Source organism: Stegastes partitus, unplaced genomic scaffold, assembly GCF_000690725.1.
Source record: "Stegastes partitus isolate 25-593 unplaced genomic scaffold, Stegastes_partitus-1.0.2 Scaffold64, whole genome shotgun sequence".
Lineage (NCBI taxonomy): Eukaryota > Metazoa > Chordata > Actinopteri > Pomacentridae > Stegastes > Stegastes partitus.
The window spans coordinates 159,089-227,803 of NW_007577795.1; the positions used below are offsets into that span (position 1 = coordinate 159,089).

Sequence of the window (68,715 nt, forward strand, 5' to 3'; positions counted from 1 at the left end):
TTTCATGTATTTTATACCACATGGTTGGTATATGAAGTCTTAATCTACAAAGTAACTACTGACTGTCAAAGAAATACTTGATAACAAATGAAGTATACAGTTGTCTATATAGTTAGTACCTGGGATTAGTTCTGTACTTTCTACTGCTAAAATTATCACAGAGCATTTATTTAGTCCTGAACTCATTTACATATTTGACACAACGCCAATGAAACACTTGGCTGAAAATAATAAAATAAAGTCTTCATTTTACATCCTTCAGAGCAAATGATCCAAACATTTATTTGGCCCGATTTGCCCTGAAGAGCTTTTAATTCTCAGCCATGCAGACTAAAGATTACCAAATGTGGAGGAAAGGAAAAAATGAATACAGATGTCTCAGTTTTACTGCCTGTTTACATCTTGTGAACTCCTGCCCAAAGAAAAGAGTCTGCTTTTATGTGTCTAATTAGATGGTGTGACAATATAGCCTTGTAGCGCTCGTTCGGCTCTTAAGCACCAGCTCCGTCCTATAAAGCTGATTTGAAGTCGGACCAAGTTAATATCTGCGATCCGGCGTGACAATAACTCAGCAACTGAAACCGCAGCTCAGACAGGAAAGAGGTTTTGAGAGTTTGACCTTTTGACCTCCTCGCTACTGAATCCCAGCTCTGCGGAGGAAATGAACCCTCTGAACCACTATATCATCATCAATCCACTACAAAGCAAAACTAAGAGCTTGTTCGTGTTGAGCAAGAGGCAGCAAATTAGGCAAAGAGCTGGATGCTCTGAATTAGTCTCGGTCTGGACTCTGTTAAAATGAAAACAATCAGCGAATGTCGCTCGGTCAGTTCAAGAACAGGGGATTTAGCTAAACTGTTTGTGCATTCTTCAAAAACAAATCATCTCTCCAAGCATCCAGCTGTTGTTTGTGGAGGACTGATCCAGCTCAAAGCCCTTGTAAAACTTTCTACCTTTCTGTTTGTCTGTAGAGTAAACTAAAAGATATATTGTGTTAGTTAGTGTGCTTTAGAAGAGCTGGAAGGTGGATTTTGGTAAATTTGGACACAGCCAGGCTGCTTTTCCAATCTTTATGCTAAGCTAGGCTAACTGGCTGCTGCTTCTTATCTATCCCATAGGCATCTTGGGTTATTTGGAGCCAGAAGTGACCATACTTGGAAGAGAGGGTGGAGCCAGAGAGGAGCAAGGGGTGGAGCTGATGCTAAAAAAAAGTTAGCAAGTCCAGCTAAACGCTATAGGTAAATGTTAAAATATTCTAAGTAGCTGATTGCATATATGTACACATTTAGCAAATATTATATATAAAAGCAGTAACTGTACACTACTATAGCTTGAATTACTGCATGGAAGTTGAATATGTGGTGAAATCACAGAAAAAAGCATTAATTTACACACTGACTGTTTAAGAAGCAGACCACAACTGTAAATAATGTCTACATGGAAAATCAGTGTTTTTACAAATAGTAAAAATATTTGTTTATAATGCGTGCCTGTAAAAATACACAATTTTACTGTATTTAAATCAACTATGCAATTTTTTTTTACCAGTTTTACCGGAATTCCACCAGATTTTTATTGGAGATTAAATTATTCTCAGACTATTTTGATAATAAATTAATAGTTTAATCGAGTAATTCTTTAAAGAAGTAAAAAGTTAAATTTCCTTAGTTCTGGTCTTAAATGTCATTCTTTTCTGGATTCTTGCCTCCGGACAGTAAGCTGGATATCGTTGTGTTGTGGACAAAACAAGACATTTGTCATCTAAGGCTCTGGGAAACACAGATCGAATTGTTTTTAACCATTTTCTGACATTTTAAAGACCAAACAACTGATCAATCTGTAAAACTTTAAAGCTCACGACACAACATGTCTTCTTTCTTTAATTCAACAAAAACACATGTGGTTTCACAGTCAATTATATATATTTCTTCTTATTATATATACAATCTGTGGGAGGCATGCACTGACATCCTGCTAGAACTTACTTCAGACACAGAGCTGCTGCAGAAAGTCAAAGCTTAAATATCTTCACAGCTTAATTCTCTATCAGTACGTCTTAAACCCGACTAATATGTAACAGTTTTGACATTTACATGTAATAAGCCTTCGTGTCAGCGGTCTGCTTCGGCTGAACTGGCTACCCGACGAGCATTTCATCCCAAGATGCCGCAGCTGAAAATGGAGCGGCTCCCAAACGCCAACATCAAATCAGCGTCAGTCCTCCAGACTCGCAGCTTTTCATCCAGACCTCATCATGGAATCAAACACAGCCTTTTCCAACCGCACTAACAAGCTGGAGCTAACACCCTCAGGCCTAACCCGATGTCTTTAAGACGACTGGAGCAGCCAGAGGTGGCCTCAGCCATGTTTCCAAGCACCAAGCAACCCCAAAAGCCTTATCCTATTAAACCACATACACTGTCTCGTGTGTTGCGCCACGAGCAGACATGCAAAACCGAAAACTGGGGCGATTTTCCGTTTGAGAGCGAGAGATTATTGTAAAAGAAGTGGTGGGGAAGGATGACGGTCAGGAGGGAGAGGGAGAGATGTGGCGGTTTCGGGGCCCATCTGTTTCTTGCTAAGTCAATGAAGGGAGGAAGAAAAGCTGAGCAGATACACTAAGCATTAGTGGTTAACCAACTACTAATGAGGGAAAAGAAAAACATTGAAGTCAGATGAAACCGTTTAGCATGCAGGGGTGTACAATGTCCTTACTGGGTTTCAGGGAAAGATGGCCAACACTCACGTAAGCCTCATGTGTAATAACCAAAAGGATAAGAGGAGGCTGGTTCTGTTTCTAATCTATCTGTGCCAGTGTTTTCGAACCCATCCTCGGTCTGTTTTAACGCATGTATCCCATACATGTACTTCCACACCTTTGATTCAGCACAAGTCCAGGGCTCTTGGCTCTCCTGTACTCTTGGCATGTAAAGCCTGATCCTTTTGCCAGCGTTTGGGGCTTGCGGGTTTTCATTCCTCTGATCGCCTCTCTTCTCCCTCATCCAGCCCTCGCCGCCACCACCTTCCCCCTCAAAGCTCTGGAATAAATCCTGGGAAATGAGAGGGCCTCCTGCCCCCTCGCTGCTACTCATTCCCAGGTGTGCAAATCCAGGGTCAGCCCAGGATCAGACAGCTACACTGCCAAAGTGTTAGGAAGAAGAATAATAAATGACGGCGGATAACGAGAACAGGGGGGGACGTGAGGAGAGGAGCGAGAGGAAGGTGAGAAAGTAGGAGGAAGAAAAAGAAACACCATGAAATAAAAGAAAGAAGATGGAGAGCAGGCGGACAGACAAGAGCGCCGGTTTTGGGAATGTGAGCCATGCTGAAACCATTCGGCTCAAATCAGCACCATGTGTCCTCCAGAGCCTTATTATCCCATAAATGAACTTTATTGAGGCAACAAAGTGCTTTGGAGCTCTGCAAAAACATTAAAGGGGCCTCGCCTGTCTCGGCCCGGAGCCAAGAGGAGTCCAGTTCCTCAAGGGACTAATGAAAAAAGCGGGGCCCCTGGCCTCGTGTTCGCTGCCCTCGGTGCAGCCTCACAAGCTGGTCGGCCGGTACTGCCTGAGTAATGGCCTATTAGTGACAGAGAAATAGTTAGCAATTACACCAGGGAGACAAATATGGCACAGACCTTTTGACTGGCCTGACCTGTGGAATTACCCAGGAAGGAAGGATGAGAGACGAAAGGTAAAACAGCAGGAAGGAAGGAAGGAAGGAAGGAAGGAAGGAAGGAAGGAAGGAAGGAAGGAAGGAAGGAGGAAACATAAGGACAGAAAAGCTGGACGTCCAGGTACAGAGAGCAAGTACCCCCAGGGCAGCAACAGATTTGGGGTGGAATTCGTACCACCGAAGTAGAACATCAGTTGGTAAAACTGTATTTGTACAAGATTTTGTTGACAAAGTCATTTCCACACTTTCACTCAAACGCTGATTGGATGCAGTTCACAGTTCAGTGTCCTGCCAAGTTATGCTTCCTTACTGCCAATTGGTCGACTCCATTGACTGCATATAAAGATGTATAAATTCTCTGCGGCATCAACCATAGACTTCCTCCAAACTACTGGCTAATGCAAAAATGAGCAAACAAATGGAGCTAAGTGAAGCTCAAGCGGGTCAAGCTAGCGTCTTTAAAGTTGTCATGAACTATCTCCTGTATCCTCGCCCACCATCAGTCATGCACAACTTTAAGCCTTAACACAATTCACACAGGTGAGTTCTGGAAAAATTCTCTCTACTTACACCTATCATTAGCCAGTAACTTAGCTATAAAGAACAAAACTATTCTTTGCATCTGGCTGTAAATATGTTAATTTCTGATATAAAGTTGATCATTTTAACATTGTGGTATACATGGACTGACTTGTTTTAGGAGTCGGCCTCAAGTGGCCATTTGGGGAACTGCATTTTTTTTCACTTTTTTTCCCACTAGAGATCAAAATACTTTTTTCTACACTAAACATGTTGATTTTCACTGTAAAGTTGGACATAACATACCTTACTTTATTATCTATTTTTACTTTAAATAGGTCAATTACTTACAAAGTAAACATCACCATGCTGTATTCAAAGTCTTGAAACTAGTGATTAAAAGCATAAAGTCATGAGGAAACTGTTTACTGGGGTAACAGATAAAGGAAGAATTAGGGCAGTTTCCCTAAAAATTACATACAATCCAACTTCTTTATGCAGGCAGAGGAGTCGCCCCCTGCTGGCTGTTAGAAAGAATGCAGGTTTTAGGCACTTTAACCTTGGCTTCACTTTTGCTCTGTGACGTCGCCTGTCTGTAACTCAAAGCAGTAACATTCAATTATGTGCAACTTTAAGCCCTAATACAATTTAAACGGTTGAGCTATAGAAAATTAATCTTCCTTGCAGTTGTCATGACGCCAATTGGTCTGTAAACTAGATGTACAGACCAAAGCTGCTTTTTTATACTAGGCTGAAAACACGTTTATTGCTGCTGTAAAGTTGCACATTTTATCACAGAGGTCTTTGGGAATCGACTCTCTTCTGGAGTCAGCCTCAAGTGGACATTCAAGGAAGTGCAGTTTTTCACACATTGGCTTTACTGTTCAACCCGGGAGGTTTCTGCTCCTGCAGTCACGGCTGCCCCATATGTACTCTTGTGGACCTGTATTACTAAAGAGCCCTGATATCGTTTTACTTTATATAGTGCTCACATTGTGATTTTTTCCTAAATAAAGTTGTATAAATTACCAGAAACCATCTGATAAACAGGGAGTCTGTGGCAGCTTGCAGTCTTTCTGTAATATATAATGAACCTGCCATCTGCAGTGTGCAGTAGACACTGTGTTTAAAAGGGAACTCCACTGATTTTACACATCAAAGTCTGTTTGTAGGTCTTGGGGAGCACTACTGTACAATATATGAGGCTCCAGAGGAAACTCCACAAAGTCTGATAAACTGCCTCAAGTGATGAAGACTACAAGTTGGAAAATGAAAAATTGAACTCTGAAGCCTGCTCCTCATCTCTGCTTGAGGCTCGCAGCCAGAGGCTACATTAGCCTCTGCTGAAATCTGAGGTGCATTGTGGGTACACTTTGCAGGTTTTGACAAGGAGAACAAAATGTTCTGCTGCATTAATTCTAATACTTTGTGTTCGAGCGTCCATCCTGAGAGAATTACAGGAGAGCAATGCGAAGCAAGTGGAGTTCTCCCTTAATGAGAAGCATCAACAGCTCATTTAATCTGTAAGAGAGGAAGGGTGGAAGTAACTGCACAGGTGATAAAAGTATTTAATACGTGGGAGAGTCACAACAAAAAGTTATCGCAGCTCTTGTCAGATGTAAAGAGAGGCCTCTGAGTTTTCTGTATGGCTGACAAAGCGCAGCAGCTCCTCTGGGGAACAAGTGTCGGGAGGAGAAAGGAGCAGCCGCCGAGGTTGAAGACTGCTGTGTGAGATAACAAACGTTCGTGACAGCTCAGAGGACTGCAAGCAGAGACGTGGGCGTGTATTTGATGTGTATATAACCACCCGCCTGGCTCCTCAGCCAGCTCACCACTCATGAGGCATGCAGTGGACGGCCGGGGCTTATTCCAACATAAATAATGTCTCTGATCCTTTCTTGGGATGACGAATTTTATAAAGATGGGATTCTTTGCGGTGAGGAAAGGGGTTACAATGGTTAACCGAGCGGCCACAAGTGGATGTATGGGACTGATTAGGACCCTGGAAATGAGATTAAAGAGAGATCTACCAACAGATTGAATTGTATTTGCCATAATTGCTGAGAACAGCTTATTCAGTGCAGACCGCAAAAAAGAGAATCATAAAACCAAGGAAGGCGGAGGAGTGGAGCGGAGGCAAGGCTGCCACTTGAAACCAGCAAGCTTTTCTCAAAGAAATCAAACCCAGGACAAATCTTGTATCAATTAGAGGGTGTGTGTGCGCTGCATGTTTGTGTGAACAGTGGATGGAATAGCAGATAGATTAGCTCTCACTCATAAACTCTGATTCTGCTTAAAGGTGGTATTAATTTTTTATTTATTTTTTTTCCTTTTTGCAGTATGAGTAATCTTGATTATTTTCAAAAGCAAAGGCCAATTCAGCCACATTATACTTTTTAAATGAAAAATTCCCCTGCACTCAGAGGCTGTGCACGCCATGAATTTATCCGAAATGAGATAACTGATACAGCCCTGACCTCTGTTCTCAGCATCCCGCTGAAAAGAGCTTTAATGAAAAATAAATCTTGTGAAGAGAAAAAGAGCAACAGACAAATCAATAGAGGCACAGGCTTAAAGATAAAAGTGAGCGCTGTGTGCCAAAGAGCTACTCGCTCTCATTCCTGGGTTGATTGTGCTTAAAGTGAAACCACATGAACTGAGCTGCTCCCACAAGGGGAGTAAGAGCGTGTGGAGCTAAAAGCACACATATACTTCGTCACTTAAAGCGCCTAAAAAAATGTGGTGTTTTTCTGTTACATGAAATATTCATGACTCAATGAGCGACTGTCAGCTTTAAAGTTCAGCAACAAGCTGCTTCATCAGATTGTGTGGGCGTTGTTTGATCACGTTTGAGTGACGTGACCCCACAACCGTGCAGTTTAAATATGCTGATTGGTGCGCAGACATTTGTGAACAATTTTGTAACAAAGCCCCATTCATGATCAGCAATTGAAACTCAGTAACCAAAAACACAAATACACAAATCTGTGATGTAAAATAACCACAACTGTTCTGACTTCTGTGTTTATGCAGAACTTAAGCAGCAACATCTGGGGCTGAACAAGTGCCAAGAACTGCAGTTCCTCAAATGTCCACTTGATAGTGGCTCCACAAGTGAGTCAGTCCCCATAGAAACCCATGTTAGAAGATCCACCGCCATAGCAGAAATAAACATGTGTACAGCCGAGTACAAATACAACAGTTTTGGTCTCTTGAGCTAATTTCCTTGTTCATGACAATTGTACAGAGGTGCTTTTTAATTAATTAATTAATTAATTAATATATATATACTTTTTTTTTTTTTTTTTTACATAGCTCACCTGTTCACTCGATATTCAGACTTGAAGTTATGAATAATTAAGGGAAGTGCCATTTTGGGTCACTGGTAGGTGCCGTTAACACGACAGTCCTTGACCCAGAAACCATCAACTGTATATAAAAGATGGATGTAGCAGCCAGACCTGACACAGGAAGCCAACACCAAAGAGCCCTAAAACTTAATAAGAAAAGAACCCTACTTCTCACTTGATTTGTTACCTCAGTGAACAATGTCCCAATGGATTTCTGGTCTCAATCACCAGTTTAATGACTTTTTGAATACAGCTTGGTGTTTATTTTGTAAATGGTGGGGCCATTTAGTGTAAACCAGACAACAAAGTAGGGTATTTTATTTTATTTTTTTAGAGTGTAACTATTTTTCGATTGATGTCGCCATGCATACTGTCCTCGAGTCATCAGTCAGGTCCATCGCTTGCTTGTTAGTTCTTGTTTCAAAATACCAAGATGGCGACGGCCAAATGCCAGACTTGATGCTTTAAAGCAGTAGTCCACAAAGCAATGGGTGGCGTCACAAAGGCTCTGTCTGTCTTTTGTATACAGTCTATGCCAGAGACATTATGGAACCCTCCATAATGTTACAAACCTGTTTGTAACATTATGGAGGGTTCCATAATGGAACCCTCCATAATGTTAGGGCTCATTAAGGTCAGGGTTCATCTTACATGCAGTCAATGGTAAAAAGGGTTCATCTTACATGCAGTCAATGGTAAAACCTCACTGCTCATTGTAAGAAGCAGATTATGACCAGATTAAGAGACTAGTCATGTTTGGAGCGTTGCAGAGCTGTGCTTTGAGCTAAATGCTAAACATTAGCTTGCTTGCTTGCTGAATGTGCTAACAAGCTTATGTTATGTTTCACAGATGAAATGTTTGACATCATATATCAACATTATGAGCTAATTATCACAAAACACAGTACAGCTGAATCTAAAAGAATGTAATTCGTTTCAAAAATCTCATTTTGACCAGATATTGCCTGTAGTCAGGAGGCCACCAAAGCATGAGCATGATTCTTCCTTCTTCAGAACATCAGTGTTGAAACCACATTTCATTGAAATCCCTCCTTGAATTGTTTAAGAATTTCAGTTTGGATGCACCACTATTGAGAAGGTTTAGTGCAGGAATGACAAAATGCACAGAAAAGAATGTAGTTTTCTATGTTAGGCACTTTTATTGACTTTGTATGATTGATTAACAAACACAAATATTGTCAGAGAACACATCCAGTTTAAACAGATTTGTTAAACAGTACATTTATTTATAGATTTAACTGGATTCAGTTTATAGTCTGTTAACAGTAGAGGGAAGACGTTGAGAAATATCCCATAAAAATAGTGTTAATCCTTAACATCTGCAGAGCAAAATGCAAGAGGTGTCATTTTTTTAAACTATGGTGGGTGTAATTAGAGTTTTTGGCCAAAGTATAAAAACAGAGCAAGAAATGTTACTTATTAAAGAGTGTTAGCTGAGCAGTAAAGATAGGAGTGCTTCAAATAACTAACCGTTAACGGGCTAATTTATCCACATAAATAAAGGGATCTGCTGTATTCTTATGAAATGACATCCTACAGTAAAAGTTACCCTGAACATGTTTTGTGCCGTTCTACGTCCAGACCTGCTGAATATCAGAAATGTCACACTGTAGGACAGTAATTAAAGTAGTACAAAGCTATGAAAAATATATCAGTGTAAAGGCACAAGAGACTCGCTCAACAATCACAACACCACTACACTACACCGTCAGGAGTCACAAAGAGTCGGCTCAGAGGTACGCACCTATCGCTGCAAGAGAGCTGCACAGTTCACTGCTGCAGAAATTACATGAAGTCAAGCTTTAGCTGGTTTTAAAAAGGGGGTCTGGTTTAAACGTAGGACTGCAAAGCAACAGGTGCTAGCAGATGAAGCTCTGTCAGTTTCACATTCACATTTCATATTCTCACAATTATCTGTAAGCTTTGTGATAAATTTCTCTACCCTGTGCAGATATTACAGCTTCCAAAAACAACAGCTGTCTACCTCTGAGCCGCAGTGATTATTACAATTTCTATCAACTTGGCCTGCCAAGTCTCACCACTAGAGGACACTCTGGTTTCAACAAAAAGACGACGTGCCACTGCAAACTGTAGGACACAGCAAGATAGCTCCACTCCACAGCCCCGTGACTCAAATCCAGCATGACCACTGTGCGAGACACACAGCTGAACACTCTCCCAAACCTACCGCAAACCGTCTACTACAAAAATGGCAAGTGGTTTTTAGATTTGGATCTATTTCAGGTCTTTGGTATCTGACTAGTTTGGACCTCAGAAGACGATAAATGAGTCTGACATGAGCGAGGGTAAAGCACAGGTTCACATTTTTTTGACTGAATACTATATTCACAAATCCTTATGTATACTCATGGATGTATTGGTAGCTGTGATCATTCCTTCTGTCTGTACTGGCTCCGAAAAGATCCCTGTCAAATGTTACTTTGATGTAAGAGATGGAGGATGAAGTCCTCAGTCAAAAATTAACTCTAGGTTCAATATGAGGCTTCCAGCAATCAGATGTACCTAAACTTTCTTCTAAACTTACAGCAATTTTACTACAAACGTAACTTTTTTGTTAGAGTGTCTTCCCTCCAGCTCAGGGAAAACCACAGAGCGTATTTCAGAGTAAAATGGTGAATTCATTTTTTACATTTATTTAAATTTTTTTCACAAAGAAATACAGATTTCCATGTCAAAAAGACTCCACTGCATCTCTACTTCCAAAATAAACTAAACTCCTTTGGAAAATGTTGACATTTCATTCATTTTACTGCAAGTGCTTTATCTAATTTCAGATTTGTGGTGTTGGATATTGCTGGCCAGCTCCAGACTGGGCACTTGCACGTTTCATATTAGTACTTTCAGATTGATTTTATGTGTATGAATTCCGACTGTGTGTGTCTTTGTGAATTTAACTGCATCACACTGAAAAAGCAGTACGAGCCAGAGGAATCATTACAGCTTCCAGTAACTCTTTCAATGAAAAAACTGCCATCTGACTTAGAAACATGTGAACCTGCCCTTTAAATTCAAACAAACACTGTTGCTAACAGCGGAAACATTCTGCATGAGAGCTGACTGTCAGGAGGGAATGTGAAAAGTGGTCTTTGTGTATGAAAGGGACCCACATTTCAAATAACTTCCACGTTACTGAATATAATGAGTTAAAGCTGCATGAAATGCATCAATTTGCATCATTTATAAAAGACTGAACTGAAATGTACAAATTATTAGAGTAATAGCAGCTGATTAACTTTTCGCTGGTCAGTTTGATGCAGATCATTGGTTTACAGTGATTCATAAGCATTTAGATGCAAATAGAGCTTTTTTTCCTGTGTTTCTACTAAAGTTGAAATAACACATTTGTACCTACAAATGCTGCAGTTATTCACCTGTAAGCACAGCACACAGATTTAAGATATTTGGGAATCAAAGTGCAGCATTACTACAACAAAAATGGATTTCAGAACAGGCTGTTTGGAGAAATTTGTCACACCGGGCACCCACAGGGGCCACAGCGGGGACACTTTACAGAGGGGGATGTGAAAACGGTGAATTTGAGTCAGCAGGTAGCATGGTGTTTTGAAGCTTTAGCACACAAACTCTTGTCTCATGCGGATGATCTGTAGTAAGGCGGCCTGGACGTCCTCATCCATGTGGCCCTGAGAGAGAAAACAGGCAGGAGGCGGTTTCAGTTATTCAATTTCCACCACATTTCTCACATAAGAGATTGCTCTGCCCTTCAGCGCCTGTGTACTTATATGTCAACACACTTTGTGGCAGTGTATTATCTTTTTTGATGTTCCCTGTTGTGATTAAAGAATTTGAAGGCTGCTCCCACTGGATTACAGCTCTTATTACATTTTCTCAGTTCATCTGCAAAGGCTGCTCCAAATAATCAGTTCACTACACTCCAGTGCAAATATATGAATTACCTTTGATTTCACTGTGAATGTTGACAAAGTTGCAGAAAGTGGCTTCTTGTTCTTCACCACAGCACAAAAAGGCAGGAGTTCAGGAACATGGTTTTATTGGCTACATGTCCTACAATCTGTGTAACTGTGTGATCGTTTACAATTTAAATGTGCGTTAAGGCCGTGTTATACAACCCTTCAGAGATCAGTTTTGCCTCTCAGGCTGTCGTTGGAGCATTTCTGAGCTCCTGTTCTCATCTTTATACCATCTTACTCTCATAGTCACCTTTTGTTGCCATCTGGATGGTGGAAATTTATCAATATCTAATAACATTTTTGGAGAGCGCTTTTCAGAACAAGTTCACTTTGGAACATCTAAGGATTGGCACACTGCATGCTAACAATACAAATTGACATAAACACCAAACAACGACTGGGTTGTGGCTCAAAAACAGTCCCCTTTTTATCAAATAAAGGCTCTAGTTTTATGCTATCAAGTGTTTTGATAAGATCATCCAACTCTTTTCCAAAACGAGTTACATTTAGGAGCATTTCTATCAGTTCACTTTTTCTTCTATGAACTCTGTTCTCCAGTCAGGGAATCTCAGAATTTAACTTCTTTGCTGTAGCTGCTCTCAGCAATGGTCATTAGCAAACAGTCTGAATGTCTAAATAATATTGAGACTATTCATGGAATGAGACATTCTTCGCAGATAGTGCCAAGGCAGACAACTCTTGCCGCAGTAGAGATTAGGAGCCCATAATATGTTCATTTATAGGTTTACAATTTCATTTTTGCAGTCTACTAGGATATGTTCAGTTGCTTTAATGCTCAAAAAACACATTATTTTTGCCAAACTGTGCAGTGCTGAAGCGTTTCTTTTCCCTCTTAACGTTTTAGCGCCCTTCTCTTTTGAAATTATGGCGCCTCAGTTTGGTCAGCTGGTCTAATTCAGGCAAGTTAGTGTTGGTTTTGTGCCATAACCCCAGATCTAGGAATACAGACAGAGAGATGTAGCCCTAGCAGAAGCAGCTCTAGTGAGAAAATAATGGTAGACTGTGAGGAAGTCACTCATTCTTTGTTTGAGGATGCGCCAAAATGAGTCACAGAAGAAAAGCCTGGATTTAAAATGAGGTGTTTCAGGCAGGTAGGTAGCAATGTTCTCCAAGGGGAGGAATTATTCTCTTTGGGGTGGGCTTTGTAAGTCTGCAGACCTTTAACAAGGACAAATATGTCATAACACACTAAAGAAAAGGGGAGGAGAACCACTAAAGGCATAACACAGGCTTGTTAATAAAAGGAGCTTACCTGGGCTGCACTGAGAAGATGAGTTCGATAAATTGAAACCACCTCTCTGTGTTGCCTCTCAGCATCCTTATGGAGCAGAAGGGGGGAGAAAGACATGAAGATGACACAGCGGTTATTATTATTTCAATGTCTAGTCAGATTCAATGACAGCAATGGAGGTGTCGAATTCTTGTTTTTACATGTAATCACCCAGTATACATAATGCAACAACTACTATGAATAAAGTCACTTGTTTAGTATTTTTCAACCTTATTTGCAAATAAAAAATTTTTAAAAATCAACCAAAATGTGTGACAAAATGTTGCTCTACTGAGGCACAAAAACGTAGAAATATCACAGTGTAAAATGCATAGAATTAAGAGCTCTTACTAGCTCCTTCAGTTGCTTTCCATCACTGACAAAAAGGCTGCTACTGTGCAGTAAACCTAACTACACATAAAACAGGAGATGTATATATTTCCAACTATTTTTGCACTCTCATTGTAAATAGAGCCATTTCTGTCACCTTATTGTTATTTCTTCGACCAACATGATTTGCAAGTTAACTGCATGTCCTATTGTACAATGTTTCCTTGTCTATGTTGTATGTAACACGTGTGAGCTGGATACCTTGAATTTCCCCAAGGGGAGGAATAAAGTATGTATCTCTATCTGTTGACATGATTTTGTATGATGTACACTTTAGTGTGTGCTGCATGTCCACTCACAGCCAGCTGTTGCTGTAGGCTCTTGATCTGGGCTTGGAGTGTGTCAATGTGCTGCGTCTGTCTCTTATTGGGTGTGTTGCTTGTATATGCCAGCTGGGACAGACCATTCAGCGCCTGCTTCAATCGCTCAACGTCTGTGAGCAGCTCTGTGATCTGACAAACACACAAAAGGTACACATGTATTAATGTACTTTTTCATGACTGTATCAACAACATAAGAAAACTAGAGGATTTTATGCCTAGAAACAGAAATACATGTTTAAAAAATCTGATTGTTGGTTTTTATTTTCTAAGAGGTGGAAATTAAATAGACATGAATACAAAAATAAAGAAAAAACGTAAATACTTTTCATAATGGATTATCACATTTTATACACATTTAACCATAGTGAAATATACATACAGTCTGTATCAAAAGTGTTTAAAATGATAAAACAACGACTGAGTACAAATAAAAGCTATTCATAATTCAATATAAAGTGACATTTTTATACCTTCTTGTCTTTGGTTTCAGTCTGTTGGGCTGATGTCTGAATCCTTCTCTGGAGATCACGGATGGTGCTGAGTGATTCGTCATACCTCTCCTTCAGCTCTCTAATTTCCCTTTCAATGGCTCGTCCCTTCTCCTGGACCGCCTCCATCTCTGTCCTGGCTCTGCTCTCGCCCTCTCTTGCTCGCGTTACCTCCTGATGCGCCTCTTCACACTCCTCTGCTAAGCTCAGTAGCTTGTTGCTCATGTTGGCAGCCTCCTCCTCCAGCTGCTGCTTATCCTTCTTCAGCTGGTTCATTTGGTCTTCCTTGTAGCGAATCTCTTCGAGAGCCTGCGTGGCTTGAAGGAGCTCAGACTGCAGAGCAGATACGTCTTCAGCCCGCTGGGCGTCGTTCTCCTCCTCTTCACGAAGAGCCACTCGAAGCTTTGCGACTTCAGCCTCCAGGGCTTCCTTGGCCTTGGTGTGTTGTTGCAGCAGAGAAGCATGATCCCCGCGGCGTTCCTGAAGTTCTTTCTGTAAGGCACAAACCTTCTGGGTTTCCTCCTGTTGAGCCTCTCTGGCTCTCTTGCAGTCGGACTGGGCTTGCTGCATGGCATCATGGAGGGCTTTCAGCTCTGAGTCATATGTTGCTATCCGAGTCAACTCTGATTTCAGACGCTCCTGGAGATTCTGGATCTGAGTGTTGCAGAGGGCATTCTGGTCATGAAGTTCAGCTTTCTGAAGTGTTACCTGTTTGTGCTCCTGCTCTAAGCTGACCAACGTCTGGTTTAACTCCTCATATTTAGCACTGAACTCTGCCTCCACTTCTTTGTGCTTTCCATTGGTATCCAGAGCAGTGTCCAGTTTCTGCTGAACAGATTCGATCTCAACTTTTAGTTTCTCTTTCTCCTGTGTGCTGCTCTCTCTGGCAGACTTTTCTTTGTTATACTTCTCCTCCATCTCCAACAGTTTGACTGTCAGCTCCTTCACCTGGGCACTGTAAGAGGTTTCTTTCTCCTCAGCTGCTGTCAGTGGGACAAACTTGGATTGAATAGCCTCCTGTATGGTATCAAGTTCTTTCCTCTGGGCCTCCAGTTCTTGAGTAAGTTTTACTGTTTCCTCCTGAGCCGACACATACATTGCTGACGCTTCATTTGCTCTGTTCTCTGCTTCGACCACGGCAGCATTCAACTTGTCTGTGACAACTCTGTGATCTTTTATGCTGATATAGTCCCTTTTAATCTCCAACTGAACTTCTTCAAACTTTTCTTTCAACTTTTCATTTCCTTCTTTCACATTCTTCAATTCTTCCCCACTTTCTTTTTCCTTGGTCTCCATTTTCAACATCTCAACTTTAACACTCTCCAAGGCGGAACTTAACTCCATCTTCACTTGCTCATGCTGCTGTCTGGGAACGTACTGTCCCTCTAAGCTCTGTTGCAGAGTCTGGCTCTGTGCAGTCAGCTGCACACACTCTTTATCTCGGTTTTCACATGTCTTCTGCAAAAGTTCAAGTTTCTTCATCAGGTCAGCATTTTGAGACCTCAGAGCGTCCATCTCACTCTGGTGTTTCTCACCAGCACTGTGCAGGCTGCCGACATTCCCCTGCAGTGTGGCTCTCTCGGTTTGAAGCTGCTGAATTTGTGCCTCTGCTTTTCCGTAACGTTCACTGGCTTCCACCAGTTTGTCTTCAAGCTCCTCCAGAGCTGCTACCATGTTCGTCCGAACTTCCTCGTGGTCCTTTATGGGTATGAAGTCTATCTCAATCCTGCTATTGATCTCATCCAGCTGCTCTCGTAATATATCTCTTTCCTCCTCACTCTCCTCGACCTCATGAATCAGAGCCTGGCTTTTAGCAGTCACGTCCACCAGCCTCCTTTTCAGGGAAGCGTTCTGTTCTTCGAGAGCCGCCCGTATCCTCTGCTGCTCCTCGGCAGACATTGTCCCTGATCCTCCCTGGGATGATGGACTGTCCAGCTTCCGATGGAGGTCTGCCACCTCCTCTAGCACTCGATCATAGTCTTCCCTCAGCTCAGCGAGCTGCCGTTCCTTCTCATCAACTGCGTTAGTCAGGAGGTTTTTCATGTTGTCAAACTTCTCAGCTGGTACTGTGTTGCCATGTTTAGTCTGCGACTCTTTCAGCTGGGTTTCCATCTCTACAAGTGTTTCTGCGAGTTCATCTCGTTCTGCAGTCAGAGCTCCCATTTCCTGGTTCAGCCTCTCTGTCTCAACAGCTAGCTCACTCTCACTGGTCTTGTACTCCTCCAAGGCTTTCTCACTCTGTTTGAGACGATTACGAACACGACCTACTTCAGCTGAAGCACCTTCATATTTGGCCTTGACATCCAGGAGCTGGGCACGCAGTTCTTCAGTCGCTTGGCCTCCTAAGTGTTCCTTGACAGCAACTACATGTGCTTGCAGCTGCTTGACTTTACACTCAGAATCCAGCATCCTCTTCTGGACGTCTCCCAAAGCGTCCTCAAGTTCTTGAACCTGCTGATCAGCCTGTTTCTGGATCGTGTCTCGGCTCTGAACCAGTTCTTGGCACTCCCGGTTTTTCCGGTTCAGCGCAGATTGAAGACGTGCTGTCTCCTCCTCTGCTGCCTGTTGTCTTCTCTTGACTGCATCGAGTTCATGTCGGAGTGCCTCCAGTTCACCAGAGAGATCCCAGCCTACCGTGGGCTGACTCTTCTCTAGAGGTCTGGACAGTGAACGTGACATGGCAGGATTCTGGAGCATCTGCAGAGAAAGAGAAAAAAAGAGATAGAAATGTGCACCTAATAAGGCAAAAATATCATAACTCGTCATCTTTACCAGAAACGTACCACTACATTTGAGAGTACAGAATATTTGTGCTTTCTGTTACATTCACAAAGGGTTCTGTAAGGTTACCTCGAGTACAATTCTATCACTTTGTACCTTTTCACTTCAGACTGATTATTTCTTAAAGATGATGGAGTGAATCGGTTCTAATTATGTTTTGCTCAGAGCAATAGAAAAATGATCCAGTCAGGGTCTGTATTAGCAGTTTAATTTGCATGCAGACGTATCCTTTTGTAAGTCCACCATTGTTAACTCTTAGACTTTTTACATGCAAACTTCAAACACTGTAATATAGACATTTGCAACTAGCATATAGTTTGAAAGAAAAAACAAACTTACATGATCAGAATCCAGGCTGTGAGCTTGTTTCACCAAAATGTTTTCTTTACCTGCAAGACAACAGCACACAGACATGACATTCAAATCACATCACACTCTGCTGGTAAAGTTCGAAATTAGGATGTTGTTAGGATTTTTATTAATGAACCAATTAAACAGAAGGAAGCTAACCTTTGATAACAGACTGTCCAGAGTACTCCCCCTGTGAATTCATACAGACACAAAAATTCATTACAAACGCTTGAAAAACCAACATTTCAAACACTATATAGTTGCTTATATATATTTCACAAACACACTGTAATATTTACTACGTTTATTATTAATTTTCTTAAAGTAGACAAGGTAAGTTTACTAGGTACACAGTTAACTGGAGAGAACTTTAAAACTTGAACTACAAATCAAAACATATCAAATGTATTAATTTCCCTGTGGATTAGAGCCTTAAAAAGAGAAATCCAAGTTGCATAAAGTCACTAACCAAAGTACTCCGGAGCTGAACCTTGACAGTTTCAGGGCCTCGAGCTCCTTCCTCTCTTTCTTTGGCACTGAGTAGCACCTTCAACTGCTCCTTCTGGTTAATTATAAAAGAAAAGCGAAGGCAGGAGTCAATGAAACAAAAGCAACCAGATACAGCAGTGCTTCAAAGCTTTTTAACTCTGGAGAATTTTCAATATTTCTGCTTAAATGTGTACTACAACATCATGAGATTTTCTTACAGGCGATAAAAGCAGTTTAGAAAAAAAGGGGAAAAAAAGAACCCAAATTCACAAATCTGACAAAAATATTCTATTTGATCATGTATTGTTGAAAAAGTTACAATATTATGCATCAGTGAGTGGCAAAGGTGTCTTGGATTAGCAGTTACTTTGCAGGTGAAACTAGAGGCAGGCATTTTCAATGAGGTATGAGTGGGTGCCCTGTTTTATTAGTAGAACATTAACTGTCCAGCAAGCGGGGGGACCTGAGTTCACTTCAAAGAGCAGTAAATTGTATAATCTGAATTGATACATACTTTGCAAAAAAACATTCAGATCTTATACAAACCAATATTGTTACAGCTTTGAAAAATGCTCAATGAATAGCTACGAGAACTTTCAAACTGTACATTTCACTTCCATATTCTACATACATGCTGTGTGAACTGTTCGGTTTTGGCCTTTTGAAAACTTAGATACCAGAGATCTACTAATTTATTCACTACTCCACAGTTTGTGTTTTTGAAACTGCTTGTATAAGTTCAAAAAAAGGTTGCAACAACAGCAAAGGAGCTTAGTGAAGACGTTTAAGCAAGAGCAAAACTATGTTCCAAAGTGCAGAAAACACACGAGCAGCAACTTGTAGTCAAAGTTTTTAAGGCAGCAATTAAGGCAATCCTAAAGAGAGGACAGCTGGTCTGTAGGAGAGTATATCTTTATGAGACAGAACGGCATCTGTGTCCAAGATACGAAACCATATGGACAAATACTTATCCACCCAATTAACTGGATTAACTAAAAAAGGTAAAACACAATTGACGTTTTGATGGAAAGTGTACGACTTTCAGTATATTCACAGGTGCAGTTTTACATCAAAAGTTGATTAATTAAACAATTGATGAAAAAGCCTTCTTTTTGAAGAAGAAGAATTTAGTACTGTTTAAGGAATTGTTAATTATGTGCTTTTCCCTTTTCCCTCCTCTTCCTTTACACACAATTGGTTCTGTTAATAAAACACGAGCAACATCCTGCCAAGTCTTTCATTTGCTCTTGAATTTAGGAGCCAGAGGTATCCACACTGCACTCATGACTGCTGCCTTTATGTTTTGTATCCTTTTTGAAATTAATGTACTGTGATAACAAATTGATTGTTGGATGCACCCAATTTAAGATTCCTCAAACAAATTTCAGGATGAAAACGACAGAGATAATAATAAATGAGGCTCACGGGATGACTTTGTTTCATACCTCTTTCTGAGTGTTTTCCACAGCCAGTTTTTCCTGCAGATGAAAAAGGATCACACATCAATTCAATTGAGGGATTAATAATTGACAAAAAACGTCACTAATATTCATTTCATTTCATTTCCTTGTTCTCCTGTGGATGAAAATTGTTCTGGCAGCCAACAATGAGGGAAGGCAGTCATCAATCTTTTAAAAAGCAATCTGCTCTGCGACCTCTGGAAGGAACAGCTGAGGTCGTAAAATTATTACACATTTCCTAAATCACATTCTATCTTAGAAGAATCTGAGACTGTGATATTAGGACAAGACAGTCTGACTCCGCTCAGCTTTTATTATAATATTTGCTTATACTCAGCAAGTAAACCCTGAGCAGATCTACCCTCAGATCTAACCATCCAGTGCACTGAACAAAACAAGCCAGACACTTTACTGTACTGTTTAGCCCAGCTCAGTAGTTCTTGCTGTGGCAGTGTATTAACCTGAACTTACCTGTGTGAGCTGTTGCTGGAGCATGTTGACCTTATCTAACAGAGCCTTCTGCTCCTGGTGGTATTTCCTGAGGCCTTCCTGAAGGGTCTCATTCTGCCTTTCCAGGTCCTAAAACACAAGTAAAACCAAAAAAATGTAAACAAACCACACCTCATTGACTGAAGACTAAAAAAAAACAAAACACTAAATGCATCAGTGTTTTATTGATAAGGATGTGCTGGTTAATGACATTGACTTTGAAGGCAGTGAATTTAAGCAACAAGTGTTTATTGGTGCAAAAGCTTGTGCAGAATAGAGAGGCTGAAGATATACAGCACTTACATGTATGATCTGATCCCTTCTGTTAGCCTCAGCTGCCTCCACTCTCTCCACTGAATGCTGAGGAGAAGACAGGATCTTTTTTAGTGTCATGTTTTAAAGGTTGGTTAACACTTCTAACCACAAGATGGCAGTCATGCACAAGTGAGCAGCAGTATGCCCTCTCTGAGATGAACAACACCAAGTGAAAAAAAACAATGTGAAATGTGGTGCATCAGAATAGGTTAGAACAAGACTGGCTTCACAGTGTCTTTCTGAAGGCTGGAAATGAAAGTTACTGACAAAAATGACTGACTTAATGCCAACAATTGCTTTAGGATGCAAGCAACTGTGACCTTTGCTATCTTGAATGAAATGAGTTTGGAAATGAAATGGCTATACAATTGCCATTTCTTTGTTATTTTCATTATGCTACATGCACTAATGAAGGTTCTCTAATGTATGTCTGCAAGCAATGCAGAGAATAACAGACGCTATCATTATAGGTCTAAACCCTAACCCTTTAATGGATAAAACTCAATGCAGCATGATTACCTGCCGCTTCCACTGTTCGATCTTTGCAGCCTCTTTATCTGGAACAAAATGAGAAAACAGCAAGTTAAAATGTCATTTTTTTCTATCACTTGTATGTAAGATTTGACAAAGACAGGTTTACAGAACAATTACCGAAAAACAGGTTCAAGGGAAGTAACGGACAATCAAAAATATAACAAGACAAATTTCGTTGAGTCAAAACTATAGCTTATGACATTGTGAGATCTTACAACTGCAAAGTTGTAAGAAGCACTTACTAACATAAGGATAAAAAAAAAATCTATAGAGACATGGTTTTTGAAATGCTACTAAACCAGGGGAAAATAAAAGCAAAAAAGCAGGGTAATCACTATGGAAGTCAGTGACTTACTGCATGAAAATATTCAGTTCAACTTCAGTTCAATCTCATTTATATAACAGTTTACAACATATGCCATCTCACAGCGCTTACATAGTAAGGTACAGACCATACAAATTTATTGTTAATATTGTCTTGTAAACTATCCCTCCTTCTTTATTGGTCTGATAAGTCATGTTTGCTGTCAGTGGTTTTGCTAACTACACTCTTCTTGTGTGTATTCCAAACAAAGAAGTAAAGGATTTATGTATGTTCTGTCTCTAGTGGTATTCTGCCTCCTGACCTCTGGTGGCTTTGTCGAGGTAACTTTTGACAATGGCAACGAGCTCAGGGTTCTTGCTGAAGCGAGCGTAGTGAAACGCATCGTGACCCAAGCCATCAGTTGCCTTCACATCAGCGCCACTCTTCAGCAACACCTCCACTGCATCCTTGCAGCCATACTCACAGCCCAGAATCAGCGCTGTTCTGAAGGGAGAGAGCAGAGACAGCCTATAAGCATGAACATGTACAAACTAGCTTTGTAACAATTGTGTTATTGAATATGAGGGTGTCAGAACGAAACATTTCAACATGCATTTAGCTCAACAACTGTTGAGTAATTCAGTGCTGTGGTAGGTGAACTAAGATGATTTGCTGTGTTTCTGTTGCCACACAGTTTTTGGGGTTTCTTAACATTTCAAAAGACAGAAGACAAAAATCATGTCTCTACTGAAAGGCACACAACTAAATCAGGAATTCTGTGAGTCATTCTCCCAGTTGAGCACGACTGGACGGTAGCATAGGTACTAGTTTAACTACATTTCTCAGCAGCGTGGTGATAACAAAGTTGTGAATTCTGTGAGTTCTGACTCAGAACACTTTCATAGTGAAACTATTTTATTAATGAGGTAATTCAATAGCATACACAGAAGCCACATTTTCCAGAGCATTTCTAACGCCACAAGCACATTGGTACGGTCAGTGTAGTCTAAAATAAAGCGAATGATCAGCACATACTGAACACCAGCTTGCAGTTTGTCAACATCTATCTACTAGCTAGCTGAGTGTTTTTTCACATAGCTGCTAACATAAATATAAATTCAATAACTTAGCTTTTGATGTAGTAAAATACTTTCGCCGTGTTAGAGTAGCTTACTTTATTTTCCACATATGTGTAACACTGCCTATTAGCATGCCTAACATGCAGAATTAAGATTTCATTTTAGAAACCAAAGACACGAATGTGCTGTTAAAATGCCCTAAAGACAGTAACTGGAAGGAAATCCGACTTGTTTAAGTTTTCCAACCTATACAGAGCAACTTGGTTTTCCAGTTAAATAAACAAACGTCTGCAAATCCTATCAAACACCATGAGGGCTTCTGACTCCTACTTGTTTTGTTTGTCCCGGACAGTGATATCAGCCCCTCGCTCCAGCAGCAGCTGACAAATACGTGGATGACACATCTGGGTTGCCAGCACCAGAGGTGTCCTGCCATCCTGCAGAAATACCAAACACATACACATGAATACACAAATACACAATACTTCACAAAATCGCAAATTGCAATATATTACAGTCCTATACTGTCGAACCTAAAGAAACCTAAAATGCTTGAAGTAATCCAGAACGTAGAGAGCGCCCATTCAAGTGGATTACATAATACATTTTTGTGCTGATCTAACTGACCTGACATGCAGGTGATGGTTTCTATTGATGAGGTTAACAGCCTTTAAGGAGCAAACAAATAGATCCGCTTTTCTACAATGACAACTAAACACATGGGGAAAAAAATTGCTCAGGCTACTTCAACACATTTTGTGAAATGAGGTGTAAGATCAATTCTCACAAAATCAGTGATGTTCACAGAAGCGCCGCTGTCACAGAGCAGCTTCACACTGGAGGAGCAGCCCGCCATGACTGTGGAGAAAAACAGCAAAGAAAACGATAATTATTTCACCCCGTTTGGGTTATTTTTCATGCCATCTCACCCTGCCAGTTCGTGTTGTGAATTTTATTGAAGAAACGATGATGTGAAATCTTGACCTTGCACAATTCTGAAGTTCTACACTTAGACTGGAGATTTTTTAAGTTTGGTCTTCGGAGATAAATTTTAAGATTTTTGCGATTCCTTCTAGGCATCATTAATCGTTTATTTTTCCACTAGCTTGGGCTGATATTTGAACAAAACATCTATGAAACCCTAAGGATAATCTGCACAGATACTGCTGAATGTCTTACAGTAAACAAATTGAATATTCACTTTCTTGCAACTGAATTTTAAATCTATGTTGTAATAATGTGGTTTTGTCACATCTCGAAGTGATTTTGCAGCGCAAAAAAATCGGACTTCCACAGATTTTGCAAAATGTAGCTTTAGAACTGACTGTATATTTTCCCAAGAAAGAAATGTGTTAATTGGAAAAGGTATAATATTCACCAAATGATTATAAAAAATTGAAAGATGTTATAAGACACCATCATTTAATAAGTAGCTCCTTTTACACACTCGGCACTGGCTACAATGTCAGACAGGGAGGTATTTGTACTATGCTGACCTCAAGGTTTTCGATCAGTGTGATGGCTATGTACACAGTATTTGGCTTATATTATACTTTATTAGGTACACCTGTAAAATCAAAGGCAATCCAATACAGCCGCTCTGCCATAGATTTCCCATTTATAAAGCTTCTTTTTAGTTTTTGTTAATCTTGTTAATGTTGCAAGTGTAAGAAAGGCTCAATTACAGGAAATTGCTACTTTTTTTTTTTTAATATAGCTACAATGAATATTAAGCACCATCCACTGAGACCTCATTAATAAACAGAGTAAAATTATTGCCTTTTTGTTCCTAGTGCAGAGACAGAGACAGCACTTGGGTAGAAAACAGTTCTAGGGTAGAAGTGCTGGTAGAGTACATGGTTTGTCTGACTCGGAATGGGCTTTTCTAGGATAACTATGTATGTTAGGTCAGTAACTATGATCGGTCCGTAGCCAATGAGCTTACTTTATTTGACAGACATTTCTCCATTTTCCTGTTATTTCTGAGCATTTGGAAAAAAAGAAAGGTAAATTATGCTTGAAATTAAACCCTAATTAACAAAACAGGGTAAAAACTCAGGGCTGCAAGGTGGCGCAGTTGGTAGCACTGTTGCCTCGCAGCAAGAAGGTTGCCGGTTCGCGTCCCGGTGGGGGCACCGGAATCTTTCTGCGTGGAGTTTGCATGTTCTCCCCGTGCAGCGTGGGTTCTCTCCGGGTTCTCCGGCTTCCTCCCACACAGTCCAAAAACATGTTGAGGTTAATTGGTGATTCTAAATTGTCCGTAGGTGTGAATGTGAGTGTGCTTGGTTGTCTGTCTCTAAGTGTGGCCCTGCGATGGACTGGCGACCTGTCCAGGGTGTCCCCTGCCTTCGCCCTAAGTCGGCTGGGATAGGCTCCAGCCCCCCGCGACCCTAATGAGGATTAAGCGGTGTATAGAAATGGTAAAAACTCAAACATTATTATTTTAACGCTGTTGATTTTCTTTTGGCTCTAGCTAGAATCTCTTTAAAGCATGCCAAAAGTTCATCTATGATGGAAAAAAACTCTGGATTCGAAAATACTGGTGGCAAATAAGGCAGAATTAGGACTAGATTCAATCAGAAAAGAGTCAGTTTTGGCTGTATACAAGCCAGAGTGTAGTTGAGTGAGCACTAGAGAAAGGCAGTCTTACCAGCATCATGTAGAGCGGTTCTTCCTTGTAGGTCCACGTTTCCAACAGGACAGTTGTGCTGTTAAAACAAAAACATTTTTGACAATAATTTTAACAGAGGAAAGATTCTCTGGTTTCCTTATGTCAATCTAGCCCTCGTCTGACTCTTCAGATGCAGGATGCAAACATAAGCCACCGATCATTTCAATCATTTGTCCGTCCTACTGCTATCTGTATATTACCGTCTTCTTCATGATGGAAAACAACAACAACAACCTCCAAGCAGCAACCTACCACAGTGAAACAGTGAAACTGTGGTACGGTACATTCAGTTTTGCTGAGGATGTGGATCGTGCAGTAAGGCAGCCCTGCTAGTTTTTTGTGGTTGATTATACATTTTAATAACAGTGCTCGTCTCCCTGCATGCAAATATTCCACAACAACAATTCCATCCATCACTGTGGGCAGCTGTGGCTCAGGTGGTCGAGCGGTTGACCTCTAAGCGGTTCGATCCCCGCCCCCTCCACAGTTGAAGTGTCCTTGGGCAAGACGCTGAACCCAAAGTTTCTCCCAGTGACAGGCAAGTGCCTTGCATGGCAGCTCTGTCGTCATTGGTGTATGAATGTGTGTGTGAATAGGTGAATGAGAAACACTGTAAAGCGCTTTGAGTACCACCAAGGTAGAAAAGCGCTATATAAGCACAGGCCATTTACTGTTTTGAGGGAACACCAATGCCACATACTCTACTTAGCTGCACCCAAGATGACAATGATTGCTTTGATCAAACACAAACAAGCAGAGCATTTTTCTCCCCTATAGCAGAATGATGCTGAGATGCAGCCAGACCATTTTGTACTACAGAATGGGCTGGCTAAATGAGACTAATCTTGTTCTGAATATAAATAAACAAACTAATTATGTTTCAGTATTGTAGTTGTGGAAGAAAACACCATCATAAAGCATTTATTTCCAACACTTGGCAGTGGAACCTGACAGTCAACAGCAGGCAGGTCATATTAGGCTAAGTGGTGCTGCGCTGATACGCCTGTGACATCTCTACACAGTCAGTCAGCTGGTTGGACACCCGCAACTGTACCACTGTGGTGATGAGGGCCTGCTATGAAAGCCTTGAGGACTCAATGCTAACAGGGGCCTGATGTTGCTGGGTAAGCTTGCCAGCAAGCTCTGTGCCCCCACTATAAAAACCCAACTCTCTCTAGCAACAAGAGCCAAAAATTAGCAGCACACTCAAATGACATAGTGAAGAGGGGGGTGACAGCGGCAATGGGAACTGACAGTGGAGCATGGAGTTGAGGGTGGGGGGGGATACCCTATACCTTGAGGGTTTGGGCTGACGGAGGGAGATAGTGGAGGTGGTGGGTGTTGGCGTCCAGCTGCTATGTCTGGTGTGATGACGGCACTAAGAATGGACGGCAGGTTTGCAGAAGGGTAGGCTTGTCAACACTGCTGACAACCCCCTGCCAACAGCCGCGACCTCCATTAGATCACTGCCATGTGAGAGGTGGAGTCGGGGGTTGAGGGGGTGGGATACAACACTATGAGAGTACAATGTCGCAGCAATAGCCTCTCATTGTAAACACATAAATCCTCAGTGGGGCACGGTGACTCAACAGGGCCTACTGTTGACCGATATGGAGCGGGCTCAGCAGCCAGAGCTGTTGGGTGTATATTATTTAAGGGGGCTGAGAGGGACACTGCTCTGACTGGCTAGTGACTGGGAAGCTGCTCTATGAAACAAAAATAAAGTAGTGTGCAGATACACAACACAACATCAGCAGCAACGAAAAAGGCACATAAAATGCCCATCACCATCTATTATAAGACATTATCTTGTCATTTGGTTTCCTCTCCTTCAGCGATCAACTGCACTTTACCTGCAGGAGTTTCTGCACACACAGAGAATGTCCATTTCTTGAAGCCAGATGAAGGGCGTTTTTACCTGAAAAACAAGAAAATGACACACATTCACAATCTAGGGTTTGCATGTATGTATTTTTAGAGGCAGTGTGCCCAAATGTGCATTCATCTCTATTTGTTGAGTCACAGCTTGACATAAATGTGTTCGTACAGTATGTGATTCCATTAGTTACAACGTTTAACCAAGGAAAAGATAGCCATGCAATTTTATTGAGGAACCTATTATACTGTTCCCTGAAATGCAGGACATTTAAAATATGGCAAAGTGCCACATTTTTACTCCAAACACATTCAGGTAAAAATAACCATTTTTTTTTTTTTTTTTTTTAAAGTCAAATCAGACCAGGAAGCTCAGATACATCACAACTGCAACAGCAGCTATTGTAGCTTGTTTCCTTTATCTTTGTCTTACTTTCAGAACTTATAAGGCAAGAGTCTTTTAAGTAGGGCTGACTAATAGCAATTTTGTTTTAACTCATGGAAATTACAAGAAAATGTCATTGTATCTGATATACAGATAACTTTAATTTGGTTATACATCAACAATTCCTTTTTCACTAGTAAGAATAACAATGATATCTACAATGACATTTTGTTGTCATTGTGACAGTGTAATAGTGAAAATGCTTTTGCGATATGTAAAACGAAATTGTGACTAGTTATTAAAAGATTGCAGATATTGTTTATCTCTTATCTTACAAGACTTCCCTTTGGCATTAAAGGTTTATCTTATCTCATCTCTTATCTTATCTTAAACATAATTGGTACGAGTACAAATATAATTTTACTCTGTTACATTCAAGATATCTGGAACTACATTCTTAATAGTTACAATTCAATGAGATCTATAACATAAAAACTATAGATATCTAAAGTAAGCATTGCCACTAGTCAAATGACATGCTGATTTCAAAAATTAACATTTATACTTATGAGAATTGAGTGGCCGATATAATTAATTAGAACTGCGGATACTCAAAATTTCATTATGGATATGTTTGCCTGGAATTATAACCAGTCAAAAAGCAATTACTGAAATATGCAGCTGCTATTACCGCTGCTAATTAAAGGTTAAAAAGACTTGCCATAGAATCTTCTGTGTACATCGGTTGTGAAAACAAGGATGGATCAGCTTATTATTCAGCCTAATTTCACATCCAACGTTATGAAGAAAAGAAACACATTTGCTGCTGAGCAGCACTCTGTAGAAAATTAACACACTACTAATAAGCCCAATTTTCTGCCTAACATATCATCTCCATCCCTAAAACATGCAACAGAGTTTGACACCGAGTATGTTAGCCTGCCTTTACTGATAATGTCATCATGTGTAATCAATGTCATGTCACGCGATACCACAATTTATTTTTTTACAATGAAGTCTACTTAACAAAATGAAAATGGACGTCCAGGACACAGCTTTCATCCAACCTGAACTCACCGGTGGCATCACTTGCAGTGACATCAACATTGTGTCCCAGGATCAGATTGAGACAGTCTATGTGTCCTCGTGTTGCAGCCAAATGAAACCTGGAAATAAAAGAGATGGACAAAAATGAAGACAGGAACGACAGACAAGGCAAGAGACAAATTGATATGGTAAAGCGTAGACAGTGCAGAGTTGAGAAGGGCAAGTGAAAACGTGATAGGGTGTAAAGAGAAGGGGGAGAGGGTGAAACTTAAGGACAAGAGAGCGACTGCAAACGGACGCCTGGCTCCTTGAGATCGGCAAGATCAGCATTCTCAAAGCAAATAGCAAAGACCCTCAGGGTTTGTACGGACTCCATGACAACCAAGAGCTACACAAACCTTGTTTTCCTGTATCAGCTTTACTGTGTATGTGAACACCATCAAATGCATAAAATGGCAGACAACCTGCAGTAAATTGCTGCATAAATTCAACAGCACATTTACATTGTTTTGCTTATTGTGTACTCCATTATTTTTCTGTCAGTGAAGGCACCACATTTGGCACAGTTCAAATTGAGGTCATATTAATGGATGTTAAGAGTGTAACTTTAAGAACTGTCGTGTTTCCACAATATGAATAAATTAAGTGGCCTGCATGGAAGAAAATAAAATTGACAATCACAGACTTAAATAATTACTTTTTAAAGTTTATTTCTAAACTTCAAACAGCAGCTAAAAATCTGAAACTCAACTTTTAAGTTAGCATGGACTACAAGTCAATAAGATACTCAGAATGGAAATGAAATGTAGACATGTACATTTCTATGACAAACGAGCAAATTATCTGCTATTGAGGATCCTGTGATTCCATTGCAGATACTAGATTAAAAGTTGACATATAACTGGTTTCTCAACTTTTTTATGTTTAATTGCCACAACATCTGCATATCCTCTTGTTAATAGCCTACTTAGGTAAGCAGGTTCCCTCTGCATGTATTTGTCAAACTGGACACATTCCTATTCCATTTCTCTGATTTAACCCACAGAAGTTCTGTTGCTTCTCACCACGAAGGTCTGCAAAGCATATGTGTGTAAACTAATCTCAGTCTGTCACCCATCAAGCTACATGAGCCTGTTTATACACTAACCCCGAGGTATCTGCCAAGGAGACAGCTAGGCTGTCACCTCAACACTGGCGAGGGTATTAAAAGCCGTGTTGATGGCCAGGAGATGCTGCTCCTCTGGGGAGCCGTGGAGGGTCCTGACCTCGGGTGCAAACTGCAGACAGGAAACAGCCTGGAGCTATCCAAGTTAGATGGATAGAAGTGATGTGACTTGCCAAGTTCATGAGCCACAGCATTTTGAAAAAGGTAACTGAAAGAGCACTTCTGATCAAGAACAAAATTACAATTGCAAATTAAATTAGGGTTCATTTTCTCATGAATGTGATGAATAAGAAATGACGGGTTGCCTGACAGCGAGTGGAAATGCTACCTATTAAAATGTTTCAGACTGAAAATAAGATCTGTTTTTAGGTGATTTAAATTCACAAAAACAGTCTCAATTAACAAGTTAACTGAGGTAACCACATAAAAACCGAACTAAAAAATCTGAGATACCAACAAAACAGGAAAATGTCTCATGCTAATTGGGCAGACAGCTGGGTGATGAGGCCACATACCAAGTGGACTAAAATGCCCTTATAGCCGAAAATCAAATCCTGTCTGGCCAGACCTTTGCGGTATGTCATTCTCCTGCTCTCTTTCACCACATTTCAAATAAAGGCAGAAAATGTCAAAAATCCATCTTAAGAAATGTCTGACACTGACCAAAAACAAAGAATTGTCTGGAGACCACAGTAAAATGGTTAGAGACCAATGGGTTTGGCTTTAAAGAGCACATTCAGCTGTCATTTCATCTTCACACCTGCTCCTTGGGCAACTTTCAGGTTGATGGTCCACAGGATATGGCTGCTATTTTTAAACGAGTGGAAAGGGAAGACCAGACAGTATACGCTGGTAGCCGAGCCATATGTGATGAAGTGTCTCTCTGAGGACGCAGCGGCTGCAATGCTACAGATACTTCTTTGTTCTGACACTGATGAGTATTTATGCTACCTCACAGCTTGACTATAATCTGTTTTGTTTGGTCCCACCCTCATACTTAACACATTAACTGGGTTCTATCTACTACTTGGGAAGTGCATGTAATTATTCTCCCTAAGTATTTCTGTCAAGTTTAATCAATCATTACTGAACTTTGTATAAAGAAGTTTGCAAGTCCTCTGGGGAATTTATTTACCAGAGAGAAACCACAACATTGATTATTTCAAAGCTAGAAAATCAACCTTTTTGTGTGGTAGTCACACTAGCATTAAAGGCTGCATTTTTTTTTAGTTATCACTGAATCAGAAATTAAGTGTCTTATAAAACTGGTAATTCAGGATGACCCCACAGTGGCTTATCACCCAATTCTGCAGGACTGTTTTTAGAAAATCAGCCTTTATTAACAGACTGTCTGCTACATCGATACCAAATGTCAGGCAAAGGTCAGCAACATAAATTTGTCAAGTTGTAAGTTACAGCACTGTAGACATGCTAAATGTTTCAGTATCATGTCTGTCATCGTGTTTTGAACCTCTTCTACTTCATAGATACTGACTGGGATAAATTGCACATCTCTAACAGGATCCAAATCTTCTGTTCGTTGATTTTTGTACAATAACAACAAGAATGACAGGGATTGTCTAGTTATTAGGAAATGCAAGTTGATGGACTTGAGTGTTTTCAGTGTTATAAACGGAGTCCACATAAACCTAATTGCCCTTTTAACTAATTCATAAAAAACACATAAATACACAGTCTGTTCTCAGTCTGTCACAAGATTAGGCTCAACATCATGCAGCTCCAACTGTGAAACTCGCAGCTTGCTATTGTTATTCTTAAAAGACACTTGAGCACAAAATTCATTACTGCTAATCCTAACAAACAATGGGCACTCAGCAGTGTCTTCACTCAGTGCCAGTTTCATGCTGCAGGGCCGAGTGCATCACTCTCTTGAGTGGTGTGCTGTCATGTGGACTTCTTTTGCTGCTAAGCTCTTGTCAGCTAGCTATCACAACTGCGCAGAATGAGCAGGGGTGATGGGTGGGCTTACCTCACTGGGATCCAGCTAATGCCACAGCAGAGATGTAAACTGTTTACTCAGCTGGGAGCTGCGATAGAATAGTTAGAGCTGAATTTGTTAGCTGAACACAGCGAGGCTAATCCAGGGCACAGCAAATGATATACTGGGGGTAACAGTTTGTAATTAGTTTCCCCACAGAGGTCCATGATTACAAGGAATCACCATTCAGCATTCCTATGCTGGCTTTTGCAAAGGCCAGAATGCCACAGACACATGTTGTCTGTGTGTGGCCCACTGAACTATAAGCAGAATTGCTGAGTTGTGATTGTGGTTACTTTTGTTTTGGGTAGACATGGCTAAAGCATAACCTCTATTCCTAAACATTCAGTTAAGCTGATTTTTCAGAGTTAACTAGTTCTGGTCAGTGTCCCCACAGGGGAACACAAAATGATGAGCCTGTGTTTGGGTACAACAACCGCTACAGTCTCTCACTGCAAAATTGGCAGTCATGGTTCTGGATTTAGTTCTGACAAATTCTAGCACCTTATTATGAGACCAGGCATTTATCAGGTTATGTGTATAATTCTGTTTATTCACATGCATGCATGTACACAATCACTGGTATATGCAACGGTGCCATGAGGGAATTTCACACACTGCTGAAAATACTCTGCACCTTTGCTTCTGGGATCTGGCGCTCCATAGTTTTATAGTTTAACAAAGCCTTTGTCAAAATAAACGTGTAACACAGGCTACTGACTTCTTCATATATCTGAGATTAAGCTGGGGGCGCCTGGCCTCCCAAAATGCTGGTGTTGGAATCTGGTTAAATTTAGGAAGAAAACAAAGTACCTGCTTTTTTAAACAGCTTACTACATTGTTTTCCAGACCCTGGCCATTATGTTCATTAATAGGACAACAATAAAGGTCCCACCTTTCATGTCTTCCTGTCCTTCCTTTCTGTTCAACCTCGACTTCAAATGAAACCTTGTGAGGGGTGTAAATCCAGTTGTTTGAAAAGCACAATCCCCAAAAACCTCAGGCTCCCACTGAGAAATCCTGCCATATAAAACACAGTCCTTCAAGACGTCAACTGATCCTGATAATGGCCTGCAGCTGGGCCTAAATGTATTACTTGGTGTTGTGAACACCCCACAGTGGATCTGATCTGAATTTGCAGGGAGTCATTTCCTGTAAGGACAACATAAACAACCTCTGGCCAATGTGGTCAAGCCTTTAGTTACCACAAACATTCTTTAAACCAACTCCCACACTGACCTCGAGTCAGATGGACACTACAAGGGAGTTTTCTGGATATAAAAATGGAGACATAATAATATGCAACTGCAGTGGCTGTCATTCGCAGGACAGCTGGACCCCTGAAGTTCATACAGGGATCCGTGGCATTGATGTAATAAAAGGAGGTAATAAGTAAAAGTATTTTGGAGTAAGAGTGACCTAATTGTAAAGGAATTCTAGAGATGCTTTATCAGGGAAATGGGGTCAGGAATGTCATGTGGTGGGGGGGCCACTACAGTGTTTGGAATTCTTCATACTGAGTATTTTTGAATTTGCAAATATTCATCAAGACAAACTGAACAGTAACAATCAAGAAAAACAAACAAACATAAGTGTATGTAAGTATTCTGCACGTTCAATTCAGTGTAGTTCAGATAATGTCTTACCTGTTCAACATGTGCTGTAGAAAAATCACATTTCTTTGACTACATACAGTGCTGTGAAAAAGTATTTGCCCTCTTCTCAAATTCGTATTTTTTTTGCCTATTTTGCCCACTTTAATGTTTAAGATCATCAAACAGTGTTTTGGATCGTTGTCCTGCTGCAGAACCCAAGTGCGGTTCAGCTTGAGGTCATGAACTGAAGTCTCCCTCAGGACTTTCTGGTAGAGAGCAGAATTCATGGTTCCATCAATCACAGCAAGTCGTCCAGGTCCTGAAGCAGCAGAGCAGCCCCAGACCATCTCACTACTACCACCATGTTTGACTGTTATGGTAGATGGTATGATGTTCTTTTTCTGAAACGCTGTGTTACTTTTACGCCAGATGGAACGAGACTCACACGTTCCAAAGAGTTCAACTTTCGTCTTGTCAGTCCATAGAATATTCTCCCAGAAGTCTTGGGAATCATTCAGATGTTTGTTTGCAAAAGTAAGACAAGCCTTAATGTTCTTTTTGGTCAGCAGTGATTTTCGCCTAGGAACTCTGCCGTGAATGCCATTTTTGCCCTGCAGTCTCTTCCTTATTGTTGAGTCATGAATACTAACCTTAACTGAGACAAGGGAAGCCTGCAGTTCTTTAGATGTTGTCTTGTGTTCGTTTGTGACCTCCTGGATGAGTCATCACTGTGTTCTTGGGGTCATTTTGGTTGGCCAGTCACTCCTGGGAAGGTTCACCACTGTTCCATGTTTTCTCCATTTGTGGATAATGGCTCTCACCGTGGATCGCTGAAGTCCTAAAGCTTTAGAAATGCTTTCCAGACTGATAGATGCCAATTACTTTATTTCTCATCTGTTCTTGAATTTCTTTGGATCGCTGCATTTTGTTGCAGCTTTTTGAGATGTTGCGGCAGACTTAACTTTGTCAGACAGGTTCGATTTAAGTGATTCCTTGATTGAACAGGTCTGGATGTAGTCAGGCTTGGGTGTGGTCAGTGAAATTGAATTCAGCTTTCCAAAAAATGTGTTTAGCCACAGTTAATTATTGATTTAACAAGGGGGGCAATTACTTTTTCACATAGGGCCAGGTAGGTTTGGATAGCCTTTTTCCCCTAAAACATTAAATCACCATTGAAAAACTGCATTTTGTGTTTACTTTGTTTTTATTGTCTAGTATTTAAATTTGTTTAATGGTCTTAAACATTGAATTGGGGGAAGTATTAAAAAAATAAGAATTTGAGAAGAGGGCAAATACTTTTTCACGGCACTGTATGTCATCATACTATGCAGGGATGTGTGTGTGTGTCTGTATATAGATGTGTTTGTCTGTGTTTACTCACGCAGAGCGTCCTTCAACGTCGAGCTTGGTGGGGATGATGCCCTTCTTACTGAGAACGGCAGCAACCTTGTCCACTTCCCCACGTTCCACTGCCTTCATCAGCCGATCGTCATACTTGTTCCAGTCTGTGTTCTGACAATGATCAAATTGAACTATCAGACGTACAGTACATTTGATAGTTTTTCCGTCTTAATTGTCTACTACAATAATAGACTAGAAGAGAAGTTAATGCAGAACGTGCCAAGAATGTGAAGTACTGCAGTATTACTAAATCCCCCCTATGAGTGATGGCTACAAAGCATGGGAACAAAGTACTCTTAAGGCTTCTGAGAAGCACATTTAAGCATGATGATTTATAGTGGAGGTCAAAATGATGAGAACACAAGCACAAACAAGCACACACTGTATCCTTAACTGAAGTTAAAGCACAAGCAATTTGTATGTACACAACAGCAATGAACAGAAATCAAATAGATAATACTACACATGCATCATTTTGACAGCATGTACAATGTAGGTGTGAAGCAATTAAAAAGTCAAAGGGATCCATCAATAGTAATTGTCCTAATGCCTCAGGAAGAATTCCTTATCACATTGTCACTTTTTTAAAGCTCTGAAGTAATTCCCCATGTCCATGAAATAACAAGCACAGAGGAAACAATAACTGCAAATAAAGAATTAACAAATTAGCTTTTGGTGACAAAGTAAAATTACTGACAATTAATACCTACAAAGTGCATGGAGGTGCATTTCAGCCAGCGGCTCATCTTGGGTGAGTGGAGCTGGTCCTTGCACCGCGCTACTGAAAAAGTTGCCACGGTTCCGGTTTACAAAAGCAAAAAAATGAGAAAATCAAAATATATATATATAAAAAACCCCTCAGCCTCTCAGTGCACTCAACCAGTGAGTGCAACAAAAATGGATGAGAAGACAAAGGGTGAGAGTCTGTACTGCAGTGGGACTCCTGTCGAAGGCTCAACCTCACGAGTCTCCCTCACTTGAAGCACAGAAGTTCATTTGGCTGGATTTTCTAAGCATTCCTCTGTTGCTCATGAGCTCTGCCTGCAAGTTCATCACTGCACAGCAGTTTGGTGGATGGTTAAAGGGAGGAAAAGGAGGAGTAAGAGAGGAGAAAGGAATGGAGGTGGAGAAGCAGTAGGGCCAGCCCTGCCAGCACCGGGACCTGCCCTGGCCGGCAACTGCAACTCCTCCTCAGGGGGGAAGTCAGCTCAGCCTGGCTACTCCTTGCCTCCCCCAAAAGTCGTTCCCGCTATTCTCGCCTTTATCCTTGCACCTTTTGCTTAACTCAGTCTTCTTCGGTTTTGATACTCTTCCTCTTGCTTGCTGCTCTGTTTTCTGACTGCAAACGCTGCAAGCTGCTTGCTTATCAAGTAGCAACTAACGGGCTTCTCTCGCTGCCTCTTCTCTGCTCTGTCAGTGGTCTCCAGCTTCTTCACCCCACCAAATGGCAAGGTCAGTCAGGCTCAGTGGGGTAAATATGTGAGCTCTCCCAGGTTTAAAATATCACCCCCTCCCTGGTAAACAGCAGCGGTGCAGACAGCTCTGTAGACTGGTTACCTCTTTATTTTTTGACCCTCCAACCTTTCTGTAGTGACTGATAGGAAGACAGGGGCTAAGAATACATTCTGGACATGCCTGCACCATGAGTAATGGCTTTAATGTCTATCACCACTGCCTGCATGAAACAAGGCCAGCCAAAAAGACCTTGCTTACATTGCCACCCCCAACCATTCTCCCTGTTTGCCTCCATCTGAAAATATTAATGTCAGAGGGGGATTATGATTTGCACATTTGAAGTGGTCTTGGCACTGACCCTCAAAGGACACTACTGGGCCAAAAGCTGCTGTTAACCCATCCATCTAAAGAGGGTGGTGTGGCTCCAAAGCCCCCTGATCTGTGCTGCACGGTAGCAAGGTTAGATGTCAGCTTTTTACAACCAACTGTCTGAGACTGCAGCCCCACCAAAAAACTACAACTATACAGCCTCTTCACCTCCACTAACACCCACATGGTAAACACTTCAAAAGCACAACTTTCTCTTTTATGAAACATCACAGGGAAAAAGGTGCAGAGACAGTAACCCAAGGAAAGGAAGAAGAGGTACAAGGGGACCCGTTTAATTTACACACTGCATCAGCTCCTTGCGGGCTCGTGTTACTGTCCGCTGCCAGACTGGCGTTAACAGAGCAACACTGATATCCACAAACATGCAAAAAGACCTCCTCCGCATGACATGTCATATGAAGAAGTAGGTGTCAACTTACGAAAGCTGCTCAGCCCAGCATGGAGACAAAGGCGCCAAAATGGCACCTAGCCATTACATACATTGGTCACGTAAATATCTCACATGGGTGTGCTGGTGTGTGTGTGTATTTGTTTGGGAATCTGTTTATGCACTAGTTAATAATAGGGCTGTTAGCAAGCAGGAGTCGCCACTGTAGTTGTCACCGTCTTTCAGGAAGAGCTGCTCGATATTACCACATCAGATATCATAACAGGTTTTAAAATACAACTTGATGCTATACAGTGATATGACTATGTGCACAACCAGAACAAATTTGGTCTGAACTATGCATACGTGACAAAGGTTTTCTAGCTATGACGCCAATTTTCTTTTTACTCAGAGCAGTCAAATGATCTAAACCTGAATCTCTTTACTGTACTGCATCTTTTAAGACCAGGAAAGACGATGATAACAGATGATATATCTAGTTACGTATCATGACGTCAATGTGATGCCAGTGTATCTCCCTGATTTACTGTCATATACTGGAACCGGACACTGCTGAAATAATGACAGCAAATTCAAGCACGTAAATATTTGGCTGGTATATTTTAAAATGCTGAGCGTAACAATATTTAATGTGAAGTGTATGTAAGGCTAAAAGATACTAGGAGGAAAGGTAAGGGGATAGGGGCACTTTTTAAGTTTGAAATTCAACCAAATACCTAGATATCTTGATTTTTGTAGCTTTAATTCTATGAAACAATTAACCCACTTCTGTTAAATATCTTAACACCAAAATAGTCTACCTCTTACTGACATAAGATGCATTTTTCATTATCAGTTTCAACTTTTCATTGCTTCTCTTTTGATGAATTGCAATGTTGATGCAAAAATCTAACTTAGATGCTTTTGTGGCATGTTTTTATTTCACTATGTGACTGGTCATTTGATGTGAATCTGATTCCACACAAACATCAGCAGTAGAGTAGGATTTTCAAACACATGAGCAACAAAACACAAAACTAAACATACATTTATGTTTGTTGCTCATATGAGACGCGAATCTGTTTTTTGTGTAAACCAGAAAAATGGATGGATTTTTATGTTTGCAAAACCCCATCTTCCTTATTTTGGTCTTGAATATGCCCCAACTATGTACATTTTTATTTTTTTTAAATAAACTTTTACAGTGGACGACAAAGACCACAGTGTGTGCCAGGAAGTTGGGAACTAATTAGCAAAGGAGTTGAAACTAATTAGCAAAGGAGTTAACAGGTTAACAGTTGTACGACTATGCAGAGCTTCAAACTGTGGAAATGTGCAATTCAGAAGAATCGTGTTACGTAATTTAACAGTCGCTAGCTGTGAAACATTTTCATGGCATTCTACGTTTGTGGCAGACACACTTTTTTGATGGTATCTCATGGAGTATTTTAGCAAATATTGGACTGAACAAACAAACTAAGCAACAAATCCAAGTTGAGCAGTAAGGCTTACATTGCAAATGTAGTATAACAGCACTAAACAAATGGTAGGGCTGAGGCTGAATTTCAAGTATTTGGTTATAAAACTAAGTAGTTCATGGTCATTTATCAGTGGTTGTCCAGATATTTTTGGTAAAACCCTAACTCTGGTCAGGATTCATCTACTGGCCACCACTAAATATCTGAACCAAGCTGTATGGCAATGGACTTAGTTTCCACCACAACAATGGACCAACTGATCAACCCACTGACCGAACTTGTTTTTGCGAGAGCCATGGTGAGCCTTCAAAAAAGAAATGAGCACAGACAAGTTAAAAAAAAGAAAAAGAAATCTGTCTTGGAGCAACCAGCTTCCCAATGCATGTATGAAATATATTGTACATACTGTACATTGTGTTGTTAAAGCTGGAACAATATTCAACACGAGTTGTCTGGAGCTGAAACAAACACATTACCTAAAGTTTCTATTTTAACACAGTGACTTCAGGGGCATAACATCACCTGACACCAGATAAGGCAGGTTAGGCCTCTACCTGTCTTCACAGATTATTCTGGGAGTCTGGGAATGCTTCAGTAAGGTCTCCTTTCATCTTCAGTTCAGGTTTTCCATCACTTTCTCCAGCCTCTGACACTTGTCCAACACCTCAGTTTCCTGCCTCTCACAGTCTCTGGCCCGACTAATGGGTCTCTAATGTCCTCACAGATGAAATCACCAGCAGGAAATATCTAACTGGTCATTTGATAACAGACTGAAGCAAAGACCAAAACATAAAGCTATAAGCCAATATGTTAAGAGATAGTCGGATCCAGTGCTGAAGTTACTGATGTGGTTTCATATGATAATTACTATGAGGATTATCATGATCGTGGGAGACGTCTGCAAAGAGACAGACATTATGTCATAAAATATAAACCTTTGACATTTTAGTGTAAAGGTGTATGCAAGTGCACACCATTTGCAGTGCTTTTTCTTCTTTTAGTGCTTTTAAAGTAAGGATGAAAAAATCTTAAAAGTGTATAAAAGTGACAAAAAGGACACTTTCACACTTAGGTTGCCTGAAGGTACAAGTTTTTTTGAGTCCAATGCAACAGAAAGAGAAAAAACATCACATGTTCTCATTTCGTGCTTTAATGCATTCCAAATTCATTTGAAGCTAACATAATACTTACAGGTAATCATATGTGTATCGTGCCAATTTCTAATGTTTTCAATGCAAAGATACCTTCACAACACCCCAAAAAAGAAACACTAGCCACAATGTATATTTATTATGCATGTAATTCTGTATATTTTAAGCTCACTTGAGGTGGTTTTTGAATTTTTTGAAAAAGAGTTAATGTGCTTCATAAGCACAATAAGTTCTGACGTAGCAAGCATTTAACTCGCATACCTGATCAGCTATTTCTGCCAAACAGCATGAAAAAGGTGCCAAAACGATCTGGCATGAAACAATAATTGCAACCTTGCCTGAACAAAACAATTCCTGAAGACATTTTTTTTTTCCTGAGATGGCCAAAATTAAATTTTTTCATTCTTCTACTTCCACCCAACCCCCCAAAAAATAATAACATGGGTGTCTGACTATATGATCCAAATCCCCTGCAAAACTTGAAAATTTCAGTGCAGAGGTTGCTTACACACAGACAGTGGAAAGAAAGACAAAGCTGACTGAAATGGCCAGTGGCTTATTCCTGCATTCTCCATCCAGTGAGTCAGACCAGTATGGACACTAACAATGATTACTTTTGCACTCCTGCAAGATTGTTGTATTAGGACAGCCTTGAAACATCTGATCCTATCCCTTAATGACCGTACTTTAGCCGGCATGACAAGATAAAGACATATAATGCAACACCAAACTGCTCAATTTGGACTCTCAGAACTACAAACAACAAAGCAGGCTATTACTATTTAATTTAAGCCATGTCTTGCCATTTTTATATTAACCCTCCTAACATCAAGTAGTTTCTGGACATTTTCTCCTTCTGCCACCTATTTACTCATTGTGGGCTCATTTTTCACTGCAATATTAAGTACTGCACATCTAACAGCATAACTATGGCTAGAAGGAGAGAGAACTCAAAAATCATTTTTTTAACTGTACACATCAAAAAAAGGGGCAATTATTTATTTTTAAAAATTGAAAAAAAAAGGAATCAGTACATTCAACATTCTTCCAATGATATTGATTGGCTCTTTGGCAACATCTTTACATTTTTACAAACTTACACACGACTACCTAGACATTTCACTGTGCTGAATGTATCTTCCAACAACTTGCTGACTCTTCATAAACCCAGCCTGTACGTCACTCGAAAAAAGTCACAGAATTTTTTGTCATATTACTGTTGGTTGCAGCTGAGCTAAGCCTTGTGAGCACTCCTTTGCGAATTTACCTATGACAGCTGCGGACACCCATGGACACATAGTTGTTATTATGGTGCTTTTCTGGTCCATGGGAGTCTGCTTGGAGGACTGCATTGCATACATGTGCAGAAGACTGTATCTATGCATTCTGTGCATATACGCTGCTGCCAAGCATGCGCAGTCCTGCTCGTGTCGTCTAGATGCCCTGTGGACACAAATTTTCGGCTGCACAAGGATATGGAAAGAGGGGTCTAACACTGACCTCATTGATGGCTTCTTAGTTGTGCTGAGAAGTGCAGAATTTTTAGTTCAGGTTTAATTTTTAGTTTGTTTAGTGCATACAGTTTAATTTTTAAATGACATGTAAGGACATATTTGTACCTATGTTTATATTATATCATGTCTTTCTACTTGTGTTTATCTATATATCTTGTACTGCTTATATTTGTAAGACTTCGAATAGGCCCAACTTTAACGTACGCAATCTTTCTGGGATCAATAAAGTATTACTTATTCTGATTCCAATCTGGAGTTCTGTCAGACAGTTGAAAATGTATAATTCTGTTTTTGTAGTTTCTGGCTTTAACAAACAATACAATTTTGGTGATTTTTGAAATAAAACCTGCCTTTTAAACTCACTGGCAGACTTTGGGGTTCAGAGGGTTCAACATCAAGACCAGAACATGTACAGTATATATATATGTACATCTCTTCACATCTCTTCACCTCTGTTAGTATGGCCTTATCGTCTGTATTGGCAGTGTGAGATAGTGATAGAGGCATCAGAATTACTATTTGCAGTTTCACAAGTCACAAGACTCCACAGTCATGCTCTCTGAGGTAGCTTTTAGCTGAATGTTAAGGTCATCACGCTACCATGCTGATGTTTAGCTGGTATAATGTTTTCAATGCCCATCACGAGTACATTTACTTATTAGGACTAATCACTCAAAAAACGACAACGCAAAAACACATGCTAGACAACAAGTGAAGAATTACAAAAGTTGTTTTAGTTCATATAAGGGGGCATGAATGTCTCATGGCACTAGACACCATGTGGCATTAAGGGTGAAGTCAGAAGTTTGTTCAAATTTGGGGAATTCATTTTTTGGGGAACATGCATGTCTTTGAAAAAAAAAAAAAAAAACTTAACGACAATCAAATTCCATAGCTGGAGGGCAATTTCAGTCTAGACCACAGACTGACAGACAGACTTATTTTACTATCCCAGAGCCACACTACTCACATGTTCGTGAGTAGTGTAGCTCTGGGATAGTAAAATAAGTCTGGTACAATTATAGGCCAAGATGGGTTGGGATAAGAAAATACTTACTTCAGAGACAAACTCACACTGAGATTACAACCATGAGTGACTATATTAAACATACAGCAAACAGTAAACCTAATGATTTTAGTATTGATCCTATTATTCACTTGAGTGGTGACGTGACCCCCCAGAGCTTGAATTTTAATGAAATTTCATTTCATAACGTTCTGCTTGCACAGCTTCTGGCAAGGATTAGGCTTTGTTTAATTAAGAGTTTATCTGAATAATTATGTAGTTTTGACGTGCCGTCTGCTTTGTTTGATAATTGTTATGAGGTAAACATAGCAATACCACACAAACCAATTACCTGAAATGAGTTCAAACAAACCGCAGATGTTTCAGAGATGATGACTAATATCCTTTTTCAATCCTGAGCAGAAGATCTTTACTTCTAGTTTAGGAGAAGATCCAGACATGACACTAATAATGAGTTTCTATTTTAGTCATTCATCCCCAGAGATGCCTGTTTGTGACATTAAGATAGTTGCATGCTGTGTGAATATCTCAGTGACAATTTGATTTATTGGTGTAATATACCATGGCAGTTAAAAGCCAAAACGCTTGCTGCATCAGTGTTAATGAGAACCTTAAGAGCAAGCTCAAATACCAGAAACTGTGCCACAGAAATCTCGAGAAATTATGTGAGTCACAGCTGTTACCCAAAAATGGACACACAATGCTGAGGAGTTATCCATTAGGTAACAGGAGAACATAAAAGATAGAAGGGGCGATCCAGTTAGTGATGCCGTGTTATATTTTCTGAGTCAGTCATTTCTAAAATACCTGCTGGGTAATGAAACGCCAAGCTCATTAATTCCATAGGACACTTTTTTTTTTTTTTTTTTTTAAAGATGTTGTTTGTTATTGATAAGAACATGTGGCTCTCTCCATTGACACTTTCTCCCAATCAACAGGGATTTACTAAGACTGCTGTCTGTAATAGCAGTTTTACACCTCCACCCACTCCAGTACACACGTCTCTCTAATCTGTGACCATAGACTAATGCATGAAGCAGTGAACTGAGCAACTGTCTGGGCATGTAGAGTGTAACTGAAACCCCTCAGGGGCAGAGACAGAAAGGGTGGAGGAGAGAAAGACAAGGAATATGTGAGATAGTAAAAAATGTGGAGAGGACTGAAGAGGTGTGAGGGTGACAAGATACAGCATGTTTGCATCAGCATCTGTCATTATCAAACAGGTAAGTCAACGCTTCAGAGTGACACTCTCTCTCAGACCGTCAGAACACCCACTGATGGCTCAGGCCAGGTGTGTGGAGGAAAGAGACACTCAGTTTTTGGCATGTATGTAGCACCCGTATATCTGGGTAGCTCCTACTCTTAATACACTGGATGCAGAAAAACAGACCGACACACCCTCTGGTGGTAAACAGAAAAATAACAGGCCCAGTTCACCAAAGTTGTACGCTAAAACACAAAGGCTGTCTTCAATGCTAATTCTTTCCATGCAAGAGAATCCCTCGTCTCTTGTCATTACTAATACGTCAGTAGCCAAACTACATTACTATACTAGAGAATATGAGCAAACTGTACAGACACTTTATGTTGTTTTTTCCTTTAAAAACCAACATAAAGGGTCTTTATTGGACAAGCACAGGGAAACATTATGGTCATCATGCCCCTCAGCTTTGGAAAAACCTGCCTGAGGAGATAAGGCTCGCAAAATCAGTGATTTCTATTAAATTACTTCCTAAAACCTATTTTGATAGACTTCCATTTACATTTGTTTTCTTATTTTCTTGCAATTTATTGTTTTTTCCTTGTATTGCTTTATTAACATTTTGCAGTGTTGCATCTTTTGTCTTCTTGTTTATCCTTCATTTTAATTCTGCTTGCTTTAGTTTAGCCTGACTCTCTGGCTTCCCTTTGTTATACTGCCATCTGGGCAAAGCACTAAACTCAGTTTTTAAAGATGTTATACAAATTAAGTTTTTAGCATTTTTATTATTGTTGTGTTATCATAATCACAATATAATACTTTTTGATTTGCACACATGCTCCTAAATACATTTTATTGTTCATGAACGTCTATTTTTAGTCAAATATGCGAGTCAAATGTGGACCCCTGCAATCCTCAGAGTACAGCTGAGACACAAATATTTGACTACTCGGATATTTGTGTCGGTATTCAGGTTTTGCATTTTGATTTTTTTGTTTTTGCGCTACATGTGGTCAATACATTCTTGTATTACATTTACACCTTTTAAATGCCCTGCTAAAATGTGGAAATATATCAATCTAAACTTGGGTCCCTCTTACTAGTAGTGAATAGAACATTTTAGTTCATCTTGGCAGTTAAAGGGAAGACAAAATACTGAAGAACTCAGCTGTGTGAGAATACTTTAAATTAAGTGACATGATAATGACAGGACAAATGCAGTGTGTCAAACACGCAGTTTGAAACTGGCCTTCCAGGGCTGCACAGCAATGCATGGAAATTCACCTGAATGCTGTGAGTAGCAGACTATTGTTTGATGATGTGAAAAACAGAGACCATAATAGCTAGAAAACTTAGCTTAGCTGATGTCCAGTTGCTATGATGAAGCTGCTTTTATCTGCCAACAAAGTAATGTCATATATTATGAAAACTCCCACTTACTTTGCTTGGAGGACAAAACATAAGGAATAATGTGGGAGCATCTGGGGCTAAAGCACCTATTGGCATAAAAACATAAAGTACCCCAGTCTAATAATAACTTGTCCATAGGTGTATCCCCAGGCATCACAGTCATCAACATCCTTAACCATACAAAAAACAACACAGCAGACCCTACAGGTCCAAAAACTAATAACAGAGAAAAGAGAGTCAGTGGAATTCATTACTGCGGACACAAGACCAATTAACATAGCTAAAGCCAAAGGCTTCAGAAAATTACTGAGAACATGGAACCAGACCACACTGTCTCCAAACACGGCAGTATTTCAACACACCCTGTCTCTACAACTGGGCAATTTGCGCCCCCAACCCCCTCAAAGCTTCAAATATTAACTGTTGATTGCTGCTGAAGCTCCAGATCCCACAAAAAAAAAACAGTACTTGGGGCAGTCCTTTGTCAAACTACAAATAACTGTCTACATATTGACATAAAATAAGTACAACTATAAAAAACAAAGCTGTCTAACTGCACAAAAATGCATTCTCTGTACACTGACACACTTAAATCATGACCACTGCGGTCACCTGCACATTAAGTTGTGTGAGCTGAAAAGCACCAGAGAAAGACAACAAACATTCTCGGACATTGAACACTAATCATAGTACAGTCAGGTCAATGCTAGGGAAACAGAAAAAAAATGCATACAAGTGTAAATCTGTCTGGAGCAGTCTGCCCTCAAAAACTGGTACAAACTGATAAGATATGGCTTTTATGATACTTTAAAAAAGTCAGAGCCTGCTAAAAAAAAAACAAAGAAAACTTATGTTGTAACGTAGATCACTGAAAGTTATCTAATGAGCCTCTAAAAATATCCTCACTTGTGTTGCCCAGAGACCCAAAATGGAGTCCATCCAGCTGCTAGGTCACACCATTTTAGATGACTTATGACCTGGAGAGCAAAGCGTTTCCTTGCTATTTTCCCCTACTTCCGAGCCCTGCTGCAAGGAAAGGGGTCAGCTTTCCAGTTGCCCAACCCTGTGAACCTTGTCCCTCCACAAGATCATGAAAAGCACAAAGGCCATAATATGGTTTTTATAAGACAGTCAATGAAAGACAAAAAAACAAAAAAAACCTTCATGCCTGTTATTAAATCTGGAGTGATAACATACCCTTATTATTCAATTAAATGAATTGAAATTATGATATGTAGGACAAAAAAAAAACTCTTGCATTTGATGGCAAGAGTTTGGTTAATTGCTCTATGTAGTGCAACTGTATGTTTGGAGTACAAACTTTGGTGCCCCAATGAAGTTAAACTATAGTAAAAAACATCAAATTGAAATTAATTTTAACAATGCCACCACATTTATGTCTACTAATATAAAATCTAATCAAAATTTTGTACAAACATTCATGGTTCCTGGAGGATTAATCCTAATGACTTCAGTGATCCTCTGACTATTCATCTGGCAACACAATAAGGTAGACTTTTTTGTTTTAGATACAATCTCTTGACAAATATTGGATGGTATACATGAAATAGATAAAGTAACATCTTAGGTGATCCTCTCACTTTTCCTCTAGAGACAGCATTAGGACAAAATGTTGTTGTTAAAATTCCCTTTAGCTTAAGATGGACTTGCTTAGTGCAAAAATGCAAATGTTAACATGCCAACACACAAAGATATGACGGTAAACATGGTGGACATTAGACCTGCAAAACATCCGCATGTTTGCATAGTCACTGTGAGCTTGTGAACATTTGGTGAAAAATTCCTGGAATTATTTTCAAGACACCAGTTCTGCTGCTCTTGAATGAGGTAAAAATACCCATTTCCTGTAAAATGTCAGCAGCTTAGCTGACACTTCTTAACAGCCACCATTAAAATAACAATGTCCCACAGCAGAGGAATTAAAAACATGCAGGGCTATGAGGCTGTAGATGGCTGCTGGTATGACTGATATTATTCCAGCTGGTCTGATGCTGTGGAGATTTAAAACAACAAACAAAAAAACGAACAAGGCAAACACAGAGCTGTAGAATTATTTCCAACCAGCCAGCAAGAACATATTTAGGTCTCTAAAACCAGAAACACTGCAGTAATTTCCTACAGTAGTTTTAGAATGAGGCAGTATATTTAAAAATAACAATAATTTAAATTTTTTTGCCAGAGAACCCGGAGAGAACCCACGCTACACGGGGAGAACATGCAAACTCCACACAGAAAGATCCTGGGTGTCCTCACCGGGACACGAACCGGCGACCTTCTTGTTGCGAGGCAACAGTGCTAACCACTGCTCCACCTTGCAGAGGACAAACAAAGACAGAAAAATTGGTGTGTCAACTCCATGTTAATACATGTGGCAGCATACATAATGTTATTTAGCTGCAGGGAATATTGTGGAAGAATGAAGGCTGCTGTTTGATCTCACCTCAAGAGAATTATGAGGCAATATTGATGCAAAAACTACAGGAATTTTGCATGCCTGTATTTGGTTAAGTGAGCAACTCTTTGGGCATGCTGATACTTGGGCAAAAAGACTTGTGTTGATGCTTGTTTGGACAGCACTCACAAGTTATCACACACACAGGCAGGACGAGGAATGTGACTGGAGGGTTGGTCAGATGGACTAGACTTCATACAAACATAAGCATATTGAAGACATGCAAGATTATCTTCAACTGGCTATGTGGTAGCAAATTGTTGCAGATCACAAAGTGGCTACGTGTCTTATATGAAAACACCTGTGATGAGAAAATGTAAATATGTAAAGACAAATGTATGCAACACAATTTTATTGGATAAATCATATTTAAGCTCAGGGAAAGTTTCTAAGAAGGCAATCCTAAGATTTTTGTTTGTTTGTTGGTCTTCCAGAAACAGAGAGAGAAGTCTAGTTGCTTTTGACTGAAGCTCCATGACACAGGTGACTGAGAATCTACACAGACATATTCTAGGAAAGCAATGCAATTCCTGAAAAAAAAAGACAGAATCCCATGGTGTAAGATAAAAATCAGGTAGATGCAGAACAGGTTGTGACTTGTCCCTTTACCAAGTGAAATGCATCTATTCTTTACTATTACCAAGTTCTGACTGAGCAGTTCTTCCTGGAAAATCTAAACTTGTGTTTCTCATTAACATTTACTAAACAGAGCCAAAAGGCAGCCATAATAAAGATGTGCTGTATGCATAAAATGAAAATAAAGACAGTCTAATATCTAAAAGAACTAAAATGCTAGACATTTTGTTTTCCTTTATATTAAAAGTAGTAGCAGCCCAGTCCAAGCAAGATGTTTGCCAAAAAAGTCACCTAATACAAACTTATTACACAACTGAGGTTGTCAAAGTTAAGAAACATCATCCATTCTAACAATAATGGGGCACTTGTGTTCTTGCTTACTGCATCAGCAGGCAACAGTAAAATGTAGTCTCATTAACGCTGCTAATTTAAATGGACTCCCTTTGAATATTTAACCTTAATTATTCATAACTTTATTATTCTAGCTCTCACTGACTAATGTGATTGGTGTGCTTAACCCTCTGAAATCCAAACGCTGCAGGCAGGTTTAACAGGCACATTTCCTTTTTCTTTTTTCAATTGCAAAAATGACTGTAGAATTTAGAGTTTTCAATTCATAATTTTGTAATTTTATGTTAAAGCCAAGTAGTTTTGTCAGGTAGCGGTCCAGTGTGTCTAACGGTAACTGACTGTGAGAGAAGAAAAGAGACACACTCTCCTTAGCTAGCAAGTTAGCATATCGAACGTTAGTAAAGTAAGCTACTTGCTAATGAAATTTTGATGAAGTTTGGTTTTTACATTCGTTGGTAACTTTGTTGGGCCATTAGCTAGGTCTTTTTGGTAAATTTTCTTTTTGGTAAGTTTCAGTGTTGCCGACTTGGCGTCTTTCTCACTAAGTCTTCGACTTTCCAAAATGTATGGATCTGTATATATGTGTCTATGAATTTAAAATTTTAAATGTTGAAGTTGAGTGAATTGATAAAATAAATGATTTTTTTTGTGACAACAGTGTGTTTATTTTATGGTATGTGATTATTTTACAACTAATTAATTTACAGTATTAAAATAATACAGTAATGCTTATTACAGTAATCTCATGTTCTCATCAAAAATACAGTAGCCTATCACAGTAATTCCATTTACAGCAAGATAATTATTACTGTAACAACATTTACAGTAATAATTGTTTGACTGTTAATAACAACATAGCTATTGTGATACAATAAGCTTACTGTAGAACGTACTACAGCAACTTACTTGCCAATTGCTGCCAGCTAGTTACTGTACATTTTACGATGAGCTTTTTACAGTGAACCTTTAGCCTGCAGACTACACTGAAGCCAGCACTGGTGCAGACAAAAGCATTAATTAGCTCCATCACCTTCTTTCTCACACTATCTTGTTTGTACTGAACTCACAAAGTATCAAAATAGTCCAAATGTGTTCCTGACTTTCCTGTTTGTATTACAAATGCAGAGAGAGCACAGCTTGATGAGGCTTAGCCTGAGCCATCGCACAGTAGTTTGCCCCTCATCAGCAAAATCTTTGTGCTCCTGTTGCTCGGCATGACTGACTTTGTGTGTGTGTGTGTGTGTGTGTGTGTGTGTGTGTGTGTGTGTGTGTGTGTGTGCGGGCTGATGTCAACTGCAGCCCACCCAAAGTCAGTCAATAAACTCAGACCCCTCTCACACGCTAACCTCCCCAACATTGGTAATCTCAATCACAGAGCCAAACTCACGCAGTTCATATTACACATCAACAGTGAGGTTAAACACAAGGTGCCCCGAACTCACACTTGACAAACAAACATGATACAAACAAAGACACACATGAACTTTGCCATCACAAACACTGTTCCCTGGTGGCTTCTCCACAGCATGAGCTCTCTGCTCCATGCAGGTTGTTGCGGGGCAGCATGGGAACACAGACAAGCAACACTGCTGAGATGACCTCATGGCTACTCTCATGGAGCCAGACGTTAATCCTAAAAACACAGATCGCTGTGCTGCAACCTACTATACAGTCAACACAACATCCAGTCTAAAACAAACTTGTGCTGATCCTGTCAGACAGTTTGCTTCCTATGGCAAGTAAATACAAGGAAAATTTCTATGGACAAAGCAGAAACCTCTGGTCGGAGAAAAAACCAGATGTAAAGTCAGACAGATATGCAAACTGAGACCGAGTGCAGATCTCTGTCAATAATTTGGTCAAAGCAAGACATCACACACTACTGGCCAGGCTGCCATGTAATTTGATACAGGTTTTCATGGTCCCCTAATGACTTTGCTGACCCCAAGAGTTTTACACCATCTGGCAAATTTACACTTGCTCTGAAGAAACAATTAAAATTTGCAGCCAGATTGCAAATTCATGCTCCCACTGAAAGAATTGCAGACACTCCACTTCAAGGTTTCCTCCACCACTAAGATCAACATTGCATCTATTAACAGTATGGATACATATATCAGCATTATGTATGATATATTGCATATATACCATGACCTAACAGGCAGACTGCTGCAAAGTGGTTTTAATAGCATTGCTTTTTCATTAACATGAAGTCTCTGAGAAGCAAGTGGCAGGCTCTATATCATTACTCTTTTTCTTTCTTTCTTTCTTTTTTTTGAAATTTTTTATTTATAACATTTTTTAAGGAACATTTTCAGAACACCACTACTCTTTTTCATATCAAATCATGCTATTTCCTATCTGAGTACATTTGTACGTCAGTACTATGGTTTCTATTTACCTGACTACTCTATATATTACACCCCAGCATGTACATTGGAGCCTATACCGCCACCTTCATCAACACTACGCAAGGACATTATTTACTCCAAAGTGGTTAAAGGAAACAAGTCAGATTAACATTTCCTTTTGTTCCTTGTGACATTCAAACAATCTGCTTCAAATTCGGTTGACAGTTACATGGAAGCATAGTTAATATGCCTGGATAAACTATTCTGTGTAATATCATATCAGACATGGAATCTTAAGTTTCAGTACCAGAAAGTACGAGACAAGACAATTTTCTAAATCTAAAGTTCATTGTAGTGGATGAACAATGTTTTCTAAGGACAAAATTGGGTACTCTGAAATGTCTTGTATTGATGTGTGACTGCACCACTGTGAAGCCTGAACATCTTTCTGACAGGGTGGTATACAGACCAGTAATTTAGCCTGACAGATGCTTGTCAGGAGATTTGAACAGCCTTTTAGTCTGCCCAAGGATTAACTCAGATGAACCAGTCGGTCAATACCAACTCAACCTCGAAAAGCAAACAAAACGCATACTTTGAAAATGAGGGAGGCAGGGAGGAAAAGAGGATTGTCCCAAATCTCACCAAAACAGCAGAGGGGTAAGAACGCCTGCTGGGTCTCTTTAAGTTGGAGCCTTAACTTGCTGAAGGAGTTTCTACTTGATAAGTCGGTACTCAAGGCTGGAAAGGCTGCTCAACAGCTTGAGAAAGATTCCTGGAGAATTAGGAGGATGCAAAACATACAAGTTCCTGCACAGGCGCAATGAATATTGGTATAAATCAACAAACTTTGCATTCTTCTGTAATAATGCAGTTTAAGAAATCTTAATTCTGTTTGAGCAGCAGACATAACAGCTGCCATATAATCAGAGAATAATCCCACCAACAACTGTTAATGAATAAGTGACGGACACATTACAATAACCATGCTCATCTGTTCCTGCATCACAGGCAATGGTGCAAAACAATCACATCCACTTGCAGATAGAAGGTACTCCACATCCTTTGCTGCTGTACGTTTCTAACAAGATTTATACAAAGACTATAAGCTAGTCATTCACACTTCTAATAGTGAAAATTGCAAGGGCAGACCATTATATAGCTCCCCAAAGAGCTACAAATGCAAGTGCAGTTTACGGGTTGTAAAAGCTTCAGCATGTAATAGCAGGAGGGTAGGAAATTGAACAGAATCTATTTTTATGGTTTCAGTTCTGGTGACTAATGACACAAAAATTGGGGAAGGTGGAGTTTGGTATCAGCTAGATTCTATCAATTCAGATTTGGATTACAATTTTATGTTTTCTGAAACCTTGTTTTGGATTCTGAATACATCAATTTAAAGTGTAGATTCTGGCCGGTAAAGAAAAAATATCTCATTTGCGAGCATTCTGAGTAACCTCCGATATGAAAGCACTCCATTCTTTATAGCAAGCTGCTGGAAATACTTTTAATACTGTAAGCACTATATTTGGAGATTTGTACAGTATTTTAAACCTCTTTATTATGTATAATTGGTCCTCTGTATCGAGGTTTTGAACAATGCAGATTTAAAGGACCAGTTAAGAGACCCAACAATCTCTTGCTGTCTTGTTACATCCTCTTGCTTACATGATGGGGCTGATTGAAGGTCTGTGGCTTGTTACGATAGATTAGACGAGGGCTCAAGGCTAACATGAGTGGGAGTAGTGTAAGTGTGTAAAGGAATACAAAATAAAACCAGCATTCATTTTAGGACTTGCAGAATACTGATCAAAGCGAAAGAGGTTTTCAATAGTACATGTATTGTCTATTTTAAAAGCAGCCACATCAAAATGCTATGTTTACTACTGTGAAGTCCTGTTGTAAAACTCAGTGTTGTGCATGGAAGAAATAGGTCCACACTTCAAAAATAGAGAAATAATTTTTTTAAGAGTTAGAAAGAAAGAGAAATAATTGGTGAGATAAACGTTTAAAAAAAAAAAAAGCTTGTATCCCAATGACTTTGCTGTTTTTAATAAACTTAAATCCGCTTCAGTTCAGAACCATTTCTTGATATACAAAACTTCTTTGATAAAAACATTTTTTAAGGAAACCTTCCAGGTCATTTGAAAACTTTCAGCAATTTTATAATTTTATCACTTGACACGAGTACATCAGTAGATAGGGACTTGTACGAAAGGCTTGGAGCCATCATGCTCCCTCTTCCCATCCCCGCCCTCCTTTTGTTAAAAACAACCTTGAAATTGGAGTTGCTTCACTTTCCTAACATTACATTCCAACTACAACTGGCTCCTCTATCCTACAGTACTACGCCATCATGAACGCCTCCCTGCCCTGCTGTGTGTTTAGTAAAACAACACTGCTTCAAGGATGAGGGAGGCTCTTACATTTCAGCCTTAGGGCACATGGGGGAGAAGACAGAAGATAACTGGGTGTGATCAGGAGCGAGCAGAAGAAAGACAATAAGCAGGCAACCAGCAAACTCCCCTTGCAGATTAGAAGGGAGCTCCAAGTCCAAAATCCTGAATCCTGAAAATATATAAGTGGATCATAAAATAATCTTAAAAGAGTTCATGTGGAGGCAGTTACCCTGAGGCCTAATCATTTATGGTACATATTTTATAAACAGAGACCCTAGGAGATTTAATAAAAGCACCTGTCCATTTGCTTTTTACTTTAACTAAAGCTCTAAGCATCACCAAGGCCTGAATGACTCACAATGAACATATTTTTAAAAAATAGCCTTTCTGCCATTAAATCTGAGTCACTTCATATAATTAAAGTTCAACAGCAAGGCTGGCTATACTAGCAAGACAGCAAACACCAGAATGAACGTGTTACTATTGATTTACCCCTTTCATTACACTGTACTGCTGTGTCTTTGTTCAAGGGTAGCTTCTCATTAGGTTAGTGTTCAACCCATCAGAGGGCTGATAAAGGTTTTCAGTGGCAAAATTTCAACAAAGTTTGCTTTGTTCAGACTTTACACAAGTCTGAGCATATTTTTTTTTAATCTCAAAAAATATTGCAGGAACACAACACAATGGTAAAAGACAGAAATTGTCAGACCTAAACAACAGTAACCGTAAATAAACACAGACCTACAGCAACTTGCTGAATGAGTGCAGCTCAGCACTATAAAATTTACGGGTGGCAAAACCACCCTCAGTGCCAATTTACCATAAGCAGCATTGGCAGGGACGCTTTACAATTACAGGTGAGGTGAACCTGAAGCACTTCTAAAACACTTGCCTCCAACTGCTTGTTTAAACAATAATTTAAGCAGTTAAAATCTGAGTTAGCATAGCACTTCTAAGGGGGTTAGAAAAAAACACAACACATATACTTAAACCATATCATGTCAGCTTAAACACAACTGGGAAAAGCAGGAAACCCTCCTCTACTCAGAAGCTGGAACCAGAAGTTTTATTCGACAAATGGCTTAAATAAGATGTGATAATGTTGGTAATATGTGATAGTAGAGACAGGGGTGATGTGTGAAAATGTCAGTCTGACCACTCTAAATTGCTGCTGTCATGGTGTCAGTAATCCCTAAAATTAAATTACAATTCAGGTGAGTAGAAAACACTGAACAGTCACAGGAGACTGAAAAATTACTGAACATTACACAACACCTTTATAAAATTCTACCAGTGATTTATATGTTGAAGAGCAGTGATGTAAGAACAGACCAAATCTAAATAAGAAGCAGATGAAAACACATCTGCTTGTCTTCACACAAAGTTAAATATTTTTCCTCACCAGTTATAACAGTATTGGTCAAAACAGCATGACTACTGTTACACACAGTTACTGCCTGCTGCAAACTGTACTGTTTACAGCATTTCATCTATTTATCAGTGACATAATCGATTCAAGGTGCCAACATCCTCTGGAAGTTTAAGAGGTATTTGCTAATGGCTCACTTCATATACAGCCAGACCCTTTTTGTCTTACCCATGTTAAAACCAGGTCACTGTTTTGCAGTGTTAAGGATTACAACAGACACAATCACAGTGAGTCAAAAATCTACAGGGAATTTATATTGAATATTTCAGCATGATTGGTTCCAAGTAGCAGGAAGTAAACAAAGCTCTTAATAATTGGACCTTGAGAACCATGACAATATTGTGACACAAGCCCTAACAATGATCTCAGTTTTGCTTGTCTGTGGTCTGGCAAGGCCATCATGGATGAATCTGCATCAGGAATATCACATTTTATGGAGGCTGCAGAATTGATGATTGACAAGTTTAATATCTCCCTCACTGAGACAATAATATGAACCAGCTCACTTGTGCAACCGAGTGGTTTTCGTGTCTTTGGCTGTTCTGTACACACAAAACTCAGTGGAGTTCCCCAGCTGACAGTACAGAAGTTTGCTGTGACAACAAGCAGGGACTGTGACAGCATAGGCTAATCTCAAAACTAACCAGGAAATCCAGTTTCTGTCACTGTCCTTTAGGAGTTGTTTTTTTCTACTCCTACCTCTGTAGATAACCAACCTGGAAAACCACAGAACTTTGAAACATTTTCAACATATCTGCACTCAAAATCTTGGTTTGTAGTCAGCAGAGCTGCTTGAGGAATGTTGGTCCAACCAACTTCAGACATTTGATCTTCCCGAGCACATTCTTATCTGAGCATTTTCTTTTGTCTTCTTTATATTTGCTTTTACAATGATAAGAATCTAGTTTTTATAATCCAAATGAATTTTCAACAAAAGAATGATTTTTTTTGTTTAGTGTCAAATGTTTGACACAAATTCTAAAAGCAGACAGGTTACACATTAAAGTCTTGTTTTCTGTTTCACAGCAAGAAAAAAAAATGAATTCAGCTTCATTGTTTCTCTACAAGCCATATGAAGAGGCCACTGCCAACTGTGTGAGACTGAGGTGAACATTTTTTAAATATTTTCTTAACTTTAGTACACTAACCAATTATTTGATGAATCAAGGAAATAAACAACAGATTACAGAATGAAAATGATAATGAGTTGCACCTCTGGCAGAACTGCTTGCTTGTCACATTTTCAAATACAATTTCGATTCTTATTTTCTTTCTGTTGCAAGGGCACGCCAAATAATGAATGACAATGCTTGTCACGAGAAGCCTTGTAATTATTTACTCTCAAAAGAAGAATAGGCTTCTATACAAAAGAATAACAGAAACTGGAGCTGTGCCTGGAGCAAACCTGAGCCAAACCAACAGACCTCATCCAGCTGGTATTAAGGAATGAATGCTTTGGCATTTTGAATCCCAGTTCCTAAGTTTTCAGCTTTGCTTTACAGCTTCCTTAAACGGTTTGGTGGCATAGTTGGCATTCTTAAGCCAAAATAAGTTCTTGCCAATACTTGACAAGCAATTCTGATGAGGGGAAAATGAAGAGTATGAAAGATAAGGCAATGGTACATTTGAGATAATGAAGAGTTGAAGGAGATGCCTATAGTTCTATTATTTAGAAAAAGTCTTGAGTAGATAGAAATGACAACAAACTCACACTGTACAAGGAGTGGAAAAAGACACTGTTTCCTCTACTGACTTTGTTTTCATTGGCCAGAATACAGTTAGTGTTTGTTCACATACTAAAAGCCAGTTTCCTTTTAATTCTCTCTCGCCTCTCCCACTTGAAACATGCAGATGCATTTATTAATTATTAGTCACTCCACTGGAAAGAGTGAGTAGGTTCACCTCCAAAGTATTGTGTTCCAAAGAACAATGCATACACTAAATAGTTTACAGTCAGACTTGATACTGTTCGCCTAACACCTTGTTGACTGGTTGACTTATGTTTCAGGAACATAAGGGGTATACTACGAAGCAGGTTTGACATAGCCAGGCTTTCTTTGTGTAAGCCAGAGATCACAGGTATTACGAAGGGTGGTTATTAACCTTCTCTGTCATCTCAGACTTTCTGCTTCAGACTCTCTGCACGTTCACATAAAAAGGAGGCGTTTACAGCGTCACGTGACTCTTCTGCATGAAATGAAACGATCATGTTCAGCTGCTTCAGTCAACATGTTGTTTTAATGGAGAACAATAAGGAATGTTAAAAATTATGACGGAAAAAAGCGCCGCTACTGCAAATGGTGCAAGACAGAAATGCTGGTAGAAAACTGTTAAACGTGTTAATATATATTATTTTACCATTGCAGTTGCTTATTTCCAACCGACAGCTGCACGCTCAAGTTAAACTTTAACATTAATATATTTAAACTTGTATTGGAGTGCATTTTGGTCTGACACTGTCCCATAATGCAGGATAACATTGTTATCTTTGGCCAAATCAAAGCACGATTAATGATATTGAGTTATTTGAAAGAAAAATGATGCACATTACATATTGAGCAATTGTAAATATTTGTAAACTACTATTTTACAGAATTTCCCAGTTTTGTTTAATGACAGATGGTATCAAGCAAAATTACAAAAAGAAAGTATTACTTTATATTTTGATGGTTAAAAAAAAAAAGGTGTGCATCATGTCCACATCAAAAATCTGTACTTTTACAAATAGTTTGTTTTTTTTGTTTGTTTTTTTTATACAATATATAAAAACACACTGTTTTACTGTATTTAAATACCGTACTTAAATCAACTAAAGATATCATTATTTTACAGATATTTGCCATCATTTTCACAAATTGTATAGTTTGTGATGTTCTTTTGGTTTTAAATGGATTTTTCCTGGCAAGCTTTTCTTTACAGATTCTTTTCCTTTTCATAGTGTACAGTATGTCTTTAAGCACATTTAAAAGGAGCTTAGCTTCATGGTGATGCCTGAAACTGTACTAACATATTTCAGTTTTTTTCACTGGCATCTGCTTTTACAGAAGAATGCAGTAGGAATGTTATGGAATCATCATGCAGACCTGCGTAAATGCCGTGTCTGTTTCCTCAACACGGCTTACCTAGAGCTTTTCCTGAGGTTGCTCTAAAAAGGAGGCTCTTCTTCTGACTGAGGCAGTCAGACAGCTATCCATGCAGATACAATACCATTTCAAACCTGAAAGGCTTCTTTTCTCTTGAAAAAAAGGGCCGGATAGTTTACCACACACAGCTCCTCTGGCTTTGTGCCTTTCTCATGGTAATGGCTGGGAGCTGAAAACAGAACGCACTGCCAAACACCCACTGCATGCTGAACTGTGCAGAATTGTAATGACTGTCTCTCAAGAGAAGTTCATAGTCCATAGCTGGACTGTGAAGAATTAATACATTATGGTCAATGATAATGTTGCTCAATTTAGATGAGAAGCATACAACTGATGGATCTTCCATGGAGCCTGACTAATTCTACACAGAAATTCATTCAGTGTTCTTGGCTGTAACACATGCAGACTCCAACATTCTTGCAGGCACTTACGGCGTAGCCGCGGTGCCATGGCAAATTGCAACAAATACTATAGACATGGAAGGTTTTGGTCTCGTACTTTTACATAAACCTTGTGTATTTTGATGAGGAATTACTTTTAAGTCAGTTTATCACTTTATTCTATCACTCACTCAGGTTTTAATGCACAGTTCTTTTCGAAAAAGAGGCAGTGATTCCACTTTGTTGTCACGCTTTGAGGCTGTAATTCTTGCTAAAATTATACGTTATACCAATCAATCAGTCCAGTGGTTCAAAATCAATCAGTCAGTATAATTCATGTATCATTTTAGTCATATTTTAACCAAAAAACACAGAACTTTTCCAGTCTGAGCTTCTCCACTGTGATCTGCTACTTCTCAATAAAGAATAAAGTAATAATTATCATGAACATCTTCCAGTTTTAGACATAATAATTGGAAAAATGTGAGGAAACCATCATGGCTTCTCAGAAATGTCATTATATTACTGTCACATTTTGTAGCCAAATAATGGAGAAAGCAACTGGCAGACTCATTGAGAAAGCAGCCTTCAGTTCTTGTTTGCAATTTGGACAAACTATGAGAAACACCTCTTAGTGTAAGACAATACAGTTAGACAGCACCACAGACTACAGCCTCAAAATGATCTGAAGGTGTTTAACACCTTTTCTGAAAGATTTTCAGAATAAATGTTGAAAACAACTGATTATTGATTAATGGATTAATTAGCAACTATTCAATTAATCATGAACTACTCTGACAATCAATTCCTCAGTTTTTTTTTTTTTTAACTAAAAAAAAGTTAAAATTCTCTCATGCCAGTTTTTAATATTTTTAAATATTTTCTAGTTTCTCTACATTTTTGAGTTGTTGACAAAACAAGACATTCAAGGATGTCATCTTGGGCTTTGAGAAACACTGCTTAACATTGTTAATCTCTTTCTGACATTATATAGACCAAACAAATACCAGATAAAATAATTGACAGATAAATCTACAAGGCAAATAATGATTAGTTGCTGGCCTAGCTGAAGCAAAATCTTCATATTGTGCAGGATCAATGGCATTGTTTGGCCTGGGGATCCAAGGCAATAGGACTGTTTGTTTCATGAACTGCCTCAGATCGAAATGTGCTCATTTAGTTGACTTTATTTGATTCCAAAAGTAAAATTAACAAACAAAAAATATCTGACATACCCATCATGCGCACTTGAAAATAATTTGGTTGACCAAAATAAAAATAAAAAATTTTTAAATCTTCTATTCTATTCTATTCTAGTCTATAAAAATAGGAATTTTAAGTTTTGCTGTTCATAGAAGTTTGATCTATTTATGAAGTCCAAATGTTTTTCTGTCATGTTGAGCGTTTTGTTAGATTACTAGAGATGACTGGTATCAGAGAGCAGGATATTTGTAGTCGTGAACTTACTTTTTTTTCCCAACTACTGTCAGAACCATAAATGCCTCCCTGTTGCAATAAGTGCAATCCACTGTAAATATACAACTCCACTACCTCTGTCCAATATCCACTCTGTGCAATATACACCATGCTCATTATTTAATTTCATCTTTTTATATGGAGTTCCCTTTTTGTTTGTTATATATATATATATATATCTTTTATATTGTATATAGTGTTTTACAAAGTTTTTATTGTTTTACAAAGTTTTTATATGTTTGTTTTTTGCACTGAAAGGACTACACCTTACTTTTCGTTGCACTCGTTACAATGACAAAGAAACAAATCTGAATTTGAATCTGAATCTGTGCGTATGGGTGTTTACCATAACGACAAATAAAATATGACCTTTCTTATCAATTAAGTAACAATATACGACAACAAGTAGCTAAGCATCAATGAAAACACATTTCATTGTTTCACTGTAAATTACTGTAGCTAGATAAATTATTGGTATTATTATCATTATTATTATTATTATTATTATTATTGTGTTTGTTGTTGTTAATACAATCAGAAGATTTGTTCTGATTATTATTAGTTATTTATTTGGGATACTGCATTATGGGACTTTACCAACACCTGCATCTCTTCTCATGGACTATCTCAAGGGTCGGTCACGCAAACTACTATTCAATCCAAACAAGCATTTTCTTAGAGTCATGTAAATTTTACACTGACTGTGATATGTGATGGTCAACAATTTCCCTGAGGTATCCTACCAAAGGGATCAATAAAGTTATATCTATCTCACATGCATGTGTAAGATGGGCATAGAAAGCATAGAGCATAGAAAGAAAGTAGGATGAGGGTGTTTCACATCATATATTCACTTTACTCTGAAATAGCTTGAAAGCGGTGCAACTGTATAGGTAAGAACATCAAGCTCTCTGGCCTAACAGCACCTCTGTGCAGAACTTATTTAACTGAATTAATTCAATGCATTAGATTGAGCTTTGTATGCACAATAAAGTGGTAAGTTTTTGGACTGAGCCTTCATCCTACTGAATACCTGACAGCTCACAGTTGTTGGAAGATTCAACACAACTTCTTTCTGGAGGTCATTCCCAGGGTACCGACAACACACAAAAGCACCACAATGCGTTTGGAGACCATGAAAGTCCCCCCATGATAACAGCCACTGCGGTGCACTGATTTGAGGTGCTTTCTTCCCACCCGGGCTTTGTGAATTACAACAACACGGTCAGGTCAGGCCGGGGCAAATAAACCTGAACCTAAATGCAGGCGCTGGAATAAAACACAGTTCTGCACTTGTGCGGAGCTGCAGGTGCCTCAAATTGCTGGCGGTGTATTTTCCAAACACACCACAGCCACCGTGGGAACGTGACCGCGGTTTAACGTGGTCGTTAAGGAGGAAAGGTCAGGCTCAAAAACGGTACAAACAATAACCCAGTGGCTATAAAACCACAACATTAGCGTCGCATATGAACACACATTTGGCTAAAGCAGTAGCAACACACGGGGATATTAGCAAAACTGAGCAGGCAACTGTTGTCAACTTACTGTGATGGTAACTTCGTGCTTTTTCAACCGATACTTGAGGCTCTTCATGTTGTAACGTGTCGCTTCCCGTGGTTAAAAGTTTCCTTTCGGGTAGAAGTTCATAAATAGTGCAAATACTTTCCAAGAAAGTTCACGCGAAGTAAGTTTTTTTTTATCTGTCCCCTTTTCCCTCACGAAGCGAGTTTCACCTGACGCCTAAACCGCAAACTCTAATCGCGCTTTGATTGACAGCCTGCGGGACCAATCGGACTGGAACATGCGCGGTCCCGTTGACTTTTAAGCCAATCAGCAGTCACAAGGGGCGGGACTTCCTTGTGGAGAGCCGTTGGGAGAAGTTGGAGCCGTCCTGGGACAGAGCAGGAAACCTGGCGTGACGTAAAGCTCACCTGGAAGAAATACCTGTAAATCCGCCATCCGCCAGGAATAACACACCTACTGTATATTATGCATTAAAATATGTCAGCATGAACTGTATAACAAATGAAGTCCATCCAAAAAAAGGACTGGATGTTATCCAAAATGTCCCCATAATCTGAAACAGTACAAGACTTGTACAGGTATATGTTGTGAAAACTCACAATAGTTACTTCTACTGCTTTTATTACTGAGCTCTGTGCTTCCCCTGCCAGCTTTGGGAAACTAAACAAAGCCTGTATTGATAGCATTGTAAATTTCACCCATAATCCCAGGACATTTTTTGTGTTTTATAAAAATTAGAATATTTCTTTGTGTTTTTATACAAAGAAATTGGACTGTGTGGCATCAGACTGTCTACTGCTGAGTGACAGAGCTTGAGCATGGAAGAAAGCTGCCTGATCTCATTAATCAAGTTTTCTTTTACATCTTGTCGATGGTATTTGCTGCATTTTCCTGGCGAGAGATGGCAACAGGATGCACCACGCAGAGAAAGCGAGTCGGCAGAGGCAGTGTGCAGCTATGGACAAGGTTTTGTTGGGAAACCTTGGGTCCTGGCATTCACGTGGATGTTACTTTAAGACATATCACCTACTAGGGCCTGGCAATATACCTGAGAATCATGTAAAATGTTTTATATCAGTCAACAACACTAATTAATGACCATTTTTAAAGAACCCAGGTTTAATAAAACACTTTGATGAATTGTTTCAATTTTAACACAACAAAGAAAAAAATTCATGCTGCTATCATTGTTTTGCCTACCACCCACCTAAACTTTGAAACAGACCACGTACACTATTCATGGCAACAATGACCTCTTTCAGCAGGATAGCGTTCCCTGTCACGCTGCAAAAACTGTTCAGGAATAGAAATCAGACAAAGATTTGAAGGTGCTGACTTGGTCTCCAAATTCTTCAGATCTTAAAGCGATGTTTCATCTGCGGGATGAGTTGGAAAAACAAGTCTCATCCAATTTTAGTCAGGTGGTTTCACATTGCAGCTGATCAGGTGTAAATTGTATCAGCATCCAAAAGTATCGGCATGTTTGATATTGGCAAGTATAAATTATGTACCACTAAATAAAAACACAGACAAACTACATCTGTCATTTTCTGAAAATAAGCTGCAGACATACTTATACTCTTCATTAACAGTATATGTAGTTTACAATAAATTGGCTTAGAAATAGTCAGAAATACAATATTAAAGAAAATGCAATAATTCTGAGCAACTGTTTTATACAGGGTTGAAGTGTTTTCAACTGAAGAACCAGTCTAGAAAATTGATAAATGGTGATAAAAGGTTTTCTATTCTGCAGTAATTACAATGTCCTTGCTATGGTACTTCTCTGGCTATATATATATATATATATATATATATATATTTTTTTTTTTTTTTTTTTCATCTCTACTCTTGTGGAGTCTTGGTGGGTTTGAGCTGTTCTGGCAGTACATGGGGGTTCTGCCCAACATTGCACAGGTGGTTCTAACCTGTCAAATAATCTCTTCAGTAAATATCTCGGGTAAAATAAATAAATAAATAAATAAATAATCCATTTGCACAACAGCTCCTTCAAATCTGTCTTTAATATACTATTACTGTGCTCTTCACTGTGGAATATGTTTTGACAAATCCATCAGGTTCACTCAGACCAGCACTTAAAAATCTGATATGTTAAACAGTCACCGCATCACAGCAGAAAAATATGTCCAACAACTATCTAAACTATTTCTAATTAGCACTATTTTAGATGCAAGTACGGATTTTATATGAACAAAAATACCAGTTTAGTTTATTATATTTGGTAGCTTTTGCCACAAGCCCATCTCGACTTGCTGTTTCCAGTTGAGCAATATTTGTTTTAAGCTTTGTTTCCTCCTTCTAGGGTAACATGATTAGTAACTGAATATAAACTGAATTAAGCTGAAATGATTAACTGAAGTGAAATCCAAATCCACAGGGAAGTAGACTACAGCTAGTGGACTTTTTTTTTTGGCTAAATCAACCAAAGGGAGGATAAAATGCTGCCCCCCTGTGGTCTTTCATCATCCTGCTCTTTTCACAGGATACTAAAGAAATCAGTCCTTAAATTGATAATTAAGAAGCAAATATAGTAACATCGTGGTGTCAATAAATGAGCTGTAACTAGAAACGTAGCCCTGCTATTGATGATTGAGACATTAAATATTATGTTTAAATTACTGTCAGCATCAATAATTAACTGTCTCCGATCGATAAGTGATACTCCGTACTTTGAGGAAATATTAAAGTTAATGTTACCCGCTCCTTCTGTGTGTCTCTGCTTTTGTCTAAGTGTCTCATGGCAACAGGGTTACCACAGGGCTGTTACCATGGAGACTGTTGCTCGTCCGTCCACATAAAGACACAGTGACCTGACGATGCATGTGGGACTGTAAATCACACAGCCTGCAGGCCAGAGGTTGTTGTCAGGGTCTAAACAATCTTAATGTCAAGGAGAACTGTTGTAATTTTACACAGCATATATAATGTGACATTAACCTGCTCATTATATATTTATATATGTATATATTTATGAGGCGTAGACAGTACAGTATACTGATCAATATCATTGCTGGATTGACCCACAAGAAACTCTTGAACCACAGTTTTGCTATTCCTGCTGGAATACTGCCCAACTCCAGATGTGTTGACAAGTAATATACTTCAGCATATGAAAGGCAGATATTACAGGCAAAAATCTCTTTCTTTTTTTTTTGACACTAAAGTCAATTTTCTAATTTTGGGAAACATTGCCTCCATGACATGTTTCATTCAAGACTTTTGGGGGGAAAGCTCCATAAAAACACATTAGGGTTATTATTATTATTATTATTATTAGTCTATTAGACGTCTATGCAAATTTGTGATTATGTATTAGGATTAAAATTCATTTGCATACTCAATGTAACATTTTTAGAAAGTCAGGAAGAAAATTATATAGATACACATTCTATTGTAAGAAATCAATTCAATCAATCATTTGCTGCTGAACAGCTGGTTGGGTGACTTTGACCCAGCTGCTGGCTCATTCATTTTCCTGCTTGACATTTGTCAAACCTTTCCAGCTCCTTCTGTTGCAGTCTAAGGGTCTGACAACACCTAAAAGGCAGGGTTTTAGGTTAGGCATATATTACATACATATGAAACCAAAAGTTTACATACACAGTATAAAAAGACATATAACCTTTTTTTTTCTTACTGTCTGACATTAAATCAGACTAAACTTTTCCTCTTTTAGGTCAGTTAGGATTACCAAAATTATTTCTATTTGCTAAATGCCAGAATAATGAGAGAGAGAATTTTTTTAAAAATTAATTTCTTTAAAGACAGAAATGTACATACACTAAGATTACTATGCCTTCAAACTATTTGGGAAAGCCCAGATGATGATGTCATGGCTATGGAATCTTTTGATAGATTAACTGACGAGATTTGAGTTAACTGGAGGCACACCTTAAACACACTGCTGCCCTCTGTGACAACATGAGAAAATCTAAAGAAATCAGCCAAGGTATCACGAAGAGAATTATAGACTCCAGGGATCTGGTTCCTCCTTGGGCACAATTTCCAGGTGCCTGAAGGTTCCACGTTGATCTGTTCACACAATTCTATGCAAGTATAAACACCATGGGAATGTCCAGCCATCATACCGCTCAGTAAGGAGATGGGTTGTGTGTCCCAGAGATGAACATGTTTGTGTGTATCAACCCCAGAACAAAAGCAAAAGACCTTGTGAAGATGCTGCTGAAGCTGGAAAGATTGTGTCATTATCCACAGTGAAACCAGTCCTGAACTGACATAGGCTGAAAGGCTACTCAGAGAGGAAGAAGACATTACTCCAAAAGCAACATAAAAAAGCCAGATTCCAGTTTGCAAATGCACACAGGGACAGAGACCTTCATTTATAAAGACCTGTCCTGTGGTCTGATGAAACTACAATTGAACTCTTTGGCCATAATGACCATTGCTACATTTGGAGGAAAAAGGGGGAAGCTTGCAAGTTTGAGAACACCATGGTTGGGATGGTGTGAAGTACGAGGGTGGCAGCATCATGTTGTGGGGGTGTTTTGCATAAAGAGGGACTGGTGCATTTCACAAAACAGATGGCATCATGAGGAAAGAACATTAGATGGAAATATTGAAGCAACTTCTCAAAACATCAGGCAGGAAGTTAAAGCTTGGGCACAAACAGGTCTTCCAAATGGACAATGACCCTAATTATACTGCCAAATTAGTTACAAAGTGGCTTAAGGACAACAAAGTCAATGTTTTGGAGTGGCCATCACAAAGCTCTGATCTCAATCCTGTACAAAATTTGTGGGCAAAGCTGAGAAGGTGTATGCGAACAATGCGACCAACAAACCTGACTCTGTTACACCGGTTCTGTCGGGAGGAATGGGCCAGAATTCTATCAAATTATTGTGAGAAGCTTGTGGAAGGAAACCCCAAAATATTTGACCCAGGTCATACAGTTTAAAGGCAACGCTACCAAATACTAAGGAAAAGTTAGTAAACTCTTAACTTTGAAGAAAGTAATAAAAAATTATCTAAAAATTTCTCTCTCATTATTCTGGTGTTTAACAAATCCTAACTGACCTTAAACAGACAAATACTAAGTCACATTTAATGTCAGATAGTGAGAAAAAAAAAAGTTTATGGGTCTTTAAACTGTGTATGTAAACTTGTGGTTTCAACTGTACATGCATTTGTCGGTCCTGTTCCCAACATTATATATTCCAGGTGTGTCACACCTCTTACATACATCAGAGGGATGAAAAGGCAAAAGATACAGCAAAGATGCAGCTGTGCATCCTCACTCATAGAGGACATCACTCATCGAGGAGCCTCTCTCCTGAACATGCATTTTAGGAATTGAGAAGGTGACACGCTACGACTGATTTTCAGTTCACAGATAGGAGGACGGAGGAGATGAGGAGAATGAAAAAAAGACAAATGAGATTAACCTTCTGACTCCATAGGATTGAAATAAGTCAGCCAGGGGTGGCTCTGTCAGACACTTTCTGATCTACACAAAATGAACGACATTTTGTGGGTCTCTATACACATTGAGGGTACGTAATCAGGTCCAAAAAAAACAAACTAAAACTGAACTCTCAGTCTTGGTTTGGATCGTATACATCTTTGTCTCCAGTGACAAAATATTTTTCCAAAGACATACTCCTTTGAAACAGTCTGAAACATCTATATTTTTAGGATTTGAATTTGTACTGCTGAATGTAAATTCTTAATTCATAAACATGTATTCTTACTGTCTATGAAGATTCTCAGTCATCCAGGTCATGGTTATTCTCGTAGTTTAACCGTAGCAACTGGACTTGCTTGAGTTTCCTGAAGACGTTTCACCTCTCATCCAAGAGGCTTCATGTGGAACTCCCAGTCAGTCAGATCTGATGAAGCCTCTTGGATGAGAGGTGAAACATCTTCAAGAAACTCAGGCAAGTCCAGCTGTTACGATTAAACTACGTGAATGTATTCTTATTGACCTTGATATAAGTGCTGTTGAAAAGTGTCGCTCTTTCTGGGCATGAAAATCTTAAAAAGGACATTAAATTCACAATGAGTCAAACATTTATAGATGCAAGCATTTGGGATGTTTGCCATGAAAGCACTGAGACCTAAATTGCCAACTTTTCTCTCACATGGCACTTGAACAATTTTTCATGTACCTGACACACATGAAAACTGTCTGTCTTTGCTCACCATCTTGTCAGGTAAATAAGAAAACCTTGTTCTTTAGTTCAAGTACAGGACAGCAGGGAGCAGCGGTGAGCTTTTTCTCTGTTATTTTTCACACAGTGAGAAACATTTTGGGATGATGCACCTCAACATTTAAAATACCAAATAAGATGTAACCAAGAAAACACAGCGAACAACGTAGAGATTGTGTAGAAACATGTTTTTGTTCTTCTTTTTTAAAAAATTGATACAAATACACAAGATACAGATACAAAAACTTGAACTGCTGAGTGCTGACTGTGTCGCCCAGTAACAAATTGCACCTCATGTGGCAGAAGAAACACTAATAAATACACACATGCAACAAGTATCTATCAGCTGGAATGCACAAAAACACCAAAGAGCTGCTTGTGTAAACGGACTACAGAGAAACACATTTTTCGTCGTGTCTTTAAAAAAACAAACAACAACAAAAAAAAACTATATAAAAAGGAAAAAAGGGGGAAAACCAGAAAAGCGATTCAGCTGAAAAGGGTTAATGTTTTTTTTCTTTTCCTCTTAACCGTGACAAGCTCCTGAGACCTGTGTGGAGGAAACACTTCAGTTCAAGTGAAAAATCTAATCTAAGTCTGCACTCAAAAAAGACAGTAATGGTTGTTTTATTTGTGATCTGGGAAAGAGGGGATGACTCGTCCCGCTAGGAGCTTTGCGTGCTAAGAGCTCTCACACAGCTTTGCGGTGGTACTCCGGGGGGGCAACCTCGTAGTCGCTGGCACTGAAGAGTGTGGACGAATTCTTCACCAGGTACCTACAAGAAACGTATGATTCACTGTCACTTTAGAGCAAGGTTGAAGTGGTTGCTGCTGGAAACAATTTGTCACTCAGCAGCTGTTGTGTAAATACAAATAAATATTTTTAAAAACATACAAAACTGACACGACTTAAGATGTTTCTGAGTAAAGGTAAGACGTTTCAAGATATGCAAAACATCTTCATGGAAATCATTTTGCAGGACAGTTGTGTTTTCTTAGATTTACACTGGAAACCCAGAAAACAACAACACTGTGGGTCGCTTGGTGAAGATCCTCAAGGCTACATCTAATGTGATTGCTTTGTACACATTCTATAAAATGCTACATTGATGGAAGAAAATGTTTGTGAGCTTTTGTGTTAAGATTTCTCAACGAGTTTGTTGTCCCCTCTCCTCCATAGGCGGCGCGCCTCTTGTGTGTTCTCAGCATGTAGGGCATCAAAATAATGTGAATCGGCACAATTACTGAAGAAAAGAAAACCCTTCTACAACCATTCATAACATTTCTACTCCAAGAGCTAAAGCTGAAGAGTTCAGAATCTGTATAAAAATGGCAGGTCTCTTTTGCTCAGAATTACTGCATTTTCCTTTTCACTCTGTTTCTGACATTGCATAAGTACCGCATTATAGAAAATTCTATGTAATATATATCCCATTCCTAAACTTCATGTTACGTCCTTATTCAGTTACTGCATTTAGTCCAGTCAGTGTACGTATGTCAACAGTTTAATTCAGATCAAATCATTCAAATCATTGAGGAAACATCTTGAACTTTGTCATGTTTTTTAAACCATTCCTGAACAATATTTGCAGAGTGGCAGGAAGCTTTATTCTGCTGAAGAAGTCATCAAGGGATAGTTTATATGAAGGGGCGTAAGCCATTGACAACAACATTTAAGTAGACGGTGCGTGGCCAAGTCACATTAGCATCAATGCAGGATTAAACTTTTGCGGGCAGAACCTTGTCCAGAGCATCACGCTTGCCTCTGCCTGCTTAACTTTTTCTCATTGTGCATCCTCTTGTCCGGTAAACAACACAGAAGCATGCTGCTGTTCACATGACGTAAAAGAAAACGTGATTCATCACCAGGCCACCTTCTTCCATCGCTCCATGGTCTAGTTCTAACACTCACATGCTTTCGGCGGGTCAGGGGTCATTATGTGCTCTGCTCTGCAGCTACACAAAAAGCTATAAATGCTCTGTTTGCTCTGACACGTTTCTATCACAGCCATCATTAAGGTTTTCAGTCGTGTGTGCTACAGTAACTTGCTTGTGTGATTGAAAAACATGTCCCAGCCTTTGATCCTCAGCACAGTCCTGTTGCTGGTTCACTGGTTGTTCTTTCTTGGACTACTTTTGGTTTGTACTAACATCTGCATATTGGGAACATGACACTAGACAAGGCGAGTCATTTTGTAGACGATTTGACCCAGTTGCCTCACCGTCACATTCTGGCCCTTTTAGAAGTCTCTCAGATCATTAGACTTGTCCATTTTTCCTGCTCCCAAAACATCAACTTCAAGCACTGACTGTTCACTCACTGGCTAGGTTATTCCACGACTTGACAGTTGCCACAGTAACGAGATAATCAACGGTCTTATACTTTGGGTTATATTTTCCCCCTATTTGCAGAGAACTTCAGGTCTCTCCTGCGGTGGGACTGCCATGTATTTATGCCTACTCTTACCTTAATGGCCCACTGGCA

At 39.4% G+C, this 68,715-nt stretch overlaps 2 protein-coding genes across 3 annotated transcripts in view; both read right to left on the reverse strand.

The window, feature by feature from the left end:
- Positions 1 to 8,681: 8,681 nt before the first annotated feature.
- Positions 8,682 to 60,254, reverse strand: uacab (uveal autoantigen with coiled-coil domains and ankyrin repeats b). 2 transcript variants are annotated; one of them, XM_008276042.1, is made up of 19 exons: positions 60,064 to 60,254; positions 33,928 to 34,058; positions 27,818 to 27,906; positions 26,334 to 26,398; positions 24,460 to 24,517; positions 22,597 to 22,667; positions 22,140 to 22,246; positions 21,053 to 21,234; positions 20,412 to 20,449; positions 19,881 to 19,937; positions 19,560 to 19,667; positions 19,074 to 19,106; positions 17,609 to 17,701; positions 17,299 to 17,329; positions 17,128 to 17,177; positions 13,990 to 16,704; positions 13,496 to 13,648; positions 12,789 to 12,854; positions 8,682 to 11,227 (listed from the first exon to the last, which is right to left on the reverse strand). In XM_008276042.1, the coding sequence occupies exons 1-19, from the start codon at positions 60,109 to 60,111 to the stop codon at positions 11,156 to 11,158; spliced, it is 4,167 nt and encodes a 1,388-aa protein (XP_008274264.1). In that variant the 5' UTR covers positions 60,112 to 60,254; the 3' UTR covers positions 8,682 to 11,155. The 2 variants fall into 2 exon arrangements, with proteins under 2 accessions (XP_008274264.1, XP_008274265.1); XM_008276043.1 differs by lacking the exon at positions 60,064 to 60,254 and adding an exon at positions 34,658 to 35,386.
- A 6,145-nt stretch (positions 60,255 to 66,399) lies between these two features.
- LOC103353194 (mortality factor 4-like protein 1) overlaps positions 66,400 to 68,715 on the reverse strand; it is a 13,105-nt gene continuing 10,789 nt past the window's right edge. The window contains exon 12 of the mRNA XM_008276044.1: positions 66,400 to 67,006. Within this exon, the coding sequence (XP_008274266.1) occupies positions 66,922 to 67,006 (85 nt within the window). The 3' untranslated portion in view covers positions 66,400 to 66,921. The remainder of the gene's footprint in view (positions 67,007 to 68,715) is intronic.

Excerpts from the sequence above, each read along its gene's own strand:
- uacab (XM_008276042.1), bottom strand. The coding sequence starts at position 60,111 with ATGAAGAGCCTCAAGTATCGGTTGAAAAAGCACGAAGTTACCATCACA. Across the intron at positions 27,907-33,927 it reads GACGTTGAAGGACGCTCTGC|GTTTCATTTGGCTGCAACAC; the intron begins GTGAGTAAACAC and ends TTTTATTTCCAG. Across the intron at positions 19,668-19,880 it reads GAAGGGATCAGATCATACAT|GACCTGGAAAGGCAGAATGA; the intron begins GTAAGTGCTGTA and ends CTTGTGTTTTAG.